This window comes from Sinohyriopsis cumingii, chromosome 17 (genome assembly GCF_028554795.1).
Source record: "Sinohyriopsis cumingii isolate HCF-2022 chromosome 17, ASM2855479v2, whole genome shotgun sequence".
NCBI lineage: Eukaryota > Metazoa > Mollusca > Bivalvia > Unionida > Unionidae > Sinohyriopsis > Sinohyriopsis cumingii.
The window spans coordinates 22954909-23026997 of record NC_142977.1 but is presented as its reverse complement, the minus strand read 5'-3'; the positions used below and the strand labels follow the sequence as shown (position 1 = coordinate 23026997).

Sequence of the window (72089 nt, the reverse complement as noted above, 5' to 3'; positions counted from 1 at the left end):
CTACATTTAATTACCCTCTGCTTGTACACTATATAATTTGAACTAAAAGATGAGAAAGGGATACGATGTGCATTTTTCTGTGTAAGTCGGAAATAAAATAAAAATTCGATGATTAATAGAATAATAGTTTCTTAACATTATTAAAATGTGTCATATAGCCAGTGTGTGTGTGTGTGTGTTTGAGAGAGAGAGAAAGAGAGAGGGTGTAAATACAAAACGTTGTGTAGTGTGATACACGGTGATGGTATATGTGCTGATGTCTACATTTATATGATTTTTGTGTGTAGCGTGTATGCATAAAGATAATATTAAGATTTGTGTGCATTAAACAGTGAAAATTAACACCAAGATTAGGCCTCTAATAATTAGAATACAATACAGCAAAATGTAATGCGGGTGAAATTTATATATATTGGTATCACACAATGTACGAGAGTGGCCAATTCTTCATTACAATCATGCTCCAACATCAGTGAGTAACGTACATATCTTTTTTACGAATTCATATATGTTTATAGGACTCATAGTACTAAACCAGTCTAGAAATGGGTGAACATAAACAAGAATATATATGAATTAGTGGTCCATAATTGGCTAATGATGAAATGTTATATTTGAATAAACATAGCTTTTGAGATTTTATCCTATCTCAAGATGAAAATTTGAAACAAGATTCTTTTGATGCAATGTTAGTATTTTTGGAGACCATGGGAAACGCCCAATTAGAAACGTAGTATCGGATTCATTAGCATTTATAAATGTATAGAGATTGAACGTTTAATATCATTGTGTTTTAATAGGCTAACTACAGTAGCTGATTTATTATCGTTAATCCTAAGAGCCATCACTCACTTTCTTAATTGTATGTGATCCTTGCTCGAATGGGTTCTGCTGATCGTAAACAGTTTCTTAATATATCTTAGGCTAAACGGGGCGACACAGAGGAATTCGGCTTTTAATTATTAAAATATGATTTTATCACTGTCATCCGGTGGTTAGTGTATGATAAATAACTTGAAAAGGTTATTTACGAGATTTAAAGTTAAGGCGAACTTTTGAATTGTATGTGAATAAGTCCGGCTAAGCATTGTCATAAAGGTGTGATTCAACACGAAACAGTTAAAGAGATGATATTGTTGGACCATCGAAGTTCATGCACCCCATACATTATGAAACGTAGGCAGGTGGTGGAGGGGGCAACCACTACACTAATAACGGTTCTACGGAGCAAAATTGTTATGAGCACTTAAATATTCCTAGGGAAAATAATTCATAATTCCATAAAATAGAATTTCAAATCAAACTGGTCACAACAAAACAAACACCTTGATATCTAAGTGTTTTTAAGCCAAACTGACTAACTTATCTATAGAAAATGGTTATACACTATTTTAAGACGCAAACAAATTCCAATTATGAGGGTCACGTGATCACTTTCTGGAAGCTATTTACATGTCTAAGGTCACGTACTCCACTACAGCCTCGATTTCACTCTATGTATCCCACAATAAAAATGAATAAGAAGAAGAAGTTGTTTACTCCAACTCTAGCTAATTTTGTATCGAACTCAGGAACTAGGTCTGCATTAAGATACAAAGTTCTAATATTAGGTGTTTACGCAAAACAGTCAGGTCAAACTAATTTCTGGAAAATGTCGAATTGCAGTAAACAAAATTTTATTACTATAACATGTAATGGAATATAAAAAAATTAAAACTAACAAACAAACAATTAAATTAAATCCAATATAAATTAAATAAAATATACATAACAATTATATCAAAGAATTATCGACTGGTTTATTTTCGCGCGTGTAAAAGTTTTAATTATTACAAAACAGACTTGTGGAGAAATTTATACTGTTTCTAGAGAAAGAACAAAATTGTCAAAATTTTGTATCATAAATCAGATAGTGCATATTAAATAATGTAGTCAATAAAAAGGACAAGGAAATGAAATATTGATTTAACCTCTCAAGTAAGTGACTGCTTTACATGGATTCATAAAGCATTCTGAACTAATTGGTAAGTCACATGACGGTGAAGACGTTGATAATGGTGACGAAAATTGCGATAATGATACTTTTCACTCATATGATATCTTTTATGTCCATGATATATTGAGATCCATCAACACTGAGCCATCATGCAAAATATGTATTAGGTGTTATTCTTGTCATAATTTAAAATTTATATACACTTTGTGTACATCTTTTACATGTATATGGAGTTAACAAGCACTTTGTTAAGTACTACGCTGTGATGTTGTTTTATAGAAAACTGGTTTTGGGGATAAGAAGACCACAGACCGACTTCTTAAGACAGGTCATAACTTGGCGATCACTTTAAAAGTGTGCAACTGCCAATGTCTAAGATATATCCTATCTTGTTAATACTTAAAGAAAAAGTAGAAGAGAAAACATTTTGAATCTCAAACAGACATACAAACTTACACATACAAATATATCAAGTAAATATCAACGTTACAGTATGTGCCAATTTGCTGGGCACATGTAACCCTGTGTATCAGTGTGTAGGTTAAGTACTATACAAAACACTAATTGTGATTTATCAAACATTTTAATCGATGTATCGCTGGTACTTTGTTAAACAAGCAGGACGGGATACAGTATCGAACGTTATGGTCAAATATGGACCAAACTATTTATACTGGTCTGACTATTTATGCAGAAACATTTAATTTTTGAAACATATTTGTCAAATTTAAAAAAATATCTATCTAAAGTCACAGTAAAAAAAGAGAGGATAATAATTATTTTATCTGAATGTGTGAACTCTACATTCCATTTCACATGTAGACATATCATTCTTTCTTTAATGGATAATTCTAATATAACTACATCCTTTCTTGTCCATTAATATATATATGATGAATGGACATAACTTGCTACAAAACGTTTCTTTTATTAAATACTTAAGTGTGAACTATAAAGACTTACTGGCAAAATAATTTTAATATCTTTTCGATCCTATATATTTACAAGTGAAAAATATAATATTAAATTTTTATATGTGCAAATATAAGATTTGCCCTCATGTTATGCGATGCTTCATTGTGCGAGCCTACAAAAGTTGTATCTGCAACAAAACAAAAAGACTACCTTGTGAAAACTGAGTTGCATTTCAGACACGGAAATTAATCTTTGATAAAGAAATCTGTCCAGCCCCTTGTTGGCGTTTCTCAGACTTTTTCCCGTTACTTCCTTGACAATAAGGACAAAAACCTTCTGTGACGCATCGCTGAATCGTCCTTGCATTGTTTTCTGCTAGGATCAAATTATAAAATCATTTACCAAATGACAAATTTTATTTTTACTGCGACAGATTAGATAAACCTAATCCTACCTCTTTCTCCAGTCACGTATATTTATACCATTAAGCTTTGAAAGGGAGGTGAATTTACGAAATGAGGATGCGCGTGAGCGGGTTTTGCCAAAGAGTGAGTTTAATCTTCTAAACTCCGATTCTGGAGCAAGTTTGGTATCGAATAAAAAGAAATTTGTATGAGTATACCAGCAAACGGCATCGTTTTAAACAGATTAATAGTTTATAATGGTAGATGTTTGTGGAAAATCTGCTACACGTAAGTACCCGTGTGAATCTGATCGGTCAGCACATGCAACACGAGATGAACTCACTGATCTTTTGCGTCTCGTCTGGATTGATCCGGATGAGGTTGTTGTTTTCCAGAATCGCCTTGAGCGGCTAAAGACAAGCAATATCGCCTTGACTAATATTATCCTGTTTTAGGTGCATCCAACGATAACATCGTGGTATTTACCGGCGACTGAAAAATCAAAGACTCGAATGTATCAATTGCAGCGATCCAAATTGAGATCCGCCGTAACAATGTTCCTATATCCGGTGGTTCGATGACTGGTTTACTCATCATGACTGGAAAAAAAATTGGTGGTTTGGGAGAACCGAGATTATCCAATGACGCTGCAACGAACAGGTACGTGGACGTCAGCAACGCCGAGATAATGACATCGTTCACGAGAACGAGTGATTAATTAGCCACACTGCTATCTGACTACGAAGTTCATGCGAGTATGTTTAGGAGTCATGTCAGAAACTATCAGGGTCTGCTTGATGTTGTCGATGGGTTGTTTGGAAATCCTATACTCGTCCGCACTAAGCTCGCTGACATTCGCACACTACTCAATGATTTTATCGGTGTTAAAACCTCAATCGAAACAATTAACAAACGCTCACACAAATATCAGGATCGGTTAAAGGATTAACTACACTGCGATCTGAGTATAATGGTCATGTAACCATGTTTTAGAGTCATCTCGGAATATATCAGATTCTTCTTGATGTCACCTATGGTTTCTTTGGAAGACCAATACCCACCAGAAATAAGCTCGCTGACCTTCGCACACAGCTCAGTGATATAGTCGGCGTTAAAACCTCAATTGAAACGATTAACAGAACACTTGCAAAAGTAACAGCATCGGTTAAAATATTTTATGGAAAGATAAACGAGTTTAAAACAGAATCAAATATTATACGCAATAGAGTAAATCAAATTGAACAAGAACTCGGTAGGGTATCAGCAGTAGCTAATGGAATTAAATGGCGGATATACACTATCCGGTTTGATGAGAAAAATAATGCAAAGATAAATACTAAGATTGATGATCTGAACACTAGAATAGACCATATAACTAGTGAAAATAAGTATTTCAAAATGAGTTTAATTACCAGGCCCTAAGGTAAAATTTCCATGGATACTTATGAGGTAATCAAACCACCCCCACAAAACACACATTTTCAGGATAAATAATCCGCAAACCGCTGAAATAATGCATCAAGAATCAACGACATATGAAAATATTAATGCTGTCGTTTTTGCTGAGAAACTGTTATAAGAGAACAAATGTTCGTTTCACACTAGGTCACACACAACATTCGTTTAAAACAGGTTGATGGTTTATAATGGTGTATATTTACGGAAGATCTACTAAGCGCAAGTGTCCCTGGGACATTGATCTATCAGCGTATGCAACAAGAGATGAATTTGCTGATCTAATGACCCCCCTCCCGTGTGTTGATCCGGATTAGGTTCTTGTTTTTCAGGATCAACATGAGGGGTTACAGACGAGCAATATCAAATGGGACGATATTATCCTGCGAGTTTCCGGTGCAGCCAACAATAACAACATGGTATTTACCGGCGACGGAAGTATCACTCACTGTTATCCACAGTGATCTCGGTAGACGTGTTGCTAAAGCCGGCTACACAATGACCGGTGAGATCAGCATGAGTGGAAATATAATCGTTAACTAGAGAGAACATCGTTAATAACAATCAGTGAAGGATTGACCCTATTTCAGATCTGAATATAATTATCACGTAACCGCGTTTACGAATTTTCGCAGAACACTGGTAGGATCGCTACTGATTTCTCTGTAACCCAATGGTCGCCAGAGTTAAGCTCATAGAAATCGAAGAAAAAATCAAAGCGATTCAACATCATGTAGTTCATACAACTCTGCTCATCAACGAGGTATACACAGTAGCGTATGGTTCATCAACGTGGTCACAACAAAACAAATCACTCAAACATACCGCTGTGATCAACGGGGTGTAGCGCTGAGCGATTTAGGATATTTATCACATTTCTATGACGTCATTCCACCGATATATTTTCTGGAACTTTGTCGGTCGTGTTAAATCAAAATACCGAGGAAACATTCATACTGGAACAAGCAGATACAGACTTAACAGGAACCACGTGTCTCGAATTCGTCGCGAAAGCACCTCAATTAGTAACTTAGTATATGGATAATTGAATCCCAATGATACGTTCCGGTATAATCAAGCGTGTGAGTGGAAGGCATCGCTAAAAGAATTCATCGACGAGCACGAATAATCGTCGTAGACAATGTTGCATACGCGGTCTCCTCGCTAGCAGCTGAAACAACGACGTTAATCGGAACGTTATCAGCGACGCATGTGATCACCCGTGGATGGAATCGGTGTAGCTTTTGAAATCGGTGTTGATGATATCCTCAACATTATTGTAAATAAAGCAAGAAATTACATGTACATACAGAAATATGCGTGTATAAATAGATCCTCGATATTGTCAACGGGATTAAACTTCGGGAAAATATCAGACAATGAATTTGCTGAGATCAGTACTATTTATTATAAGTATCACAAGAACACAAACATACCCGCAAACAACATTTCCAGCGCCACTTTTAGAATCCGCCATATAGATAATAATGACCAAGGAAATAACCACACGAATAGAACAGATCATGGATAACACAAACCGCCGACTATCATAATGATACTAGCGACGTCAACACGGCCAGAATTTGATATTGGTTTTCCAACTCCAATAAAAGCCCCCAATGGTTGGTCACTTGAGATCGCACCGGCACAATTACAAGTTTATTATAGTTGGCCAAATATCAGAGAAGAATCATTTGGTGGATCAGACGCTACTAATTAAACTAGTAGTCTTATAAACTTATCGCTGGAATTGTCCCCGTCTGGGAAGTCGTTCGTTTTCCAACTGGATCATATCAATCGAACAAATGATGAAATTCAGCACATAATTAAATCAATAACAGGAAACGAATCAAAGATCGCTATAAAAGTACACCAGCTAACGTTGAGTACCGCCTTTGAGAGATTGATAGTGGATTACGCCGTTGACATTTGTGGGTCCTCAATCACAACTGTGCTGGGATGGCCGATGATACCACCGCCATTCGGTTGTAGACCACTCCAACATAACAACGATCCCTTGGATGGTGGTCGTCAAGTATCGCCAGCATTGTTAATATCACGTCGACGATTTGTATAAATCTACGAAGTCTGTGACGCAGTCGACGATAGTTATACTGCGTATGGGCAAGAATCCCACAAGCAGGCCCAGCAGGGATATGTTCTTCAGAGGTCCCGCCGTGTCATTTCTTTGTGTCAGTGCCCGTTAATCATGTTTATTTACGATGTCAGAATCCGTCGTTGTCACGAATACGTTTTCGAATAATCGACCAAGCCGGTAATTTATTGGACGCGGGTGGGGAATAATCAACTGTTAGTTTGTATGCCCGTGACAGACCGTGAAATGGTCCGGCTTGAAACGGCCCCACCATTAAAAACAAGAATTAACGATAAAAGTAAATAACATATCATTTTGTGTCGTTAATATTTTTAGGTACCGGTGACGTTGCTACGCCGCGGATTTTTTGGTGCATTCGTGAATCCTAGCGGATTCCAATAAAAGTTTCTTTAGCTGTCTTATATGCGAACTTACAGCCACTGAGTTCATCTTTTCGAGACAGTCTGATCGTATTTTCTCAATTTTATCCAGACCAATTCGATAACGGTTTGCTTGATAGTGTAAACATATCGTGATGACTCCAAGTGGGGTTTTCTGAGCATGTACAAATACATTTTTGAGCTTCTTTGTGTCCAAGTCGCAGGGACACCAAGTTTTATGTATTCTTCGAAGCGTATGTGTGTCAACACCTTTCAAGATAACCAAACAATTACAGTTATCTCTGATTACTTTAGGGATTTGTGTGTACCACTGTGCAACGTACATGACATTTGTGTTTTTTATGCCTGCGTCGTGAAAAGATACCGGCCAGATTTGCTTGTTTGTCAAACATGACATCATATTAAATCACTAGATTATGGATATCCCTGTCAAGATACTAGATGAACAGTGCATCATCGATGTCAGTAATAAATTCAATAACATCATCTTCAGCCGCTGGGTTTTCATTAACGTCCCTAAGAACATTACATCATCGTTGGTAATTCACAGCTGACACTGCTAAACAAGTTGTTTTCATTTGAGCCATCACATTATCAGGTTGAGCAACAATTGGGTTTTACCCGAACCAGACGGACCAATTATAATAGCTCGAAATTATTTGGTACTACTGGACGATGCTTGACCTGTGTTTGCTCGCGTGTCGCTGAAAAGTTAATGAACTTTCATATTGTACAAATATAGTATTATATTTACAGTCATGAGTTTATATTGTGTTCGATGCAAGAAGGTCAACAATACAACCGGGTTAAGGACAACCACGTTGAAAAATTACAGGCGAGTACTGTCAGGTCAGTGCGTGAGTGCGACTTAAAAAAAAATAAGTTTGTGAGCAGCAATGATAACATTGCCAGCGACACAGTCACTGGCGGTGATATTGCTGTGACACTCCGAACATTACCAGGAACGCCATGGACTATCAAGCAGTTGGACTAAATATGCAGGAGAAAAACATCTTCCAGAATATAATTAGTGTGGTCCTGGAAACCGACTTGATATTAGACTTGACGAAAAAATCAAACAAAACCAGGCGGATTTCCGGTAAATGCGATTTAATAAGCGTGCCATACTCATGAGGTCACGTACTAACACAAAGATCTTCAACAACGACATATCGTGGACATCAGGTTGATTCACACGCTGAAGTCGATAAAAAAATAAAAACATACGAGAATCACTTGCGAACTGCCTGATAAGATCAGCAATGAGGTCACCACGGGTGGGTAATTAAACGCTGTCAATTACATAATGGAGTCGATATATTATAGTCCAATCGGATACTGGAGAGGCGCAGCAACAGCTCTTAGCAAACTCGCCGATGCAGCAGGTGTCACACGTGTTGTTGCCACAGATTGGTTGTCACTACAGGCAATATGGCAATTTTATCTAACACGTCCCAAAACAATTAAGAAGGGTCGGTTTTCATGTCAGCATGCCCAACGAAGTTTATCAGGTAGATATCGTGTTTTTCCTCCATGACATCATTGGAACACCACGAAAAAGCTATATCTCGGGATTGGATCATTCAGTGACGGAGGAGATGATAGTTCTGATAATTCATCGTTTTTGTTTAACATCGGCCGATTCAGAATCATTACGTATTCGTTCGCGTTTTATTCTCCAATGACTCTAACGTGTGTTTAATTCAGCATAAATTTCCGTACACAGATTAGCTATGTCGATAAATTGTTTCACAAGATCTATTTTCAATCGACTTATATAAAAGAATCCGTGGCGGCTCTAATATCATCCGCTGAAAACCGGTTAATCGTCAATAACAGAGTTATTGACGAATATGCTAGCATAGAAGGTATAAAATGAGTGAACTGCGGCAAATCACCATCGTAGAAGCCAACACCCGTGCAAATATTTGTACCGTCGCGCAAACACACACTCTGCCGTGACAATAATACACCATGCGACGCCGTATCTGCGATCACAAAATCTAGTTTTGCCGTATCCTTGATTAATCTTGTACAGCGTCGTTTATTATCAGATGACGCACAGAATGTGAACTTACCGATAATTTTTCTGCATATATCTTTGTCATCGTGCGGCCACCAGACAAATGTGTGTGGGTTGTATGAAATTATCACCGATGTTACAATCAGCAAAGTCACAATACCACTATCTAACAAAATACCCTAATAGCAGTGTTGATGCCCAGATACTTAGAATTTTTCCTCAACAGTCGTTGCGATTTACATTGGTATCTGACGCATTAAAATGACGACCAAACCAGACGCGCACAAACGGATGCATAATCGCTGAGACCTCGAAGGATTCAAATCCGGTAAAATCGTAGTCCATGGGAAGATTACCGATAATCGCAATTCTTGTTATTTTGTGTACTGGATGACCGAATCATTAAATTACGGTTGACATTCGCCGTATCCAAGAAAACTGACTAGGTTAAAAGCCACGCTGTCAACTGAGATAATATCGGCGGGATTATATTTTGTGTCCCAAAGACCCCCATGTCCAAACTCGAAATAAGATTGTGATATATCGTCGAGAATTTCTTTGGGAGTTGGACGCCATTAATTGTTTGCTGTGCTATATGAGCCATAACAGACGACGTGGTAAAAGTTATTCTGAAATTGTTCACTATCACCGTCACATTTTACCGCAATCTCTTTCATTGCATGCTGCAGAGATTCCTTCCGATAAAGTATACCAGACGGTAGCATAAATTGGTCAAATGTTCAATCTACGCAGACAAATCTGCGTAGTCACATTGAAATAGCCAGACAGATACAGGGTCACGCGTACTAATATTATAAATCTCCTCAACAATATCGTCATAAAATCGTATTGTTCTTTCCAGCGGAAACTTTGTTACTGATTCAGTCCACGCGTTACTGTTATGATCAACTATAGCCATTGGTGCGCCATTACTACGGTAGTTGCCGGAATTGTACAAAACCTCGTTTGTACCACGATTGGAAAATGCATCATCGACAGTAACCTTGTTTACATACAAACCTCAGATTGGCCTATGGATTGTTTAATGAGTCAACATTACTTGGCTGAAAAATATAATTATTTTAGCCTCGGATTCTAAAAAAAGTCATTGATTGTTGTCCATTCCCGAAAAAGTCGGTTCCCCCTTTATTAGGTCGAACCCCTCACCCTTCTGCTAAATCCTATTTTTATATTCTATTGACATCGGCGATGACAACGACTACTTAGGAAGCCTACTAAAACATGATGCAAACAAGACATGCAAACATGATTAGTCAAACACCAGTATAAAATGAAAAGGACATATCTTCGGTAGAAGTAACCGATTTCGCTTTTAAGCAAAACATTCAAGAGCAAGCGTTATCTATAAACATTAAAGACTATTAAACCTTATACGTGTATGTTAAACAAACAACCCTTGGTCATGAATGTCTCTCTTTCTCTCTCTCTCTCTCTCTCTCTCTCTCTGTATACAAACACACACACACACACACACACACACATATATATATATATATATATATATATATATATATATATATATATATATATATATATATATATATATATATATATATATATAAACTATTTTTGGATCAAACACCCAAATGGTTGATATATGTATTTTACTTTACGTGTTTCTATATTTGGCGATGGACCTTGACGTAAAATACATGCCATTAGATATCAAATTATTTCTTATAGTGATGCTTGTGTTAGTGTAGGAAATCTAATATAAATACAGATTTTCAGTTTAAAATTGGACGTATGATCTCGGGCCTGAGGACCTGGTATAAATAATCAAACGTTTTAATAAACACAAGTGGAAATAAGGATGAAATTAGTGGGTGAATCAGACTGATTGATATCAGAAGAAGGGAGATACATATTTTATTTAGAAATTTAGATTAAAGCGTGGTGTCCAATCTTTGTATGCAGTTGAGTAATGTGTGTGTGTCTGTGTGAGTGAAAAAGTATTAGTGTAAGCTAATAGGTCTGACATATCTGAGATAGAAGAAATGCAAGAGTGTGAGTGAGTGTGTGTGGTTTGGATTTTTAACGTAGCTTTTAACAATTTTTCAGTCATATCGCTACGATATCTGCAGTATGGCAGTGTATGGTGATGTCTAGCACTGGGGCATCATGCCGCAGATACATAGCATGATGTCCCACCCAGTCACATTATCCTGACACAAGGACAACCAGTCCTAACACTAACCACTTAAAGCTGAGCGCCAAGCGAGGCAGCTGTTAGTACCATTTTTGTAAGTCTTGAAATGCAAGAGTCTGGGGAAAGCAAAAGGTTTTAAATTATACAAGTCAATATGATTCATGCTTCAAATCTTTTCATAATTTTGGTGTCCGCAAGTACTATTTTCGGTAATTCCATATTGCATGATCATCATGACTTATCATATTCAGAATAGGTGACTGCCGAAAGATGTTATAAATATAGGATTAAAGGTGAAATGTTATAAATATCGGATTAAAGGTGAAAGGTGTTTCACTCTCACTTTAATAGGTCTTGAGCAATCAATATATATATATATATATATATATATATATATATATATATATATATATATATATATATATATATATGCATTTACACCGATAACCTTTCCTATGCTATAACGCTAAAGAATCAGTTATGCAAATGAATTTTTCAGCACTCTACCAACCATAATAATTAAAACAAATTACTAAAATGCATACAAAATAAAAATAAAAATTTAAAAGCGGCCTCTAACTGATATACGTCTTTAGTTCAGAGTTAAACAGAATAAAATATGTGAGTAACAAATGAAGAAAAAACGCACAAAAACCAAAGAAAACCTTGAGGTGATGTATGATTAGGAATTGTAATAAACAGTCCAAAGATGTATATAGTGAAACATTCCACTTATATTACTTTTAACTCTCTCTCTCTCTCTCTCTCTCTCTCTCTCTCTCTCTCTATATATATATATATATATATATATATATATATATATATATATATATATATATATATATATATATATATATATATATATATATATATATATATGGGTGTGGGTGTGTGTGTGTGTGTGTGTACCTGGAATGATACATTAAGTTCAGTATTTAAAGCAGTGTCTATCTAATAGTCAACAGACCAGAACATATTCTATTATTATATCCATGAAACATCTTTGTTTTCAACTTTTCATGACAAAAACAATACTAAACGAGCACCTGTGAAACAGTGCAGTAGAATGCGTTTTGAGGGTGTTGCAGACACGGAATGCCAGAAGTGAAAAATAAATTATCATGGCATGCAGGGCAATGCGACTGTATTTAATTATCATTGTCTTATATGACAATTAGTTGTATAGTATTAACAGTGACGAACTGTTTGACATAGAATTATAATATACTATTGTTTGGAATGTAATATATCACGTTCAAAAAGTCCACACCAAGACATTTTGCTATAGGTACCTTTGGGGCTAGGACTACATTTTCCACGTATTTACGGGAAATTAGAAATTATCGGTATGGCCTCAGGAATTAGAATTACTCACAACCACCTCTTACTTGAAATATGCATTAGTTTATTTCCACTGGAAGTCTGTGAAATTACTTGCAGATGATACAATTTTCTTGCAATTCAGATCACCCGCAATCTGATTTTGTTGCAGTATAGCTAATACTATATATATGTATCCGTTAATATAGAATCTCTCCACAACCTTGCATTATCATATTGACATCTTTTACAGTTCCAAATACGTGCTGACAACCAAGTTGAACGATTATATGAATGCAAGTTAGACAAGCCAAGGAAAGCGCTCTATTGTCAAACATTCTCTCATTTGTTCGTACGTTTGGATGGTTATGACAACAATACATTTTCAAGGGGATTCTTAATAAATAAAAGAAGTATTATTTCCTAACCTTGAAGTCTTGGCCACCTTTATTACCTATATGTGATATAGTCTTTATAAACATTCAAATATTGACGTATATGCCATTATCACAATGAGCATACGCTTACAACATTCATAACGCGATATTGGTCCTTATCTAGTTTACATGAGTCTATAATTTACCGTTAAGTTATTCATTTCTGTTTCAGGGGAGGGCCATGCTTGCGGTCAATACGCACGCAGAGCAGTGCGTAATTTCTGTGTGAATAAAAGCTTTGGAATAAATTTGGGGGACTTTAAAAATGATCGTGTTCGTGTTTGTTCTTATCAAGCCTGCCACTATTTCTCTTTGTCTAGGTCCATATATTTCATCAGTTGCTCAATAAGCATGGGGAGCCAGATATTTTGCTCTTTAGTTGCATCGAAGATTACAATATCTTTCAGCTCCGGAATATAAATACGGTCAAACTTTAAAGGAATTATTTGAACATTTTGATATCTAAATTTCCGCCAATATATCAAAAACAAATCTTTGTCGATATATTTGGAAAAAGCAAATACCGTTACTGCAGCTTTCTTGGCGTGCTTAATGATGTTTATATCTCTTGTCTGCCCACATAAGAAATCTCGATCATTTGATGTGCAACGAAATCTATGCTCAGATGATTCTAGAGCAGTCATTAGAGTTTTGATTCGTGAGACGTCTTTCGTTGACTCACCATGAAACAGAAATACGTGAGCATCCTTTGAAGCCTGAAGGTGGGGAATTTTCCCATTCAGTGCCCTCAGAAAGGGTTCCCACCATTCATAAATGTCGCTGGACACTGATATAACACTCAAATCTTTTAATTTTATAGGAATTGGGCAGTTATTCAACTGCAACGAGATGATGCGGGCCTTGTATTCTGGTATTCGCATTAAATCAGACTCGATTTGACACCAGTCGCTTTTTATGTATTCATTGGTCAACACAATCACAACATTTACCGATTTACTGATTGCTATTTCAATATTATTAAGGACAGTGTCTCCTGCCATAAAATCTCTCTGAGCGAAACAGCACGAATAACTGTGAGGGGGAGACTCTAACTTCTTGATGACCATCCTCGCAAACTGTTCATCTTTCTCCAGTTTTCGATAAGAAAAAAATACGTGATATCTTTTTCCTCTTGGTAGAGGTGGGGCGCTATCAACTGTACTGTTTTTCACTTTGGAAAAATCTATGAAACAAGAACAGAATCAATGAAGATATTAAAAATAAATCGAAGTCACGTTGTTGCTATAATTGGGACTTAAAAGCACTTTCTTTGCAGATTTTGTGACTTTTCAGAATCTTCCTTAAACAAACATATTATATCATACTGAAATAGATACTGAGTATGACGTTAAGGAACATATCAATCATAATATGTGCTTCATCACATTAATATTTGAGACTCACGTTTAGCTGCCTATATATTAGAACCCACAACCATTATGATAATTGATGAGATTTAGAATACTCTGTCATTTAGAGAGGTATGAATAGAGAAAACGTACGTTTGTAAACTTATGCGGGTTTGCTCCGGTTTAAGTGTGTCCTTATGCATTGTTAAACATTGTCCAGCATACAAAATCGAATGATTTGCTTGATAATAATCTGAAACATTTCATATAAGCAATCATTACTCTCTAGATATATGAGACTAAAGTCAGATCATTCATGATTGAATATTATATATATATATATATATATATATATATATATATATATATATATATATATATATATATATATATATATATATATATATATATATATATATATATATATATATATATTCACCAGACATTCGGAAAAAGACATGCAACAATCTTAAATATCATGCTGTGTTTAAGATGATAGTCAAAGTGAGCAATTATTGTATTATTATTTCTCTACCTTGAATTTTAGGAATAGTTTCCCCATCCGCCGTTGACCTTCTTGATATCTTTACCTCTTTCTTTCTTGTCTCTTTTACACTTGATTGTTTCAAGTAGAATGTCATTCTTTTGGAGTCTTCCTCTTCACTGGCGAGGACGCTCTGGTCTGCTGAAAAAAGTCGTTTTACAAACTGTCCAATTCAAATGTTTAATACAATACAAGACCGAGCTTTAACTTTTACTCCCGCCTAATTGTGGTCATACGAACGTCAGACTATTTATGATGTCGTCTGTGTGATTGCATTAGTCTATCACAACCCAAAAATATATGTAGTTCTGGACCTCTATAATAATGTGGTCTCCTTGCCATAACTTAAAAAAAGTGAAAATTGCGAAGTTGGAAATAATATACCATTAAATTGAAAGAAATATTTGCTCATTCATCTCTGAATGTTATAAATAATCATGATCAATTGACGGGACACTGTTTTAAAAACAAAATGCGTTCTCAATTCAAATCTAATTATCATATAATTATTTTTGGCCAATTAATTAAAATTTCTGAAATACACTTAAATTATTTTCAACAATGAAATATCTAAGAAATCTAAGCGACCTTTTCTACTATTATCACTAAATATTTACACTTTATCGGAATTTATACTAACTGGATATAAAACACTGCTGTAATAACGCAAATTCCTTGGACGAGCCTATATAATATAGTAGCACGTTCTTTTTCCGCTAAAGGTGAAACAGTTAGGCTCAGAGGCGAACTTGCAACCTTTTGGATGACACTTGACATTGAAATAAGATTTTGTAGTATTAATATAAACGTGTCATTGTTTTTAACAATTGCTGTTAGTTAGCATCTTTACGTTTTCTGCCCAATAGATCGATTTTAGAATCTAATGATATAATATTTGCTGATAATTAAATGTAATCACATCTTCTCAAAACTTCTTCTGCTAAAGGTAATCACAACGCACATGGTGAACTACAATACGACAGATGATGTTGGCCAAGTAAGGATATATTTGGTTAAGCATCTTGTTTCCGCGTATAGTGCTACATAATATCATAGTTCAAGAAATAGCAGATTGTGCAAAAATCAGTTTCTTATTTTCAACAAATCTACTGCAGTATGATATATTTCTTGGTGCTCTCTCACATTCAAATGCGTTAATTGTATGCCATGAGAAAACATTAGTCCCAGTCAAATTTAGCAATATTGCAGTATCATTATGTTATCAATTTTATAGATTGTAAATTTAGTGAGCATTATTCAATCACAGAGATAAGCGGTTTGGTTGACCTTGAATTTCATACCTATGGCACGCTGCGAAGGCTTGGTTGGAGATTTCGATTCCTTTCCATCGTCCTCTGTCATTGATGCAACAGAAGTATTCTTTCTAGATTTTTCATTGCTTCTATTGTTTTCGTCTGTTTGTGACTCTTTACGATCATCATTTTGCCGTAAACCATAGATTGCAGGTTGGACACCTTCACGTGTCGTTGATGACACTGCAGAGACACTATCTTCATATGACGACAACCGATTTCGACGTTTTGTATCAGTGACTGCATTTTCCGTGACAATATGTTCTTCTTTCCGTTCTGGTTACATGGGGACAAAAATTGATCAACAAACCTTTCCCAATCATTATCTTTGTAAAGCAAGTACACCATGTCTATACAGTGCCGATTAGAAAGTAAATTGCAAAGTTTGAATAAAGAACTCCAAACGACCCTAATGAAAAATCCCTTCCAAATAAAACATAAAAATATGGATTACAAAAGCAAGAGATTAAGATTAAAGATGAAAAAATGTATTTTGGTTATAAAGGCTTAAAATTGTAGGGTCAAAATCTTATATACAGCATTCATTCAAAAAATTAACATTTCATCTGGTGGTGAATTACAATAAAATTTACCGACTGCTAATCTAAGACCTACTTCCGTACCGAGTAGTATTCGATATACTTATTTAACTGTTAGTTGACTTGGACATATACACTGTAGTCAGTAGGTACACATCATTCAAATATACATGTCTTATCATGGCCGTCACAATACAAACTCATCTCTGTGTTACACTTTATCGATATGTATACTATCTGGATATAAAATTCGGTTGTAATAGCACAAAATCCATGGACGAAAATGCACGTTTGAATCTATATAACAAAGTCTCACATTCGATTTGTGTCTGTTTTCTTTCGCTAAAGGTGAAACATTTACACTCAATGTTGAATTTGCAACCTTATGCATGAAACTTGACATTTAAAATAACTTTTTTGCGTCATATAAACATGTTATTGTTTTAGTATTTCCTGTCAGTTATCATCTTTCTGGTTCATGCCCATACGATCGATTTTAGGATGTAATGATGTAAACTTAGATCCTGATTACATCTAATCACATTGTTCTCACAATTTCTTCTACTGCTACATCTAATCACATTGTCCTCACAACTTCTACTGCTACATCAAATCACATTGTTCTCAACTTCTTCTACTGCTACATCTAATCACATTTTTCTCAAAATTTCTTCTACTGCTACATCTAATCACATTGTTCTCAACTTCTTCTACTGCTACATCTAATCACATTGTTCTCACAACTTCTACTGCTACATCTAATCCCATTGTTCTCACAACTTCTACTGCTACATCTAATCACATTGTTCTCAACTTCTTCTACTGCTACATCTAATCACATTTTTCTCAAAATTTCTTCTACTGCTACATCTAATCACATTGTTCTCAACTTCTTCTACTGCTACATCTAATCACATTGTTCTCACAACTTCTACTGCTACATCTAATCCCATTGTTCTCACAACTTCTACTGCTACATCTAATCACATTGTTCTCAACTTCTTCTACTGCTACATCTAATCACATTGTTCTCACAACTTCTACTGCTACATCTAATCACATTGTTCTCAACTTCTTCTACTGCTACATCTAATCACATTGTTCTCACAACTTCTACTGCTACATCTAATCACATTGTTCTCACAATTTCTTCTACTGCTACATCTAATCACATTGTTCTCAACTTCTTCTACTGCTACATCCAATCACATTGTTCTCAAAATTTCTTATACTGCTACATCTAATCACATTGTTCTCACAACTTCTACTTCTACATCAAATCACATTTTTCTCACAACTTCTTCTACTGCTACATCTAATCACATTGTTCTCAACTTCTTCTACTGCTACATCTAATCACATTTTTCTCACAACTTCTACTGCTACATCTAATCACATTGTTCTCAAAATTTCTTCTACTGCTACATCTAATCACATTGTTCTCAACTTCTTCTACTGCTACATCTAATTATATATTTCTCAAAATTTCTTGTACTGCTACATCTAATCATATTGTTTTTACAACTTCTTCTGCTGCTACATCTAATCACATTGTTCTCACAATTTCTTCTACTGCTACATCTAATCACATTGTTCTCAACTTCTTCTACTGCTACATCTAATCACATTGTTCTCACAACTTCTACTGCTACATCTAATCACATTGTTCTCACAACTTCTACTGCTACATCTAATCACATTGTTCTCACAACTTCTACTGCTACATTAAGTCACATTGTTCTCACAATTACTTCTACTACTACATCTAATCACATTGTTCTCACAACTTCTACTGCTACATCTAATCACATTGTTCTCAACTTCTTCTACTGCTACATCTAATCACATTGTTCTCACAACTTCTACTGCTACATCTAATCACATTGTTCTCACAACTTCTACTGCTACATCTAATCACATTGTTCTCACAACTTCTACTGCTACATCAAGTCACATTGTTCTCACAATTACTTCTACTACTACATCTAATCACATTGTTCTCAACTTCTTCTACTGCTACATCTAATCACATTGTTCTCAACTTCTTCTACTGCTACATCTAATCACATTCTTCTCACAACTTCTACTGCTACATCAAGTCACATTGTTCTCACAATTTCTTCTACTACTACATCTAATCACATTGTTCTCAACTTCTTCTACTGCTACATCTAATCACATTGTTCTCACAATTTCTTCTACTGCTGCATCTAATCACATTGTTCTCACAATTTCGTCTACTGCTACATCTAATCACATTGTTCTCACAACTTCTACTGCTACATCTAATCACATTGTTCTCAACTTCTTCTAGTGCTACATCTAATCACATTGTTCTCACAATTTCTTCTACTGCTACATCTAATCACATTGTTCTCACAATTTCTTCTACTGCTACATCAAATCATATAGTTCTCACAACTTCTTCTAGTGCTACATCTAATCACATTGTTCTCACAGCTTCTTCTACTGCTTATGCTAACCACAATTCACATGGTCAACTACAACGAGACAGATGATGCTGCTAAATTAAGGATATCTTAGTTTACTCGTCTTGACATGGCAACATGTCCGGAATTCACTTTGTTTACAAAAATAATTATTGCTGTATCGTATATTTATCAATTCTTTCTCACGTTTAAATACATTCAGCGTTTTCCATTGTGAAGCATTAATTGAAGCTAAGTCGAGCTATTTTGTGGCATAATTATGTTAATTTAAAAATGCAGTGAACATTATACAATTTAGGCGATAATCGGTTTGGTTGACCTTGAATTTCATACCTATAGCACAATGCGAAGGATTGCTAGGAGATTTCGATGCCCCATTGTCCTCTGTCGTTGATGCTACAGAAGTATTCTTTCTAGATTTTTCATTGCTTCCATTGTTTTTGTCTGCTGTTGACTCTATATGAGGATGATTTTGCCGTAAACCATACAGTGTAGGTTGGGCACCTTCATGTGTCGTTGATGGCACTGCAGCGACAACATCTTCATATTCGGACAACGGATTGCGAAGATTTGTATCGGCGACTGCATTTACCGTGGAAATATGTTTTTGTTTCCTCTCTGTTTAACAAGGGACAAAACTTAATAAACAAGGATTCCTCAATAATTACCCTCGTAAATTAAGTACACCATATGGGGCCGATTAGAAAGTAAAGTATAAAATTTTAAGAAACAAGAACCCCAAACAAACCTAAAGAAGAAACCTCTTCCAAACGAAACATACACATGGATTATAAAAATTTAAAAACAAAACACAAGATGAAAAGTAAAAATGATAAAAAGTATATAAACTATAAATTCTTAAATATAATCAAATATATATATATATATATATATATATATATATATATATATATATATATATATATATATATATATATATACTGGATTCCGTCAAAATGTTCAGGATTTTAATTGGTGGTGCATCACAATCAAGTTAAAAGATTTCAAATCTAAGAGCTACTTCCTTACTTAGAAATATTCGATACGCTCAGTACAAATATAGGTAACTGTCGGTGGACTAGGACATAATATCCACTCTGATCACGGTTCACCTTTCAGTAGGTACGTATATGTCAGATGTATGTTTCTTATCATGACCGGCACATTACAAACTCAGCTTTTTATTTCTTTGGTTACATGGAAGTGAACCTATACTTATCAAATAGTTAATTTTGTACTGGCCAGGAAACATTGATGATGCGACATTTCAGACTGATTTAACAATTCTGATCACGTTTAGCTGCCTATATATTAGAACCCACAACCATTAATATAATTGATGCGATTCAGCATATCCTTTTAATTACAGAGGTACGAGCATAGAAAACATATGTTTGTAAACTTATGCGGGTTTGCCCCGGTTGAAGTGTGTCCTTATGCATTGTTAAACATTGTCCAGCATACAAAATCGAATGATTTGCTTGATAATAATCTGAAACATTTCATATAAGCAATCATTACTCTCTAGATATATGAGACTAAACTCAGATCATTCATAGTTGAATAGTGTGTGTATATATATATATATATATATATATATATATATATATATATATATGTGTGTGTGTGTGTGTGTGTGTGTGTGTGTGTGTTACATTCAGTGGACAGTGATTGATCTGTATTCAAAGCGATTATTATTGGTTTTCTTTTTTGTTTAATTTGAACATTCAATAGATTGAGAAAAGCATAAGATTATCTTAAAATTAATAATCAGCTATACATTCGGAAAAGGAAACAGTCTTAAATATTAGGTTGTATTTGAGGTGATAGTCAAAATGAATCAACTGGGTATTACTCTTTTTCTTCCTTGAATTTTAGGAATCGTTTTCTTACCCTTCGCTTGCCTATTTAATCTCGTCAGCTGTTTCTTCTTTGTGTCTTTTCTACCAGTTCGTTTCGTGTCATTTGTCATTCTTTTGGACTCTTCATACTTTTTTCTGGTCAAAAGTCTTGGGTCTGCTGGAAAAAGGTCACCTTTAGAGATGGTGCGAATCGGATTGATAACATATGATGAGACCAAACTTTGGCTGTATTGTCGATCATAATTTCAAAATATATACATGGTATGGTCGTGCCTGGCCAGAATTGTTATGATATAAAGCAAGCTTGTATTTTTCATTTCGTCTGTATACTTACATTAGTCTATGATAAGGCAGATATATATTTTGCTCTGGACCTACACAATAATCTTGATTCATTGCCATAATTTAAAAAGTGCTAAATCATAAGCTGGAACAAAATGTGGAAGAAAATGAAAAGGAATATGTAAATATTTCAACGCTGCATGTAATATCAAACATGATTTGATGATGACACGTTTTATTTAGATGAATGCGTTCGCTATCCAATAATTGGTTAAAATAGGCGTTGAAATACACATCTAAATTATCATAAAATGTAAATATCTAAGAAATCTAAGCAACTTTTTCTACTGTTATCACTAAATATTTGCACTTTATCGGTATTTATAATTCGGATATAATAACACAAATTTCATAGAAGGAATCCATATAGCAAAGTATCTCAATGTTTTTGTTCATTTGCTTCAGTAAAGGTGAAATATTTACACTCAAAGTTATATTTTCCATTGTTTGCTTGACACTTAACATGTAAATAAGAGTTTGCAGGTTTAATATAAGCAAGTCATTTTGTAAATAGTTCCTACCAGTTAGGATTTTTTTTCTTTCCTACCTAAACATTAGAATTTAGAGTGAAACGATCTAAAAATTTTGCTGCTTTTAATTTCATCACAAAGTTTTCTAAGCTTCTTCTTCCGCTAAAGGTTATAACAACGCATATGTTAACTACAACTCGACAGATGATGCTGGCTAATAAAGGATATACTAAGTTGATCATCTTTTTTCATCATGTAGTATTAAATAGTATCAGAGCTCAATAAAACGCAACATGTGCGGAAATCAGTTTGTTCACAAAATGAACTATTGCTGTATCATATATTTATTGATCCTCTCTCTTGTTAAATTGTGTTATGCGCATGCCATGAGAAAACATTGATTGAAGCTAATTTAAGTTCTTTGTTGCGTTTTGTTGATACTTTGAGCGTTTACTGATTATTATACAATCTATCTGTTCAAACAGTTTAGTTCATCTTGAATTACATACCTATGGCACGATGAGAAAGCTTGGTTGGAGATTGTGATACCGTTCCATTGTCCTCTGTAGTTGATGCCACAGAACCATTCATTCTAGATTTGTCATTGCTTTTGTTGTTTTTGTCTATTGTTGACTCTTTAAGATCATGACTTTGCCGTATACCATACAGTACAGTTCGGACACCTTCATGTGGCGTTAATGACGCTGCAGAGCCAACTTCATATGATGACAACGGATTTCTACGATTTTGATCGGTGACTACATATTCCGTGGTGATATGATCGTGTTTCCTTTCTGTTTAAATAAGGACAAAAATTGGTAAACAAACGTATCTCAATCAGTACCCTTGAAAGTCAAGTACACCATGTCTATATGGTGCCGATTAGAATGCATTTTGCAAACTTATAAGAATAAAGAACTCCAAACGACTAACATATAAGCATGGATCACAAAAACAACAAAAATACGATGAAAGGTAAATATCTTAAATTGTATATAAACTATAAAGTCTTACATATATAGTCAAAATCTGTAATAATATCCACTGTAGACAAATGTTCACCTTACAGTATGTACGCATCAGTCAGATTATATATGCTTTATCATGGCTGTCATAACACAAACTCATCTCTGTGTTACAATTTATCGGTATTTATACCAAATTAATATACAATACGGATGTAATAACACAAACTCCTCACTGTGTTACAATTTATCGGTATTTATACCAAATTAATATACAATACGGATGTAATAACACAAACTCATCTCTGTGTTACAATTTATCGGTATTTATACCAAATTAATATACAATACGGATGTAATAACATAAAATCCATGGAAATGCGCTTTTGAATCTATATAAAAACGAATCACATTTGTTATTCGCCTGTTTCATTTTGCGATGATGGTGAAACATGTACACGCAAAGTTTAATTACATTTTGCATGACACTTGTAAATAAGATTTTGTAGTGTCCTATAAGCATGTTATTGTGTTCAATAGTTTCTGTCAGTTAGCGTCTTTCTGTTTCCTACCCATGTCTTATCATGACTAGCACAAAACAAACTCATTTCTGCGTTTTGTTCTCCAGGAGGGATGCAACTCTCCATTGACAGGTTTCATAGTAAGAAACTTGTTTGCAGAGCTTTTGTTCATATGTAGAACATGCCGACATAAATATTATTTTAAGTCAGTACATTAAATATTCCATTCAGAGACTGAAGATTGCAGGAAGCTTTGTAGCATTCGTTTCCCTGTCATTACCTTCGATTCCAGTGTGCCTGGAAATTCCAAAGAAGAGAACTTTTATCTCTGTTGCGTCATGATATTTATGGCTTGTCAAATTAAAGGTTTTGCAAAGCTTTCACTGTCGAAAGGAAAATATAAAAGATCAAGAACTTTCTTTCTGAGAGGATTTCGTGTTGTTCAAAAATGAGTATTGCTTTAATTTCTGTGGTACAGTGAGGCCCAAGACCCCCCAAGATAAATCAAAAGAATCACAGCATCTACAATTATTATAAACATTTGGTCTGGGGTAAAATAATGAAAACCATATACAAAAGAAACTGATATATTTTAGTGATAATGGAAGCCAGGTGTTTCCTACTACACTCAGCTATTAATGGGTATTGTGGTGGCCAATCTATGAAAGGTTGCTAGAATATTGGAAGTTTTATCCCTCTTTGCCAGATGTTTCCTCTCTTATGAAACTTTGAAAAAGTAATTTTCTTTGGGAAACAATTTATTATTTTAAAACGTTTTCACTATTAACTGCGTGAAATATTTTTTTTTTTAATAGAATACTGTTAGTGTAATAAGTTCGAATGTATATCATTCTAATTTATCACAATGCATTTACTGGCGAATATATCATTACTTCAAACGTATTGCATTATTGACGACACAGAACATACGACTATATGTGATTAAAAGTGCTAGAGTATTGCATATATATATATATATATATATATATATATATATATATATATATATATATATATATATATATATATATATATATATAAATAAAAAAGTTGATACACAGATTTGTAAACATCAGAGGAGCGATCCTTGCCGAGGTCAAGTAGGAATTACAAACCAAATATACATTATTCAGTCGTTATATGTATCTATCGTCTATTCAGCTGTATTTCGTCTACGAATATGTAAACAAATGTAACTGGTTTTCTGCTCTTTATATTTTCCATCTTGATTCGATCTAATCCTCGAGGGGCTTTTTGTCGTCAAAGTTGAATTTATTGACGGGTATTCAGCATGTAATATGAGAAATGCAAACAGGTGATACAGACAGTGTGTGCTATTCGCTGGCAATATTAATGAAGACCCCTATAAATTTCAGAGCAACGCCAGTAACATCAAAGATGACATCAAATAGCGAATTTGAAGCCTAACGACAAATTTATGTGTGCCTGCACCTAGCCGAACAGTCTCTGTGTCGTCCATTTACATTTGAACGGAGATAGATAGATAGATAGATAGATAGATAGATAGACACGTAGTTGGATGGGTCAGTAGAGACAATATACAATTCGTTCTCGTGAGAATTCTACGCGAAACAACAACACACGCACGAACAGACAAACAATGCACGGATCACATAACAGAGACAAACTGATGATTGAAGTAATGGATATCCGTATATTTTGCAAAGGATCAGACGTAATGACGGAAGTCCCCAAACCCTTTTTTTGTCACAAAATGTAATTTTATGTTTAGAGTTGGTGATTACTAGACACAATTAGTAGCTTTAAAGGTGCCGCGTCAAGATAAAAAATAAAAAAAATAATCACATAACAGTAATTGTCATAAACTGTAACGTTTATCATGCAGTGTCAACAGCAAATATTGCAAAACACTAATTGGCACAGTTTTGTACTTACACTAGCAACACTGTTTTAAGAGTCATCAGGGATTATTATATTGTGACAATTCTCAGCACGAAAAGAGACAGAAAATACATATACAACTGCATGTGTCATTTACTGCCATATGTAATATGACAGGCAGTAGACTGTCGATATTATACATATATTTGCAATATTGTAAGTATACATTATGCCAAAATAAAAAACGACCAATAGTCATGCATATTACCCGAAGGCTTTGTATAGCTTGATTTTGGCCTCGGCATTTTTATTGATGACACCTCGATTATATCAGCTTCCTTAATATCTGTGGGGGAAACAAACAAAATAAAGATATGTAAAACGTTGAAAAATAAACAAGAAGCAGCAAATATCAAATAAAGAACAAGGCATTATCTATTAAGAGTCTATTTATTTCCTTTCTTAAGTATTCTAAAGACAGGACTGATACTTATCAAGTTATGATACATTCCTAGATTTTATTTTCATATGTTCATAGAAAAATAATTTATTATGGGGAATAAACTCAACAATGGACAAGCCTAAAAGAAGATTTTACATGATCGTTAAATCCGAGCCTCATTGCAGGGGTGGATCTGATGTAAAGATATAAAGAGCCCCGTCAGACATAATTACCAAAGATGCTCTAATTATGTCAATGAAACTGATACATAAGGCATTAATAGAGACGTCCTGAAGTAGACCAGTTTACAATTCCGTACTACGTTCAACTTGGTATGATTACCTAGGTCGTTAGAAAATGACATAACCCCAACATGTTTTTACATAAGTTCAAGAAGGCGCGAGAAATTGTAACCCTGTTATAAAGATAGTAACAACAGAACATCTACTTTACCTTACCAACTGATTCAGGCACTTTATTGCTTCTTTTTTTAAAACACATTTAGAATGAGTTGAATTATTTAGAGCATTGCCAGGAATAAAAATGTTGGTTATTTCGATTATAAAGTAATTGATAGTGATATTGACTGATATATCATCATCTTACCGCACAGTTTGTCTTTTTCACTCCCCCCGTCATCCGATGGCACTGCGTTTTTGTCCTGTTCTGTATCTGTAAGAGAAACTTTACGCATGGACAATAAACATAAATTCAGTTTCATCCTCATCGACATATACTTATGTAGTAAACCCATTTGGTCTTCAGTTAGAAATCAGTATTTTTCAGGGAGTATTCAGTCTTGCTGCATGTTTCTTCTGATTTCTATGTCTATGTACCAACTAGTTTAATATAAATGAAACCCAGGTGTTGATCACTATAACAATCCTAATAGGCATGTCTTTTTTTACTAAATTATTGTCTTATTCAGGCATGCATTATAGTTCATTTTATTGGTGTCTAATGATCGATTCCTTTAAAAACCGCTTAGCATTTTTAAATAACTTGCTGCACCAATTCTTCTATTGCTTTGTCTTCTTTGCTTATTGTTATTATTATTATTATTATTATTATTATTATCCTCAGCTTCGTCATTACCATGCTCATCTTACTATTTCCATTATATATGTTATTAATACCTCGAATATTCTTCTCTATTCCCCATGATATTACAGCAGAAACACTGTACATAACGACATGAATTAGCAAATGCAGCAATATTATTCTCGTGTCTTTCAGCAATAGAATAAACTAAAACGTTATTTCAACCCCAGATGACGTTTTCCCCATTCTCTTATTTGTTCGTGAACATCTACCTTCTAACATCGAATTATTGTGCATATAGATTCTCCTTTCATTAACTTTTCATATTCCTATCAATCATTGATGAGAGAAAAACCACTGCACCAGATGGGAGTAGTGTTAACTTCTTATATCTTTCTACACATACCGCAGCTCTACTCCCGTGTCTTTTCAATAATTAGTTAGAAAGTGATGTATGCCCTGATGTCTTTAGGACAACCAGGGAATTTCTATTCATAAGGAAGGACCAACGAATGACAGTATGGACTTATTTCAATTCTGCTAATACTTAAATCAATTAGAAGCAAATGTATAAGCACTTGTATCGTTATCTCATTAAATATAATATTCTACATCGATCCTAATCAGGATTCAGATAAATCATTCCTGTCAAACTAACCTGACGAAACTAATTAACAAATGACAATATGGTATGAACGAGAACTACAAAAATTCTTGAAAATTTTCATCCCAGATTTATTTGTAGAAATTAGCAGTCTGTCGATTTTCATAGATTACACGCGCTTTGATCAAGTCGTACCTTACAAGCAGTACTCAAGTCTCACCATTGGAAAACACGTATTGGAACCAGCAAAATCAATTATTACTAACAGGGCAATATGCTACACTCATAACTGTTGGCATTTCCTGCACTCAGTTGCTTCAGAGCTTGCCTCTGTATAATTTCGAAACTTGTTGAGTATGTCCTTTGATTTTTAAAAACTCTGAATTATAACACCCATATATATAAATTTGCCTTATACTGAGTACACGAATTACAATGCATATCTTTCTAATTCCTTTATCTATGTGTTCTACCTTGATGTCACAATAGCTATATTTTCCATATACATCATTTGGGACAGCTTAAATACTGATTCATTTGGGACAGCTTAAATACTGATTCATTTGGGACAGCTTAAATACTGATCATTTGGGACAGCTTAAATACTCATCTAATTGAAAACATTACCTACTTGCAAACATGAACTGATCGAATAATCAAAACTTATTTTCACACCATTTCCTGAAATGATGGTTACAATTTACGTGTTTCACTGCAGAAAGGTTGTATGATGTACATGACGGTGAGTAGCCTTGTATCTGATTATCGGTATCACCTCACCAAGCCGCTAGTGTATGATAGGATCCTATGTTTGTTATTTTGTTTCAGAGATTATCTTGTTTATTCGAAGATCTCGGTCTTCCAATTTCGATTAATATCTGGCTATATTGTGTCAGAAAGTATGGCGTTATATTTTATTACAATTATAAATTTAACTTCTTCCTGTTAAATCAAGTCCTTGGTTATCTTTGGGATCACGATAATGCCATCCCGACTCATCTTTAAATCTTTACTGTATACACATTTTTTCTGCATATATAAGTGTTACAAAATACTGATATTCTCCTCAGTTATTTACATGTCACCTTTGTGAGCTTTTCAGGTAGGATTACAAGTTTTAACTAATGTATATACGTATGTAGTTAGTATGCATTTGTATAGGGACCATATAACATAATATATTTAATGCTAAATATAGCACCTTCTTAATATAATGACCCTTTGTAGCAGCAGTAGTGTTAGTAGCAGTAGTGGTAGTAGTAGCAGCAGCAGTGGTAGCAGTGGTAAAAGTGTTATTCCTATCATAACCATCAACGCAGAAAATCCCATGGGATTTCTCGTAGAAATCAAACTTTCAAATTTCATGTAAGATGACATCTACGTTATACATGATCACCTAATATAATGAATGGAACGAAATACTAAGATTATCGAGAAAGCTAGTTTCAGTGTTTCGGTGCAAATAAAAATATGAAATCCAATTCTACAACTACATAAATATAAATTCAACTTTTTTGAATAGCCGCCTTATCAGCCAGCCAAGCAGCTTTTCTGTTCCTGCCTGCCATGAGTGTGCTTCGTCATTGTAACCTTCTTGGTTATCTTGACTGTTGATGAAATATAAACCAAATTGCTTCTGAAACCGTAACGTTAGTATTTGGCTGTTTTGAACATAATTTGTAGATAGATCACAGTTTGGCACCACATAAATGATATCTGAATATATAGAGGAGTCGCGATTCCTCAATTGTTTGCGTACCAGACTGAAAGAGCGCTGTCTTGAATCCTACAGTCGGATTGGTCGGTGTCAGCTACTGTAGAATAGCCTTGAGCTAGGTACTTTGTTCCAAATGCACAGCCACACAAGAGGATATTGGTTCAATTTAACTCATTAACTCTTTCCACTTATAGCTATTTAACTCAAGTTGTTTTAGAAGTGTGATTCTTGTACAAGTAGCTTTATGAGAGAGCCCTCCAAGCAACAAAAAACAAGATTATATATAAGCAGTCTATACAGCAAAATCAATGTCAAATCAGGTGGACATTTTTAGACGAGGTCAACCTAAAAGTGTGAGCAGCTATTGAAAACTGTTGAATGTTTCTCACTGTGATGTTACAATAAAAGCAATGCGTACTGGAAACAAATGTGTACTACCATTTATGTCGTTGGACCTGCAGAGTACTACACGATGTCAACGATACAATGTTGCCAAATCCTGGAAGGACAGCTGCCACGCTGGAAATTTCCTGCTTAGGGTCACATGCAGTACCGTACTGTAACCTGCTAAAATATCTGAAAGACTCCCCACCCCCACCCTTCTCCCGACCGACCTCTCCTCCCTCTCACTGTGAATCAGTCGATATAGATACCTACCCTATAGCAAAATGATTCTTGTGCACTTCAAAAAAAGGATCCTTTTTAAGCACTGTCAGCAGTTAAACTGTTCACAAATGAACATTTTAAACCAACCGGTCCTGGCGAAAAAAGTAAAATTCCGTTTTCCTCCTGCCTGTAAGAGACGCAGATAATTTCCGTTTCGCTAAAGAGAAGATATTTATACCTTTGTGAATCATAGATAATGGTCATTACTTGCTTCAATTTATTTCGAAAGGGGTTTGGTTTTGTGGAAAGAACAAGTGTGGTGGACTCGTAATTTTATTACTTAACGGGGAACGTGCATGTGTATTGCATTCAAATATTTATTTCAGAAATAGCGGATTACTATAAGGCAGAATCCAACTCAAGAACTCAAACCTTGCTTATTCAGGTAGTAATACAGAGTCCCTTTGTATCAAACTAAGATTACCGTACCCGAGTCCAGAGAAAAACCCACATTGGCCGAATCCTAGACTCGAACCCACGCGTACAGAGGTGAGATGACAGTGGCCCGTAACGGAGAGCGCTTTAGACCACTCGGCCAATCGGGGCCCCGCTATAAGAGGAAATACCATGTTTGTTTCAACATTGTGTTCCTTGACGCTATACTTTCCTGTCATATTAGTCCTATAGACATTTATAACATTACATTTTCCGCTAGCGGTCTGATTTCTTTAACTCTATCAGTACTAAATTCGACACTTTGGGCTCATAACTTTTATTTCCCATTATCGTCATAGGATCAAATTTGAGAATGTCCAATGGTTTAACATTAGCTAATGTTACTTCTGTTTGTCTCCAAAAGCCACATGTTACTACTGCTGGTTTCGTCACTGCGACGCTCACTCAGGCTAATACAGTTGAAACGGGCACACAAGACGGTGGTATGGTATGCTTATTGCGACGCCTACGTCAGATACACAGCTCTGACTCCCACTATAAGGGAATGATGCATTTTAATGTCTTTTTGCTACAAACAAAATACCTATATATCTTCTACTACACTGCAAACACCTCTTCTTTATAAATACAGACACGGAAAAATCATCGGAAAAACCTGGACTTAGACACTTTACTTGTTTTCTTATTTTATATTATGCTTTACAAAAAGAATTACTGTTCAAATTCCTGTAAACTTTTAGAACCCATTTTCAAATTACCTATTTCCCAACCATTCCTTTTCGGACTTTAATTTAATTTAATTAAATTACTTTAGTTTAGGCTATATCTTAAATTACCTTAAAACTTAATTAGATAACAACTACAACCAAGACATAGATAGTACCAGTCCTCACATGAAAAAGGGGGGGGGGTGCAATATTAACATATGCACACACTTTTCTCACCACACGATGGCAAAAGAAAAGACTCTGGCAAAAGTCACTACATAAACTTGTAAACTTGTAACGCCACAATACGGGAAGGGAGTGAAAACCTGATCAATGGACTGGTGGCTAGAGAAAGGGAGTAGAAACCCAAGTTCAAGCCTGTAAGGATCTGGGCATGAAATTCACTTTACATGCTCTAATGAGGAGGAAGTACGAGCCTAGAAAAAGCAGGCAAGAGACAACTCACACGATATGACTGAACGGAACAAAGAACAAACCTGATAAAATTTGTATTACGTAACTATTATTTTATTGTTCTTATAAACAATTACAAGTTTACGGATGACACGGGAATACACAATGTAAGGATAAAACATTTCGAAAAACAGGTGGTCATCTCTCACCAAAATCAGCTTGTGTTGGGGCGGGTGTATGGGATGTCAACGAAGTATAAAAAGATTTTTTGAGACATGCAGCCTCTTTCTCATCTACAATGCTCCAGACACTCAGATATGCACTGAAATCAAGAACGTGCTTTTCATGATGTTGTGAAAGAGCTGCTTGTCCCTGTACGGCATTTCCTAACACTGACCTATATCAGATCTGAAACGCATTTCCTTGTCCTTGCCACGGTAGTCTTTCTCCACCTATTTTAGTAGCCCTCGAAATATTTGTTTGAATTTACCCTTGTCAAGCAGATGACTTGTGCACCTCGTCGCTTCAGGCACACGAAAAAGGTCTCGATGATATGCTGGGGACTGTGCATGTCTCGTTCCAGAAGATAACCCTGGAAATTAATTTCTGTCCCATGCGTTCTGGGAACTACTTGCACAGCCATTTCAATGAAATAAGTTCTGGTACTTTGTGCTTGGACGAACCGGGTACGCGTCTTTTTTGTCAGTCTCTGCGAAAGGGTGAGACAAAGTGAATTACGGCCTTGGAAGAGGGAGATTCTGAACGTGGTCCGCGGGTGTTGACGTAAGAAATGCGGTAAGCTGCCAGCGTGTCTATTATACTAGGGCATGTTGAATCTGACTCAGTACTATGAATTGAGCATGTTACCGAAGCTGTTGATAGAGGCCATGAGCTCCTCCTCCTCTAAACGCCACTGCCTAAAACTGCAGGCATGTTTCCAAGTGTTACATTGGACCTTGCTCTAGAGAGAGCTGCAGTCTAAGTATAAGAGATCCATGGAGAAGTGGGATCTAGCATCCTCCAGTCGACCAGTCGAACTAGGTGCACTGGCTTGATGAAGATGGGGTCGGTCGCGACTCGTACAGAGTTGGTGGGCATGCCAATGAAGCTAATGCATACTTACTCTAGAATGCATGATTAAATGTGTTGATACTGTGGCTGCAAGTTTTCGTAGCACGTAATGTCATTCCCAGCATTGCCAAAAGCGTTGGTCTCTCTTCTGGTGCGCGCCAGTAGCCCAGCTACCCTAGTCAATGTCCAACCGGCGCTTCAAGCGCTTTCAGCCGTTCTCACTATCAGTTGTCAGCATGCCGATGACTATTTTACCTATTTCTTGCCCTCCTGCATGCACTCTTTCGTCTGTTTTATGAAGGTGACGATGACCTCTGCCACCTCAAGGTTCCATGATTGCACTTGTGAAAAATCTGTTTGATCGCATTCAGACAGTGGCCTGTTAACAGTCAATTGAATCATTTCATGCGTGGTTTGGAAACCCGTTAGACGTACGGGGCATATTTATGTCTCCCCATGAAGCTGCCGAGATTGCAGTCAGCTATGTCGAGGCATACCATCTCCTCCACCTTGTATCCGCTGAAGCTGTTCTAGAGTTATCCGTTCCCGATCTCGACATATACCCGCTTGACTTCGATCCCGCGTGTGTTTCTAGCCGTTTCACTTCCTCGCTTCGTTCACCTTCGGAATGTATCGCTTAAGACGTTGGACACCAGCTCCTCGGCGGCTGAGTGAGTGCCTAGTTACCTTCTACACGGTCTGGCCATCTGCCAGTGCTTTCCTCAGGTTCTTTGGTATGCTCCATCTGCAAGCACAAAGAGCTCCACAAATTTGGAGTTCAGTGCTTTGCCATCTCACCGCAGCAGTAACCACAGAGCTTTTGGCCTTGTAGACTTCTGTAAGACCTACCAGACTTCGACTCCGTTAAACTCTATATTGTGAACTTCCGTAAAAAGAGGTGTATATGGCCAGGCATGCAGGTTGCGGTTAATGAATTAAACCTTACATGGGTGATAGCTTCCCCAGTTTTAGAAGTTGTCTACGTCGATGACCTTAAGAACGATCGTGTACTTGATGATTTTGTCTAATACAGCGACGTCGATGATAGTTGCTCTTCTTATTTGGACATCACTTTACCAACTTTTCCAGCCTCTTGCGACGAGTCATTTCCTCTGCTGACGTTCCACTACCATATGCGTTACTCAGTCAAGGACTTTGTCTCTGAGAGAGGCTATGTCGTTAGTGTTGGGCTCACTCAGTTCATAAAGGCCGCAAATAGTTGTTGCCACCGTGCGGATGTTTCTGTCAAAGACAGAGAGAACTCTAGGCAATTTGGCACGCGTATCTGGAACTATGCCCCATCCAAAGCGCTTCTGTTCTCGCTGAATCGAACTCGTCATCGCTCCTGCATTATAATAGTTACTTAACCAGGGACCCCTAGTTAATCATATGCTTCGATACGAAAGTTAAGAAGTTCGCAGATCCGTCAGTCTCAAACTTTTTTAGGCTTCGGGAAACCTGCAGTGCCATCAACAATCCCTTTTGGGAAAGCAGGCTGTGAGTAACCTTAAATTTTTTTGTAACAAAAGTTAATTATAGAATAGCTTACGACTGAGCACCGACATCTGTGTTCTCCGTAGCTCAGCGAGTACAAGGCTGTATTGGACTCCGGCCTTTTGTTTCCAGCGCTGAAGCGTCGCCGTCTTTTCTCGATACCACACTCCTGACAGAACCATAACTTTGATATGTTCCATATCTACGCAAATGAAACAGCACTGGATTCGCGCGTCCCCATCATCGTATGTTCCTTTGTACCTGGCAGCAATCTGGCGTAAAGGGCACTTGGTTAACGGACTTGCCAAGAAGGATTGATTGACCCATAGGCTCCTAGATCCGCCCTTTGTTGTTTACTGAGACCAGCATAGTTTTGGTGCAGCCAGGACTGACAGAGGATCAGTGGGTGCGGACGCAGGGATGTAAGAGGGTTTATGATAGCCGACAGTTTGTTATGTGTGCCTGCCCTGCTGTTTGTTATGATTTCACTTTAGATCAAGGTAGCGACGAGATACATTCTACCTGATAAAATCAGGTCAACTTCGTGTGAAACTTCAGTTCGAACGTGCTCTCGAAAAAAACAGAAAATGTTATCTTCAATGCAAATGTGACAACATTCTGGAAGTTAGAAGTTTGAGAGAAGTAACCATACACTATCAAAACGAAACATGCAACCCGTCGTTATAGGCTAGGATTGTATTTTCGATTCAGACCAAATATTATAGGTGTCCCAAGCACCAAGTGGACAAAACAGAAAAGAAAAGGCAAACAGTCATTGTGTCACCATGGCCATAACAAGAACAACCCATAGTTTCCGGTTTGGGCAGACCCTTGGCTGAGAATATTTACTCCTGAAAGGGGCCATGGCTATGGTTACAAAATCGATCATTATAATCAAAGGTACGATCCTGAAAGATTGGTATAAGAACATGAGAGACCATTTCATACCTCCACTGGCTTCAGTACAAAACGCATCGAAGCTCTCAGGTAACAAAACACAGAGAAAAATCACGTTCATCGTCTTACTTTACTGACATTTTTAATGTGCAAGTTTTGTGAGAAATCATATATTATAATGAAACATGATGAACACCTTGGCATTCCATTTATTTCTGACTCACAACTTTTGTGCAGCTTCTTGGAATCCAGTGGTATGCACTAAAAGTGAAATTCCGCATCGTAAACATAAAGACCTTTGAATATATGTCATCAATAGGGATGACAGTCACCGCCAGGAACCCATGGGTAGCCGTTTACATTGTCAATGAGACTAGTGTGGAATGCGCTGATTCTTACGGATACCCTCCTTATGATCCCGATATGATAGACTTAATAAGAAGACTTGCTCTCTGATTTCAAGTCAATAATGTGAGATTACAAGGAATAAACTGGATGGTGAGTGGACAAGATATTGTGCGTTTTCTTCATCACCTCAGTCTTAGATTTCCATTAGAACATTTACTGACTTGTTCTGGACATGATTTCTCTAGGCATGATGCAAAAAAGAAATGTGGTGTTGTAATCATTATGGAAATTTGTATTCATTTGCTCGGACGGGTTGAGTCCATCATGTCAAAATTATACGGTACTAGATCACTGGAAGCCTAGGTTCAATTCTCAAAGTTGTCAGCTTTTTAAATACGTTCCTAGTTTAACATTTGATTGGGTGTTGATAAGCTGTTCATGAAGAGGAAGGAGATGACCCTAACCCTCCCTGTTTATTTGCTAATAATTGATTTAGCGGATCTGATTAGAAAACATAATGTTTATATTTTTTAAAATCATGCTGATTGGTTTTTCGTTTATAAATTCTTGACATATTCTTTTCCTCTCTCCGTCACGCTGAATTTTGTTTCTACGAGCAAGTTTTATATTATATCCGCTTCTCCACTCTCAGGAATATGTACCAATACGTCCTCGCTTACAGCGTATAAAGCGGAGCGTTCGCTAATCTTGTTGTTCATCATCGACTCGACCAATAAGTAAACAAAACACTAGCCAACACCGCCAAGTTAGCAATTGAGTAACTCAATGCACTTTTTAATGGAGTGGATCACGTCCTGAATCTGGTGTAGGAACTAGAGAACTAATCTCAGAAACATAACCACAATAATCCTTCAGAACATGGAAGAAGCTCATAAGAGAGGTGATGGGATAGGATACGAAACAGATCACGATGGCTTGAGCGGAGGTAACGAGAAAGCGAGAATGGATGAGGCAGACACATAATGAAATAAAAGAAGAGCATTGACAGTAATAGCAGAAACAGGAATGTATAGCTCCCATATCAGTTAATTGGGAAATGAGGGAAAATGAGACAATTTTAGACAATGAAGTGTGTGTGTGTGTGTGTGAGCACAATTACCTTTATTATGTAATGTGAATAAGTATGTTTATAGATATAGTGTGTATATTCATACCATTATGTAACATTATTAGGATTGGAGGTTACTTTTCTAAAGTAGTATCAAAGGTTGGTAAGGATTTTATAGTCAGGTATGGGTAGTAGAGTGATTCAGTTTTGTTTAGAAGGGATTCCACTTTAATTTCATCTCCCTTCCTTCACAATCTAGCCCTCTACCTTGTAAATGAGTAGATAATGGTCAGTCCAAACGACGTGTTAGCTAGTAAGTTTGGTTGTTGGTTATGGGATCAGTGGGTATTGGTCAGTTCGTGCTGTCGGTCAGTCCAAACGGCGTATTGGTTAGTAAGTGTAATATTTGCCAATATAGATACCCATGTCCCCAAAATGTAACTTTTGTCAACCATTTATGGGGACAATGTCAAACTTCATGGCAAGTTTTATCGTTGCTTTTATCCTTGTCCCCAGTGTGATTTTGTACTCAAGACTAAAATCCATTTTCAGATACAATCGGAAGTCTCGTGTAATTTCAACATTACATTTTCTCCTAGCCTAAGACTGTCATAAATCGTGTTAAATTCATCGACACTCTTAACAGTATTATTTCCAGTATAACAACGTCAATCCTTTGATGAACTTTTAACCATCTTCACAATGTTGATTCTCTGGATCAATGCTAAATGATCCTTCTACCGCAAGTGCCATCTAGTGCAATACCCATGGTCAACTAAACTTAGTAAGTAGCCTCATTTCAATATGGCTACCATAATGTTGATTCCCGTTGTCTTATTATATGTTTGTCCCCAGAGTGTCATCCTACACTACTGTTATTATCATCTTTCTCTCATACTGTTATCATTGTTGTCATCAACTAAATATATTCTTTAAGAGTTCACTCTACTATTAATAAAAGTTTATCTTTCATTTACGTGCTTCATTCAAGTCAGCATGTAATTCGGTTAGATTTTTTTATTTTATTGATGCGTCATTCATAAAACATACGCTGCTGTACATATTAGTCTACTACCTACAGTACTTGGATGTAGATGTGAAACTAACAGTAGGATCATTTATTGTGCATCGGCGAAGTTCAGACGATTTTAAATTTTACAAGTTATCTAGCTCCTCACCCGTGCTAACGAATTTTACCAAAAGGAATAGATTTAATTTCAATTTATCAGTGGATCATTTTGTTTTTGATTTTCTGAGCTTGGTTGTACCAATATGAATTTAAACAGTGTGCTGTGTATCTATATTTGTAAACTACTTCTCTCTCTCTCTCTCTCTCTCTCTCTCTCTCTCTCTCTCTCTCTTAATATTTGGTTTGGTTTGGTGCTTTACGGCACGGCAGGGCAGGTAGATCATTTTGTGCTGAGGCAATTAGAGTGAAGGTCTTTGGCCAAGGACACACAACGGTAGTGGACCCAGGCTGATCTGATGGTAGGTTTCGAACCAGCACCCTTTCGCTCGTGATTCCAGTACGTTAACCATGAGCATATTAGTACGAATGCAACCAGTCGAGTTCCAAAATTTCCAACCTTCCAGGGACCTTGGTGCCCATGATGTGCATACGTACAGTCCCCTAAACGTCAGATCCGATTCGCCACGTTCCGTCGGTCACGTTTTTTAATCCTGATTTTGTGAACAAGAATAAAATTTCATATCAAAGTCAAATCCAGGATACTTCCGTGCAGATGTTTGTTTGTATATATCTCGACTTTGTATAATAGACAACCTTTAGGAAATACTAAAATTATTTTGTGCAAATTTAGGACAGAAAAAGTGTTATATCATGCACAAATATTAAGGATTACGCACTTAATGTGTAATGTTTATTTTGTGCCGAAGACATATTGTTCCTTTAAGCCGTATTCCAATCACTGGAGATGTACATCTTCGGGAGCTGTAATTTCTCCAGAACGTAATCGGTTTACTTTTCAAACAACATTGTATTCGGTTTAGCTCGGATGTTTTCCTATTCTTGACGTCAATATCAAGAGGAAAACTCAGTTTAGGATAATCATTTTGCAACTGTCTCTTTTGTTTAACAGACATAGACTACAATTTATTTGAAAACTTATTTCACCAGCTCTTTAATTAAATTAAAATGTAGGCGCATGATAATTTACAACGGGAAATTAAAGAAACAATAGCCCAGCCTACTCAATGATCTGAATCAGATCACGTGGAATTAAACTCAAATGTGTTAAGTGTAAGCCTACGTTTTTCTTTGAGAAAAGGCGTTAAAATGAGATAATATATTAGACGATTTAATTCTTGCCCACAAGATATGAGGTGGTGGTGTGAAAACGGATTATGCATGTTCGAAAAGGTATCTATTTTTCAACCAAATTATTATGGATAGAGGATTCTTTTTCTGTGCCTGTTATGAAATCTTTTCAGTTTCCATATTGGTTGATAAAAAATGTAAATACTTCCCATTATGCGCTTTAAATACAAATGTAGACCTTATTCTTATTATCATTATTATTATTATTATTATTATTATATGCATCGTCTGTGTTATACCGTGGGAACTTCACCGTACAGCGGGACTGAGAAGAACCATAATAATGATATACACAAGCACAAGCTTTTAATCCCAGCTGCAAAAAATACATGAACAAGAAATGTACAGTATTACTTAATGACTAAACAGATATAAATAACTCTGTTGATTATTAAATTGTGTCGGTGTCATTTACATATTCGTGTTCTGATTTATTTTAATTCTGTAATTGTGATGTTACCCGACAACCAGTCAAAAGGGGTGAAAAATCCTGATTAATTGGTTGGTTGTGACTAACATAAGAAGCACATCTAATTATAAGTGGCAGCTCCAACATCTGCAACAAACATTGTCCCTACTTGTATATCACGAGTATATGCAGATAAAATGTATAAATGGCTTAAACTCAAACCCCGCCTTAATTAATAACGACAAAGTTAGACACGACATCAATAATGATGTAAAAGGCAAGTCAGATATATCTTCCCTTTTTATACTTTGCTGCACTTTTAACACCTGACTGGCAATATGATGACAGGACATTGCAGCTAAGTGCCGTACCCAAGCCATGAATATAACTACGTAATTGAACCTTAAACTCTTGGAATGCATTTTATAAAACAATTTACTAATCTTTAAAAGGATTTAATTTGTCTCTGTAGCTGTTATTTTATATACATTGTATAGAACAGGGGTGCACAACCTACGGCCCGTGGGCCGAATCTGGCCCTCGTGGAAAATTACAACACAGAAATCTGGCCCGTGAACAGTAATTATATTAAAATAATTAGAAATCCATTGGTCTACGAAAAATAAAATTACATAAAACCTTTATGTCAGGCAGCAATTTATTACAACATTTATTAACGTTAATTTCATTTACCAAATCGCTGTTGTAGAGAACATGTAGCGTCGCATTTGCGGCCCTCGAGTTCAATAGAAAATGCAATCTGACCCTTGGCCGAAAAAGGTTGTGCACCCTTGGTATATAATATTAACATCTTTACGTTATGATTTTTATCTTGTTCTTGACGTTTACATTAATTTGGAAGGGTATATTTTCCTAAATATTGTGTACTGTTCATATTTGCATTTTGCAACCATTATCTTCATTTGGCGACATCATATATATATTATCTTTCTAAATCATAAAGTTTGATTTATTGCAACTGAGTAAAGTTTAGTGAGGTCCCATTTTAAAATATTTAAGCCGTTTTATTATTTACACCGTATTTCATGTAATCTTTTAAAAACCGGTTATGTTTTTGAACACCATCCTGCTACGCAATTTATTATAATTAAATGTTGTAGCTTTTCATGCATAGCATCTTATATTTTTCGTCATATTTTTCAAATTTTAGTACATTAAAGTTCTAATAAGAATATTTACCTTTGTTAAAAAGGATCGTAAATAATGCCACTCTTTTTACAAAAATGAATGACAGATTAAAATCACGGGGTTTTGTTAGATTTTTCATTGTTGTATTATTTTTAACCTCATCTTTTGATGTGTTAGCATTGTTAGGGGTTCTCATTTCAAACGGCTTTGAAAATATACCGTGGTACGATTTAGAAACGTCCATTGACTAACGGTGATTAACTTTGGGTACGTTCTGTAATGAGTCATCGAATATTAAAACAATTAGATTAAGAAATACAAAATCACCATGTATATGAGATAGGATACTGTTCATTGGTTATTTTAATTCATTATTTTAGCAACCACGTAATCATAACGTTAGCACAGTCGCAGCTAGCCACACATTCGAATGAATCATTTAAATCAGAGATGTAGAAATTGTTTGCTGTCATGCACAATCAATCTTTTCTTTCCTTCTCTTTCTATCTTAGAGATCTAGCCTCACAGAGACAACAGTTGAAGCTAATGTGTTCCATAGTTGCAGTCCAAGCAACTACCAGACCTAATTACTATAAGTATGGACTTAACACTTTCACACGATTCATCCTGATTTTTGTCTATAAGAAAACATAATTTTCTGTATCTATGCAAGTAGTCACATATAGCAATCGGTTGTGTTGCCTTCATTTTAATAGCACTCTTTCTCCTTTATATGTCTTCCAGTCTTTTCTCCATTGACGGGTAGTCATGATAGATAATGAGCGATTTTCTTATTGGACAGTATATTTGCATACAGAAGAAAGGAAAGAAACAAAAATAGCGGACGGATTTTAACAAATGTTTTGTTTTAGTGTGTACCCCACATCCCACCATTATTTCATCTACATCATTACTGTCACTTAACCAATTAGAAGTCATCAAAAATATCTGCCGCTCAAAAATACTTTGAAAGTAAAATAGTCTTGCTCTGATGTACAGAAGCAGAAAGAACCTATTATATCCATTGTATTAGTTGGATAATTCTTAAAGTAAATGAAGCAACAACAAAAAAACACAGGATTAAATGAAAATCGCACCCCCACCCATGCTTCTGAAAATTGCTAGTTCAATTTAGTCAGCTATACAATCAATATTAAATTATTAAACAACGTCTCTTTGGTCCTTCAAGGTTCCATTTTGTAATAATTGTAGTACCATTGAAAGTGAGAAGGTCTAGGGCAAGTTAAACTCGTAAACTATAACAATGTTGAGCAGTTAACATACACATAAATGTCATTCACCTACTTGGATTAACATTAGTTTTGGTCATTGTCAATGTGTGTTGCCTCAAGGGGAAAACTAATAAATGTGACCCTTTCTGCGAACTGTGGAAATGTACTTGAAATAACACAAACTTCACTAACTTTGTTCTTGAAAAACGGAAAAGATTATTCACAGTATGGTATTACTAATTTCTGAAAGTACACTTATATAATCTTAAAATACAAGAAGACTATCAATAAAATATCGGCTGGTTATTTGTCTGTCCTTGCAATAATTTACCTCTGAAGTTGATAACGGGAAAATACTTCTCCAGTGCTAGATGTCCTCTAATCTTCTGGATGCACAACTGGAGTAATGTCTAAATATGAAATCTGGAACCCAAATCGATCCCTTATTGTTTAGGCATCAGTGTAAAGAAAATTGTAGGATCATTAAACCTCCCAATCGTGTTATCGTTACGTTTTCTCAAAAGAGTCTTGTAATGACTTGGAGCTTTCAACAAAATTCTTGTATTTAATATACCCTATCCGAGGTTCGATATGACGCATTGGTGTCCATCTTGGAACTATTTTGTAGTCGATACTCATCCCAAAAGAATAGTCATATACTTTCATTACAATTTCTATTTGAGATAAGTAGTTGGATCCGCTTGACAATGTTCCTAGCCTGAATCCAATATGGACCATGGTAAAATCATTGTATCCCTTCTCTTCATTGGGTAGTTGCATTGACATGACGGTTTCAATGAACCATTTCTAACGATATACAATTTGTCACCAATTAAAATGGTGCTTATGTAATGTTCATTATGGTCGCCATAGTAAGTATCTTGAAAATGATGTTGTCTCTTTTTCTCCCGAACGGATTATCATATGGATGGGTTGGAGTCACCGTATCAGTGTTTCTGACATGTAGTTGGGCATACATGACAGTGGTGTGGAACTGACATCCATCATGGACGAGATCGAGACCACATTGAAAATCTTGTTATAGCTACTTGTCAGGCACGTCGTGAGAGGTTACTATAAATGAGATGTGAGTTGCAGTGGTTCAGTTGTTACCGTACCTGACTCGCAACAGAAAGTTTATGGATTCGAAACTTGCCAATCAGATCATCCCGGATAGAATATACTGGCGTGTTCTTGGAAAAATCAATTTACTTCAATCATATCGGCACTAAAATAACCTGCCTGTGTTCCAGTGCTGTGAACACCAAACCAAACCTGAATGGATGGTCCTATTGACATGGAGTTTTCTCTGACACACTATTCATAAAATAGTGCCAATCTGATCTCCAGTATGGTCACTATAATGGCCCTCTTGAATACCCTTGGACAATTTCTTCATAACAGATAGTAGTACAAACTATGATTGCTCATTAACCTAACCTTAACACTATATTTTGATAGTCTGTTTGTTTAACACCACATGTATGCATGTATGCATATGTTTCTATTAAATATTGTTTGTGGATATACATACGAGGAATGTATGTTTTCATAATTGTATTACCTTTGATTCTGGTACTGTACTCATCTTTTAAATATGTTAGTTCTTAGGTATGAGAAAAAATTTATATAATCACTTTGTGAATGTCAATGGTCATGGATAACATTTTATACTGCACTTATTTTGTTTTACTTGTAAATTTGACCGTATTAGAAAACATCTTCCAAAACTTAGACTAAGTATGTTAGAGGTTCTGGAGTACGTCCTGTTTCAGTATTAAAACAGAAAACATGGATGGAGAAATCGGATTTAATAAGGATTCCTACGATTTTGTTCAGGCCAGTAGAACATAAATTCCTTCTAGACATTTTTGTATTTATAGGTATCCTGAGGTATTTCTTCTTATGTCTGTAATCGTAATATGTGCAACAAATAATTTCGATTCATAGTCAAGTATGACTGTCACGGCTTACAATAATTTCGATTCATAGTCAGGTATGACTGTCACGGCTTACAATAATTTCGATTCATAGTCAAGTATGACTGTCACGGCTTACAATAATTTCGATTCATAGTCAAGTATGACTGTCACGGCTTACAATAATTTCGATTCATAGTCAAGTATGACTGTCACGGCTTACAATATAACAACCTTCAAATGACGTCACAGACGCGGCTATCTAGACTTTGTTCACAACTATGACAGAAAATACTTTGTCGTCACTCTCGGAATTGTTTAATTGTTAAAGGTTTTCGTTTTGTTCTTGATGCTTTTAACGACATTTTTAAAACAATATTGGTTGTACCATGCAGAGGTATTAGGAAATAGAAGCTAATTGCCTTTATCAAGAACACACAGCTGACTGGGGATTATTTGTTGGAGTATCGAACCCGCGACCCTTGGATTACAACTACGATGCACACCATAATATACTTCAGAATGTTTGTTTTAGCACCAACATATAAAAAGGAAAAGACGTGTATAAAGATAAAAGATATTCTTGTGTCTAAACTCAAGGCCTGCTCTTCCTCCTAACAAAATGAATATTCCGAAAAGGCATGCGTTACTGTAATTATGTCAACAAAAGCATTCAAAAAACTACACGATTCGTAAGTATGAGGTTTGGTCGGCCGTGCATAAGAACGTGTATACCCTGTTGGGTTCGACTCTTACTATTACACCTACTTTACCGGTGGGGATGTGGGCAGGATAGAGAAAAGTTGAGCTGTCGGAAACTTGCTGGTGTAGCCTTATTTCTCCAGAAAAACAATCTGTTAATATCTATCCTAAACAAAACAAAATTAGGTGGAGGTGAGAATGAATGCAGTCATTTAAACAGCCTCCAAGCCAATTTGTACATTTTTGTTATTTTGTTATTTTGGTTGTTTCGATCTCCTCATTGTCTCAATCATCCAATGATGTTTTTCTACCTGCAAATACTGACTCTTTTTTACAAAATATCGTTCCTCTTCTAAAGGCATGAGAAGACTCATGTCAATGTTCAACAGCTGAATGTTTATAGGTAAAGGTTCAACAAGGACAAATAACGGAATGTATGGGTGGCTCTTAGTATCATCGCCTGAACGCGTGCTGAAATGTACAATTATTATCACAACGTTAACCGCTGAAGTTATGAATAATTCTAGTAAATATCGGCATGATAATGTTGTCAGACTTATAAAATACAACGCACACGCATGGTTCCCTACGCTACATTTGCCACTTTGACGCACAATTATGTTTTATTCCAGCGACATTTACCATCACATTGTGAACATTCTCAAAGACAAACCAGTATCGATATAATTGCTTAGCTGGGGCGGGGATGATTTAGATCAATTTTTGTTATCAAGCAGAGCTTGTCCTCGTCTGGAGTAATTTTGTCACATCAGCCTGGTATCGATCGCTTTCAAGTACACCGATTATACCGGCGATATAAGTTCCTTATCCTCACCAGTAACTCCAAAATGTTTTCAAGAAGACATTAAGTGATCCTACATTGAACATATACATAGTACTCTTTGGAAAACTGATTACAACCCCGACGACGTTGTTTCAGTCAATATTGCAGCATACTACCTGCCGGTTTTCTTGGACGTGGCGAGTGCCAACCATACATTAAGCGATTTTGTCATCCATCAGACGAACTCAGTCAATGGGCCCCTGTCCGACATTGTCTTCACTGGATTTGCCGATGATAATACTTTTGAGGTTTTGCCAAATGTTCATGCCACGCGGTCCCCCGATGATTTAATAGTGGTCTCCCTGGATCAGGTTCGTGAAAAGCTTCAACAAGAAATATTAAAATTTCTCCAAGAAAAATTTCAAACAAATTTGTACCGCTGAGCTATCGTCCAGCATAAAAACGTCGTCAAAGTACCTGGTCGCAATGAGACACACTCTATTTATCAACGAGAACGTTAGCGCCAGTATATGCAGTAGGAAAGCAAGTAGGTTGTTGTCTTCGATACGCAGTGAATCATAGTTCACAAGGATCAACAATAATAAATTCATAGCACGTCCGGATTATCGACAATCGAATCAAATTATCAAATCTCGCCGAGTCACGGGTCGAATATGGATCACAATTGTCACGAGTACTCAGCAACAGCTCTCAGGGAGCTAGTCAACCACAGAAAATACGTCCACTGATCTCAGAAAAATAGTGTAATACCGTCGTTGTGGTGAGCGACTGGTACTATGCGACCATCTGTGATCTCACAATGGATTAAGGCTCAACAATAAAGCAATCATTGCCGACAATGTAACGTCGAAATATTAAATGATTGCTCCGCAAGTAATTCTAGACAGGTTACCATCGATCGTATTGATAACTGACTTGGTCATCGGTGTGGTAACGTCATACTAACGTTACTCGAGTTGAACACCGCGTTGCCACTACATGGTCCACGCGGGGAGAGGCAATTGCGTGTCCGGGGATATGACTTGTAATTCCTTAACAACAAAATACTGTATCCCGGTAATAAATTACTAGTTGCCGCCAACCTTTCTTTCATCTCGGTTGGTATTACCCATCATGCAAGTCCTTCTATGTTCGACGGTGAAATGATGGCATTAAGCGTGACAGTTAACATTCAGATGTCGTTGCGCCTGGTTAGCTTGCCTATACACGAGAGCTTGATGACTGCATATGCTATCTGTCTGATTAATTGGATTCTGGCCTCGGTTAACGATCACTCTAATCTAATACGATATCCAGTCGGACTTCTGGGCCACAATAATTATATCCGATTAAATTATTCTCATCTGGGTATTTAGCTACGGCGTCTATGCCAGCGACCCCTCCAGAAGTCTATACTGTCTGTCATGTGTCCGGGTTGCCAAACAAGATAGATATATGGATATTGTACGCTAAAATGTCCACAGACATTTCATTATCTAACTTTAATATAGTTGTTTAGTAGTAACACAACGGTTCGACCTTAATATGATATGGTCAAACAACAATTAAAAGCACGTTAATCAAGCTCGAAGATGTCACTGAGGAATTCAAACAAACATATGCCCAATTGATTAATCCGTCCAGAGAATTCGTCATCGCAACAGGCGCGACAGCACATACACTAGTGCGTCTCCTTGGCAACATTAAATCAATCTGTGGCGAAACAACGGGATTATCAGAGCAATGAACGAAGCCACTGCAGCAGCAGAAGGTGCAGAACATGCCGCACGAGGAACATGCGAAGAAGCTGGTGATATCACTTAATTGATTACAGGGGACTCCGAGTATAAACAAAAGCAACATTTTTAACGAGTAGGCCCACCTAGGTTTTCTTAAAGCCCATCAGAGTTTGCGTCCAAAAATCATCATTGCCAGAGGAAAACAAAGTGCGACAAGTGTAATGAATATGTTTATTGAGAGTTTACCGTGAAACCTCAAGTGAGGAAGAATGATCCCAAACGGCTTAATTTTCTAAGTAATGCACATCCTCACCCAGCAACCTCGGCGTCTCTTCCGGCACAGTCTGCTGACGGTCTGAATGAAACAAACAACCTCCATTGGGATTGATAGGAAAATAGACAAACACTCAATCAGGCAGTGACACAGCTCGTCACCACTACCAATGTCAACAAGTTGCCGCCTTGCATGCGTGTCCTGATAACATCGATGCCCAGACTGACTGGTTATAAACACTTATTTGGAGGTTCTCCGCAGGTTAAAAAAATTACCATGATGATATTAATGAAAAATCTACCAGAAAATGAGAAAGTGTATACGTGGAGAAGGGAATTGCGTAATCACATGTATACCTCACATTGGTCCATACGTTAACTGGTTATGTGTACAGCAATTATTTGTCACGGCTAAAGTCTTCACTAATGAAAGACAATCTGGCAATTAAAATTGTCATGGTTGCTATAATGATTACATCAGCGGATATAATATCAGGACTAAGCCAAAAATTAACTGTGTAATTGAAATGCAATACCGACACTAATCACGAAGGTGTCCATGTCAATGACGAAACTGGAATTCAATTATTTTTTTCAAACGCGATTACGGCACACACAGAGAGCCGCTTGATATTGCACCATACTACACACGTCGACAGTCGCTTGATAATGCACCAGCACAACTCTGTGTGAATGACAGTTGGCATAATGCTCGCTCAGCGCCCCTTGGCGATCTACATTTTACTTGTTTTGTTTTGTTTTGGAGGGACTGCGCGCACAGGTCCCCCGACTGGAATGTCCTAAGAATCACTCAAGGCTCATAAGATATCGAGTCCATTATTAACAAATTTCAGAGTCGAATAGAAAAATATAATTGCGATTACTGTTCACGAGCCAACACTAAGGTCGGTGTTTGAAACATACAACTCAGAGGACTTCGTCGACATGGGCGCATTGTCAATCGTGATTGGATATCTCGACAGCGAACCTGGAATACCAACAGTAAATTCTACAGACGGTGACGGACGTTATGTCGCTACCTACATCGTGAACATTACCTAACGATCGTAGTAAATTTCACATATAATACAGTTGCAGGAAGTTATCAGCAAGTGTAGCACTTCTGTCGCTAGCGGCCCACTAGTTCGACAGAGACATATCCAGAACAACTTGTGCACAAATGTGTCCACAGGTGATTGTATCAAAAGTAACATCTATATATCCTGTGTATATACGACGTAACAGCAATATTCAACAGCAGATGGTATTTACACTAGTAGATCAATCTAATTTAATTTACTTGCCGTTAGTGAGGGACACTTCGACAGCCAACTAGATGTGGCAATTAATTGCTACGCTGATTACATAAACATGAGGATCATGCACTATTATGGAACTACCAAGGTCAAGGCATTCCACTCTGACCTCGTCTGTGGTTCTGAACCAATCTCCTGTATTACCATTGAGACGTTAGTTACGTCTTTTATATGGTTCGCATAAGTTTTTAATTTATGTTTTATATCTATATGGTGGCCCAAAAGGCTGCATGCCATACTTTGTCGAACGACTTCATGAAGTCAATGAAGTCACGATAGTTATCTATGGATGATGCAGATACGTTTCACAGAGGATTCTAAGTTTGACGAAATAATCTATACTGCTACGTCCTGCTCTGAAATCAGCCTGTTCTTCAGATTTTATGTAATCTGCTTGGAGTTTCAGTCTAATCTAATCTTAAGCATACCTTTGCTTGGGTAATTGAGACCGATTGTTCGATAGTTCTGGCACAGGTACAGATTTCCTTTATTAGGAAGAGTGATTATCAGAGGTCATTGGGGTGGACCATTCTCATGTTTGCCATATTTTGTTGAAAATTGTTGTGAGCTGACTTCCCTTTCTTTAGTGCCTTTACTACAGCCTCAATGTCTTCCCAGAGGATCGGGTGGTCAATTTCTTTTGTGGTCAGTGGGAAGTTTTAGTACAGCATGGTCTCAAAATGTCTCCGTGTTGTAAAGTTCTGAACAGTATTTCGTACATCTGTTAAGAATCTCTTGATCTTCAGTGACACTCATGCTTTCCTTGTCCTGGATCATGTTAGATCTATGTTCCTCTGTTGTCATGTCTTTCACCAACTGGTATGACCTTTTGCATTTATTCTGGTTCAGGTGTTTCTCAATTTCCTTACATTGGTCCCCTAACCACGACTCCTTCGATCTCTTTGAGATCACTTTGATCATGTTGTTAATCGTCTTGTATTGGTCTGCTTCCCACTGCATCCACAGTTTTCTCTTTACATCACAGAAATCGAGGATATCAGATGGGACCCGAGGCTGCTTTATCCTACGACGCTTGCCAAAGATCATCTTGGCTGTGCTATTACTGCCATGTTAAAAGTGGTAATCACGGAGTCTAGGTTTGTTTCTTCAGCATCCAGATATATGAGTGGTGCAAATTTGCCGACTATTGTTGCCTCGCATGTAAGTGCCACGCATAGATCCTTGCTTTTTTCAAGTACAAACCTGATCCTAACCTGTCTTGTCTTCATGTTTTTCTTCAGACTGAGTGTGATAGTCATGGTCACTTCTTATTTCAGTTCCTGAGAAACTACATATTCTGGCAGTGCTGATGATGTCCATCTGGACTATGCCAATTCCTTCTTCTAGATAGTTTGTGGGGACCAATGGTCATCATAAGCACTCGGTTATTGTAGGCTACGAAGTCCATGTGCTTGAGCCCTCTTTAGTTGATCGTTCATTACAGTATGGAACACAGACTTCTCGCAAGTGTACTTGTGCGTATTATCCTACCGTGGCATTCCAGTCTTCTTGACGAACTAGAATATCCTTCTTGGGTATCTGATCAATGAGATTAGATGATGAGGCACAAGCCTATATGATGGTGATGTTGAAGGGAGATGCCATCAAACGGGTGTTAAACATCCTGCAAGATTTTCTTTGGCAACCCATGAATGTGATTATAATGTCCCTATATACCACAAATCTGACTCTATGTTCTTGGCTTGTCATCACGTCCACTGAAATAAATCATGTGCCCTTCATATGTTGATCTCTCTCCTGAACTCTCCTATCGCATCGCGCAGAGTCTGGGGATATGCCATTGATAGCTTTCCATTTCATGCGTTAGCTCTTCGAGTTTCCCCGTTGGTGATAACGTCCTGATATTCCACGTTGTAATGGTAATATTATCTCTAACCCGTGCTTTATTGATGGTTTCAGCAGTAGCTGTCCTATAATTTCCGTCGGAATGTCAATCGGATTTCGCAGTCATTGCTAACCTGAGCTGAGACAAATCTGGTATAAGAACTATATATATATATATATATATATATATATATATATATATATATATATATATATATATATATATATATATATATATTGTCATTTAGTCATCTCTGCCGTATCATGGGCATATGCAACCTGCTGCAGCCCATCCCTCTCCAGGCTGATTGAACCGTATGCTTCGCCCTGGTCACTTGAGTTCATCTTGGAATCCCTCCGCCACGGGGGTTGATTTTAACTTGAAAACTTGAGCCCTGGGATGTCATGTTACCAACACCTTATTTCTCCCCTATGTTGGAAGATTCGTAGAGGCTGGATTGCGTTAGCTCTTCCCTTGTACGTTTAATGCTACCAATGCCTTTCAGTGATAATAAACCTTGGCCAAAACCTTGACTCACACATCTATTTTTACCGTTCTGCAATTTATCTCGGGAAGTTAATAAGACATGTCCTTGGATGTTTATGGAGGATCACGAAGAAAGAGAGATGGGCCTGCAGTCGTGTTTGACATGTCAAAATTTGCCACCAAAGACGACTTTAACAAGTTAACTAAATTTGCTTGGGTTTAATGCTATTAAGTTATTGTATCTCGAACCAAATCTGGCCAGCTAAAAACAAGCAACAATATAATTGGGGACGTTATCATGAAGATTCCCACGGCAATAATGGGAAATATTTTGGTGTTTGCTGAACGTGTAAGACGCACAGGTGATACAATGACGGGATAACAGAAGATAAACAAAAACATGATCGTCTTTGTACGCTCCCCTTCCCCCCCCCCTCCCCGACGGCGACAACGACGTAGCAACAAACAAATGTCAATATCCGGCTGAATGACATAAAACAAACGCAGATATGATTAGTTAATTGCAATCTGAAATAGATATATCCGAGACTGATGTCAACGGTCTCACAAATGGAGTGGGTGTTATTCGTGACTATAAATTAACCAGTGATCAACTCGCTGAGCTGCTTAAAAATCTCAATGCGATTCTCACATTGTTGAATAATACACGTGGCGGTGTGAAGTAGTTCAGTGAAACAAATGAGACTCTAAGAAGGAAACACTTCAATCAGTGACTTCAACTCGCTGTTAGATACGGAAGGCCGTTATGAGGCTTCAACTTCTGTGGACAAAATCTGGGGACAAAATCATCACGTACTCAACTGACAGCATAGGCATTTATCGATTTTCATTATTCAGCGAGGCAGAAATCAAAGCTGAAATCATACTATCGATATATTCCACTGCCTACCGCAAAATCGATTACCATGACGCGATGGCAAGCTTCCTCAACGAAATTCATACGGTGTCTGAAATTACCATGGCAACGTGTGGACGTGAACATCTTTAAATTAGAACCAACTGACGAACATCTAGCACGGGCTGGCTATCATTATTGTATTGAACTTTCATAAATCATATCGTCAGGCAATTGTTGACTAATAATTACAATTATGACCACAACGATTGATCTCAACAATATAGCCTCTATCAAAGCAAGGACGTAGGCATGATTGCGCACTGAGATTAACAAACACCACGGTGTAATGCACCGATACTCGCAGGCAAGTGCTGTCCTCGATGTCGTAAGTGGTATCGCCTCAGTATCCACAATGGGACTTGGTGTGACAGGAATAGCCATGCCAATGACGGTCGCCGGCTCCATGTCAGTGTTGCTGTGTCGATCGTGGTCGGTGCAGTTAGTGCTGATTTAAACTATTGTCATCGCGACTTCATACGCGAATAAGCAGCTTCAGAAAGTATTTTGTATAGAATAAATCAACTGTTTTCTGAGTCGATCGATGATGCCGTCATTACCACGGAAGAGTGCAACGAAATGATGACTGAGCTGGACAACTTTAACGTCGACAAAAATACAATGAGAACAACAAACAGGACTTGATAAAGTAAAACAAAATCTAATCTCGAGATTTATCCTGGTAAAAAGATCATTATTTTTAAAACCCTTTCTCTCTCTAACTAACTCCACTATGAATGGCTAGTATACCAGTGCTGCAACGTTATTTATTCTATTTTGGATACGTTTTTCTTTTTCAGCTGCCCACATCGTTCTCGAGCGATATGTCGTTGCTCGAATTGGTATGATAGCTCCACCTGGCTTACTCATGGAGACAAGGCAGTGGTACTAATTCTCTCAAGCTCACATTGGACTCGGCCATGTATTTTTGTAACTCTTTGATAAATTTATATTCTGGCGATAATGTGAAACGCACCGTTCTTGTAGTTGTTGTATTTGTTCAAATTTATCCTTTTCATAATTAAAACTCAGCTTTGAGGACAGTTTAATAATAACCAACTTCGTGAATTTTAAGTCATCGAGAATCCGATAAATCTTAACATTGTCCATTTTTATATAAAATTAATCTCTTTAAATAATTAACAGAGTTATATAGTTCAGATTATAGATACTCATTACATTAAAGATACGCAGCCATCTTAAGCTGTAGCATGCATGTATAGGGTGTCAAACGACATTCTAGAAGTTCTAAAGGCTGCTCACTACCTAACGCTACCAATCATGGAATTATACGCCCTTGGTAGCGCAATGAATATCAGTCAATACATTGACAAAGAAACAGTCTAACAAATCTTGATTCCTACTTCAGAGTAAATTCTTGTGGAATCTACATGCTAGATTCGATCTGTCCTTGAGTTAAGATCAAACCGAATGACAAAATACCATTGTCTATTTTACGATAGACGTAATCAATGATAGTGCACTGAATGACGAGATATCACGCAATCTGTGAGGCTCCGGTAGGGATAATTTACCATGGGACGACAGTTGTTGTTGTTGTTGTTGTGGGGTTTAACGCCATTTTTCAGCACACGATAGGCTATGTATGGCGGCCAGTATTAATGGTGGAGGAAGAACCCGGGAAACCAACGGGAAGAACCACCGACCCACGAGAAGCTACTGGCACCATGGGACGACAGAACACCAGTTATATGCTCAGACGCTGCTGATGCAGTTTAGAAAACTGATATTAGCGTGTAGATCGTAGTGCGTGGCCACCATACTGCCTACATAATGAAAATTTTCCTCGAACAACATACAACACATAAAACTGGACCGCTCGCAAAGAAGTCATTTGCCAAGAAAAACAAGCCCCTGCAAAACAAGAGGCCCACCGGTCCAGGATTGCATTTCCCACGTACAGAAAAGAAAGGCCAACAGGGAATGCTACAGCCGGAACAAATGATATCAGGCAACAAAACAAGAGAAGAAAAAAAAACCCACAATACTGTTATAAACTGCTACCACTATCAACTTTTTAAATATAGCAAAAACAACCACGAAAAGTTATATACACCGACTAAATATTATATACGAGAGACAGCAGAAGCAGCACACATGCTCTAACTGTATATGAATACAATATGGAGAAAACATTACAACTCATGGCATTTGACACATAACAGCTCACACAAAGAAAAACATCAAACAAAAACTCTAATAAAAAACAGAATGACGTTAAGACCGAAGGTCGGTTAGTATTTTGCAACTGAAGAAAAGAGGAAAACTCGTCAAACAAGAAAATACCATCCTGAATATAGTTCTAACCCGGAAACCATCATTGCACAAAACTTGGACAATTATGAAAATAATAGAAAGATTAACCTAATTCTAACTTACATTTTTTGAACTTCTTTTAATAATATATAATTTTGGAATTTGAAAGATTAATGAAGGGCTACATCTAAAGTCCTAACCAGCCATATATGATGGGACGGACGTGGAGGTGACCACAAATAGCATTGCTTTCATCTGGTATGACCGTTGTACCAACGGGTATAACTCATTGTGGTGGGTAATCCTGGGCTAATTTTGTTACTATAAGAGGTCTAACCCTGGATGGTGGGCCACCCCACCCCACCCAATAAAAATGTTTTTATTATAGAAAAGTGGGTAATGTATATAACGCACTTTCTTAATAACATTATACGTGATTGCATACATTTTGTGAGGACATTGTTGAGTTTTACATAGACCTAATATATTTTACAAATAGCGTTTCGCAGTTATTAGAAATATAATGGTATGGTTCAAATGTACTAACCAAATACGCATACATGTGTTCTATTTTTTAATATATAAACATTTTTCATCTGTCGCGGGAGGGGTTTAGCTTTTGTTTTTATTGCTGGGGCGGGCGGTAATGCCATTTTTATGGCATGATAAGCTAAACGTGGCGATCAGTATAATTGATGGAGGAAGAACCGGGGAAAAGCCCAGAAAGAACCACCGACCCCCGCTAAGCCATTGGCAAGCTTTCTCACGTACCAGCATTGACCGAGCCCGAGGCACTAACCCACGAAGACAGGGGTGAGAAGGCGGTGATCGGTAAATTTTACTTCTGGGCACCTCTCCGTCCTCAAGCTATATAAGGTATCACGGTACCAATTGTTTTTCCATATACCTCAATGCTAATGTTTTGTGAAATAAATATACTTTCTGTCCTACTTGGGCTTGCATGTCACACACTGTCATATAGAACAATGCTAGACTGTCAATTTGACAATGACATAACCAGGTACTCCATTGCATTTAAGAGAGATAACTCTACTGGAACTAGACAGGGATAAGAGTTATCTAGTCACAACAAGCACATTTTCAGCCATGTGTACCATATTTTAAAAAAAATCATAAAAAATACAACATATGATCTAAACAGAAATTAACACAAACTCACATGTTGCCAAAAGGCTCAACTTTCTTTTAAGCCAAACAGAAAGTACAACTCTTACATAATGCACCAATCACAGCTAGTGTTGTTCTTTAATTCTGAATGCAATGTTCCATACACCTTAAGCTCCGCCCACCTGGACTTGCGCAATTGGTACCGTTATACCATAAAGCTATCGGACTTAGAGGTGTCACACACACACACACACACACACACACACAAAACAGTAAATGCGGGCGCTTTAGAGCACTCGGCCATCCAGGGTCCCAGCTGCATTTTAGTTCGTTCATTTTTTTTAATCAGTTTGCTTAGTTTACTTTGATTTGGATATTGCTGGTACCTCATTTTTACCGGATAAATGTAACCAAAATATTCAGTAGATAAGGTGTTTTAACAGCTATTGTTTTGCAAGTTTAATTATTTTGGCTGTTTTGATTGATTTTATGCTAATCATCCTACTCATGTGCGGATAGTTTGATAGCTGTATACTGCAAAGCAGCTTCTTCTTCTGGAACACATTGCAGCTATAGGGATTAACAATAATTACATGTTTAAGGGGTCAGTTATTGAGTGCTATTTGTTGCGTAGAGAAATTCTTAAACAAATATTATCAATTAATATTCTTCCAATCTCTAATATTTGTTAGTGTACATGCATTCATTTGCTTATCACTGATTATGGTTTGTGCAAAACACACTCGAATTGTTGTTATAGTGGTTGGTAATTATATGTGTCTCCCCAACATTATGGAGTAGGACAGGGGTCTGCAACCTTTTTTACATAGCGTGCCACTTTTTTCCGGATTAATTACAAAATGAACGAGCGCATGCCACCAGTAAAAGAGTAACACTGTTAAAAATGAGATTTTTTTGTCTGCCCTTTGCGTGTCACACAAAAAAAAAATCTTTTGCGTGCCTTAGGTTGCCGACTCCTGGAATAGGGTATGCTTAGGATTGATTACACTGGGATTTTCATCACCTAACCGTAATGACAATCGTTATACTACTGTGACGGGTAGGATGGGCCTGTCGGCTGCGATTTCTCAAGTGGTGGAATCGTCGTTTATAGTTAAGGGGGGCCTAGATTACAGCCCCGGTCCGGTCGTGGGTTTTCCCTGATATATTGGGCGCTACGAGCATGATTTCACATAGCACCTACAACCGGCTCAGTAGAACGTAGTTAAGTGGAAGCTGGACCTTGAGACACAGTCTCTTAAAGGCCGAGGGAAAGTGTAACAGATAGGACCTGGCGTATCGGCTTGGATATTTCAAATGTAGAGCGCTCAGCTAAAGTTAAGGATATACTAGATTCGACGGCCAGTCTGTAGGTGAATTTTTCCCAACTAAAAAACTACTAAAATTTTAATTCACTTCGAATGTGTATGCATGTTTGTGTGCGTGTGTGTGTTTAAATATGCTTGTTTATATCATACGCATCAGCTGATTAAAGTATACTCAAAATATTTATAACCTTCCCAATTACCCTTGTCTTGAACTTTTAGCTCAAATATTGGACCTGTTCTCTTCATTCTGTACACTCATTCGCTCTCAAGTATCATAGATCATCATCCAGTGTCTCACCAATTGTACGCTGATGACACCCAAATATACAAATCCAGCCACCCTACTGAAGTCGATGCTAATATCCAAGGTGTAGAGAGTGCATTTCTGATGTGAAATCATGGATGACATGTAACAAGCTGCAGATGAATGATGATAAACCGAGGCCATTCTGATCACAACACAAAGACTTTCTCATTCACATCCTTTACCTCAAACAATAAATATCAGCAACGCCAACATTTAAATTCACACAATCAGTATGAAACATACGTGTTACTCTGGACAGTACTCTCACATTGCACCAACATATGAACATATGCAAGGCTGCATATCTTGATTCGTAAATATCTTTCAGTTGATGCCACTAAAACACTTGTGTGTTCATTAGTACGTTCAAGACTGGACTATTGTAACTCAATTATGTCTGGTTCATCTCAATATCTACTCCAAAAACTTCAAAAAGTTCAAAACACAGCTGCTCGGATCATACTTAGAGTACCACCATCAGAGCACACCTCCCCGCTGATCTGTACCCTACACTGGATATCCATTCGATCCAGAATCAAACACTAAATTTGTTCTCTGTGCTACATTTCTCTGTCGGACTCAAGTCCAACATACCTATCTGACCTCACCCATGTGTACACAAGAGAAATTGAAAACTAGTGGGTGCGGAGTTTGGTTTCTTGTCTGTTTTTAGTCTTAAATCGAGCAACAATGTTGGGTTATTGCCGCTATTGTTGGAAATAATTTCAATTTTCAATTTTTCATCCAAATAATAAGTGATGGTCATAGTAGATACATTGTATTGGATATACTAATCGATGATAATAAAATAATCATGGTCAATTTATATGGACATAATGATGATAAGCCCGTTTATGTTCCCTTAGCGAAACATGTGTGTGTGTGTGTGTGTGTGTGTGTGTGTCCGTATATATTGGCTGAATTCACAAAGTTCTTATACAAAGTGTTCAGCAACCTATTATATAGGTGCTCAATACAATCTACATTTTAGGTCTAGTTTGTATTAGAGATAAGACAGGGAATATTCGTAACATGCGTTTCTAGTTTCAATGTGAATGATACCCCGTAATTTATACCTTACATTGCAGCACATACAACCATACCGATCTCTCAGGTATGTTTTTGGCACTTTGAACAGATATTTGATCCGGGTGTGTACGTAACCGGCTAGGTTATGAGAAGAAACTACATCAATGTCATTATTCTATATACTAGCCAAATGTGACCCAAGTCTATATAGTGTCAGTGGACGCTTAATTAACCTGTTATAGATAGAACAGCTGAATTTTTCAAGGGTAAAGAACGTCTGTCAAAGGTTTAACTTATACATAATTATATATATCCGAAAGGTTACATCTGTCCTGTCATCAAATTATACAATATATCCAGTAGATTTATTCTTTTCGTGAAAAATATACAAAGTCTCCAAAAAGTTGATAATTTTAATGAAGAAAAAAATTGACGTTTAGGGAACATACTTTGAGGTACAAAAATTCAAATTCAATAACTTCCTTGTTTATAGAGGAATCCGTACATACCTTTTTGAACACTGGGTACAGTCACTTTTTATATATTATTAGTCAAATGGGAAATATCACATATATACACAAATAAAGGCACCCAATGGTTGCATTTCATGGATGACAGAAAGATAACAAAATAAAAAATAGACAGTAAATAATTACAAGTGAATATATTGCACAACTTACAGTTTAGGTTATCACATTTTCCGCTGTAATCCATTTTTACATAATAATGTTGGTACATACGCTTAAATGTTTATCTCTCTGTTGCTAATCGGGACTCCGGAATGCCGAGTGGTCTAAAGCGTTCGTTTCTACCGATTACTGCCATTTCACCTATGTCCGTTTGGGTTCTAGTTTCGGTTCCTGCCAATGTGAGCATGTGAGAAAGCTGTCAGTAGCTTTCAGTGGGTTGGTGGTTCCTACGTGGGCTTTCCCGGGTTCTTCCTCCAGCAGTTATACTGGCCGCCTATCTTACACTGAAAAATGGCATTAAATCCAAAAACAATAATAATCCGTTGCTGATATTATAAGTACCTATGGCAGCAGATACAAACTAGCCTTGCTCTTTTTTAATTAATGGAGGCAAGAGAACCTACCTTGCTCTGGGATAGACCCATCAGCCAACGGCATCTCTCCAATCGTCGTTATTTCACTCATATTCGTTTAATAGTTATTTTCATATATGTCATGTGAAAGACACGTCTCCAAACATCACGAGTGTTTATTATGGATGACCTTATAAAATGGTTACGTTACAGTATGAAAGACACGGGTGCTATCGATCATCTCATTCTCCGTGATATGTTCGGTAGGTATTACTTTGTTTATAATACCTGAACGAGACAAATTTCTAGTCACGGTAGCTGGTATATTTTTTGGCAACGAGATGAGATTTAATCGAGGTACTGAGAAAGACCTTAAATGCAGACATGTATAAACATTGTTTCATATGGGCTGAATAATGGACTGGGCATTTGTATTTTAATAAGAATCACATATTTACAAGGGTGAGAGGTTTCTAGCTTTATGTAACAGAATGGCCGAGGGGTGTATAAAGCTTAATTTGAAAATTAAGATTCAATTAGAAAATTGTTTCATGCATTTATTTCCAAACCCGTCACAATACAATATACTGCTTCATATTCAACATTCAATCTTTAGTCAAAATGGATTCGCTGCCCTCAACTGGAGGAACTCATTATAAATAAAAGATAATATTCCCAACAATTGTTCTTGTGAAAACGTACCTCTCATTATTAATTAACGTATCGCATTCCTTTACTATATAATATCATAACAAAATGACGATATACCTGTTACGGTTACTTCTTCAAATTATGAATGAATCTTAAGCCTTAAAGTTTTATTTCATTTTCATTTACGATTTTCGTTCTGTAATATGATATAAATAATATTGTCCTGCGCTCTACACGGTTGTGCATGTTTGTCCTGGTGTGCATCTATAATTCCCCCCCCCCCCCAGAAGATTAAGTAGAAACGTAAGGACACTTTGATTTCTTTCAGTCCGCTGTTTTACACCTTTTGTCAACATGTAATAATTATGGTATTAGATACCGTTTCCATTTTGGCACCTCGCTAAAACTACACGCACACATTCACACTCAGATGAATATATATATATATATATATATATATATATATATATATATATATATATATATATATATATATATATATATATATATATAGTGAAGTTCCTCAAAACTGAAACCTCAGGATACCGGAATCACCTCAAGACCGCTTTGTTTAGTCCCGAATTCTTTAATATCATCATTTTCCCCCTTTAACCCAAAACCCCTAAGCTATGAATACCGAATAAACTTTGATCCCAAATGGCACTCTTACGCCTAAAAGATACTCCATAAATCTGAAACTCAGTTTAAATTTGGATATATATATGTATATACGAAAATCGTAAATGACTATGAAAATGAAATAAAAGTTTAAGGCTTAAGAAGCATCGATGATTTGAAGAAGCAACCTTAACAGTTAAATCGTCATTTCGTTATGATATATATATATATATATATATATATATATATATATATATATATATATATATATATATATATATATATATATATATATATATATATCCTGCTAAATTCCTGACGCACGCTGAAATAGATTAACTAATTACGGTTAACACGTATTGTAGTGGTATGATACGTCAAGGACCCTGAAAAATGACACACGTGCCGACACAGATTAATCTGACAATAGGCTATCTGAAGTCTTTGCACCATACAAAAGAGTCCATTTTTAAAGCTAATTAAATGTATTAAAAACTAAATGCTTTTATAGGCAGGCTATTGAGAAAGACCATGCTTATCTGCTGATTTATCTCATTCTGATTCATGCTCTTCTTTTGTATGCAAGATCAATAGAACATTGTTTGCTTGTTTGTTTGTTGTTGTTGTTTTGTTTGTTTGTTGTTTTTTTTTTTTTGTTTTTTGTTTTTTTTTTTCTTGTTGTTTCTTTAAATCAAATATCAGCGCTTTAGTTACCAGCAACGTCGCCTCGATTTGATGCTTTGCCGATGGAGACCAACAATGCGGTATTTTAAATGACCTATACACTCAAATGATCTTAATCATTTAAACAAGCCACATTAGTTAAACACTATGTAAGAAACAAGAGACGCTCATTCTTGAGAAGCAAGGTCTGTCAAATAATGAACACAAGAGATAGACATGTCTGGGATACCCAGGGAAAGAGTACCGGGAGTATATGCAGTTATGGTGGCAATAAAAGTCCAAAACCAGGATTACCTGCAACAAATTTATTCAGTCATCCCGAAGGGATATCAAGGATATATTGTACGTCCAAAAGGAACCAAACTTGTACTACCAGTTGGAGAACTGGATATCGTAAGGGAAAAAGCAACAGTTAAGGAACCTACACCAATTTTGCGTAAAATTTAAAAAAAAAAAACGAGAGAATTTCATCTGTCTAATATACCTCCAGAAATGCCTTTGGAAACAACAGTTAAAACGTTTGCCTTTGAAAAAGACTCATTAAAGAGTCGAAAGCGCTCAGGCTAGTTGGATACTAGTTTCGCTCTTATGTGTGACGCAGGAGAGGGGGAAGGCAGTGCGGATAGTAAATGCTGCCAACATTTTGCCGTATTATCTATTTGAAAAACTTTGAAATGCGTACATGAACTTGTTGTTGTTCACGTTATAAAATATCCCCTTATTTACATGCCTTTCTGCAAATCATATGGCATGTATTTTTATAATTGGCCAATAGTCTATCATAATTATAGAAATAAAACAAGGCTATAATGAGCCTTTCAGGCGATCTAATATTAGGTTGAGATGACCTTATTGTTCTGCGTATGGTGAAGACAAACATACAATCAAATACCATGGGATTGTATTAGTAAAGGTTGCACCGATATATGACGAACTCTGGGAAAAGTCTTGTGCACAATAATGTATTTTTCGGAGAAAGAGAGCACTTATGAAATACTTATTATTTTTATTTTCCATGTCATGAAGAAATATCTCATTGTTAGCACACAATATGTTCTCTATTTTGTATTTTGCATTGATACTTTCAATAAGAAAAATTCAATATTTAAAAGATTAAATCAGATGCACAAGCTGTTAGTTACCACACAAAATGTGTAGTCAGCATAGAAGCTGTTAGTTACCACACAAAATGTGTAGTCAACGTACCAGCTGCGTAGTTACCACACAAAATGTGTAGTCGTAGTACCAGCTGCGTAGTTACCACACAAAATGTGTAGTCGTCGTACCAGCTGCGTAGTTACCACACAAAATGTGTAGTCAGCAAACAAGCTGTTAGTTACCATACAAAATGTGAAGTCAGCATACAAGCTGTTAGTTACCACACAAAATGTGTAGTCAACGTACCAGCTGCGTAGTTACCACACAAAATGTGTAGTCGTCGTACCAGCTGCGTAGTTACCACACAAAATGTGTAGTCAGCATACAAGCTGTTAGTTACCACACAAAATGTGTAGTCAGCATACAAGCTGTGTAGTTACACCACAAAATGTGTAGTCAACACAAAAGATGTATACTCGACACACCAGATCGCAACACGGTTTGCTGAAAGCAAACATTTTCCGGAGCACTCGGAGAGGACTTTTAACACTCGAGTTAGACTAGTCACTCGTGATTTAGGTAACTTGTGCACACACCACACAGTGTATGATCCCAATAAACTTACCGACGAAAGTGAATTAATAAGTTTCCAATATCATTTTAAGTATACTCGATAAGACTTTAAACTTTAACAGAATGTTGCATTGCTTGCACTTTACTCCAGGTCAGGACTCGTCTAACGAAACTTGCAAACAATAATCCAGATGAAATTAATTTCCTTATGTTGTAATTATCGTATACCGCAAAATGTTTAAATTCGTACGAAAATAGAAGCGTATTTTTTATTGTGGTGTTTTTCTCCTACAAACTATTTACAACGGCTCTACCTACGATCTACTGAACCGAATATAAATCTGCCTATTTAGAACTGGTAGCGGGTCTCAAGAAAAAGCGTCTAGGTATTTATGAGTTTGATTGAAATCTACGTGTTGAAACTCTCCTGGCAGTATTATAGAATATTGCCACTTAAGATTAGATACAAATAATATATATTGCATTCGAGCCGACTTCTCATTACAGTGCATTACTACGATAACTTGACAGTGTAATGTTTGATGCTCAATAACTATTTGTGTCATTTTAGATTATTTTCGTAACAGCTGTTAACAAAAGATCAAGGTATCGACTGTTTAACCCCAAAAATTTTAAGGAGTTTAATATTGATCATGTCTGTTGAAGATTGATTTGTGACCAAAAGACTAGGAAACTATTGGCTAATTTGTGCTTAACGACATAGCAGCATATGAAAGGCTATTTTGTGTCGATTGCGTGGAAAGTACAGTACCTTACCCAGAGTCATGGCAGCCAGTCCAGAGTAGGATTAGAACCTGCATCCAACTGACCATGAACCCTGTGTGCACCGCGACTTCCAGAATCAAAAGTGACTCAGGTCTTATAATTGGAATAAAATGATGTTTTCAATCACACATTGATAGTACGCTAGTCAAACATAATTGCATGATTATATAAAGTCTGTATATTTATTATTGAATTGCTTTGCAAACCTTAAAGTTGAAACTGAACTTGATTAATTCAAGTGCTACAAAAACTGTTATAATTAAATTCAGAGTTTTAACTGAGTTTTGCTAGTGTCAATTCAAGCAAACCGTAGTGTGTCTATCCGTATTTAGAACCAATTTTGTTAGGAGTCATTGTATCCAGTCTTGAAAAGCAAAGCGTTTTAGAAACCTTGCGCCATCTTGACCCATCTTAAACTCTACTTATCCTGAAAAACCGGAAGTAGGGTTATCGGGATTTAGAGCACTGCAGTGGATTCAAATTTCGTCGAAGCCATTGAAACATAAAAGCAAATGACTTAACTTTATAAACGGTGTATTTGACGATATGTTCATAATGGAATAGTCTTATCGAAATTGTTAGTATTTTTCTATTGCTATGGATAATATTTTGTCTCTCATTGGCACCACCTTAGTTTATCCCCATATTTCTATTTAAGTCGGTTGCTATGGACTCAATGGCAAATGGCACTCTCATGCACCTATGTTCCATATCAGAACCAAGTTCAGAAAGATATTAATATGTGCGTCACAGCTGAGAACCAGTGTATGTACACGTCGCATGTGCACGTTTCCGCTCAGAACGATTTTGTTTCCTTGCTCAGTACCAAACATTGAAACCAATGGGACATAATTTTTCTTGCTAACTTCGAACAATGTTAGTGCTACGAAACATTCATATAATAAGACTTTATTTAGTGTTGTACCTGAGAAACAATAGATTGATATGGATAAGGCGGTGTCACCGCTAAATCCACACTCTTCACACGGCTTGTTGCATGTTTCCGCTCGGGGTCAACCATTGAAAGATGCACATAGATATCACCTGCTCCAATCAGAGCGAAAATCTAACTGTAAATAATATAAGAATATAACTGAACTAAAAGGGAACCGGTTAAAATGGCCTAGTTTTGTATCCCTGCCCAGAACCACTTATGTTCCTGATATAACCAAAGTTCGTTTACCATTAAAGACCCAACCCTGTCATAGAACAAAATCAAGTTTAGACAGAGATTTACGAACGTGTGTCAGCTAAGGAGCCTACTACGTATATAACGTTTAGGTACGTTCCCACAAAGAACCAGCCTTTTTCCTGTTCGGAACGAAACATTAGCACGGACGAAACAGATTAAACTTCCAAATATCGAACGTTCTTACCGCTGAGAAACAAACTTTACGAAACTTTATAAAGTGTACTCACCATGAACCAAAATGTGTATATAATTTCCCTGATCAGAATAGAAAAATATCCACGTCTTTTCTTGCAAACAAAATCATTAGTAGCATTGTTTTATGGGATAATATATGCATGAACAAGCATTATTCGCGGATTTAAAACATCATTATCTCGATTAGTTAAGAAGGGGGCCCAGAACCGTTATAAGTCCAAGACCAGAGTTTAAAATTTCTCAGATACGCATAGAGAGTTCGCAGTGATGCCTGACATTTATTAAAGTAACAAAAAGACAAATTAGTTCCAACAGCATGCTTTGGTATCTAAATAAAGAAGAATTTCCAAAAACCCGCTTCGCAAATCTCGAAAAACACCACAAATACATCCTTTGCAGACACTATCCATTATAATTAAATAATGAATGCTGTTACCTCTTGACTTGTGAGATGTTGCCTTGAATGTGATTTTAAGTTTAGCACTTCGTGATTTGTTAAGAAACTGTGATTTGATTCAGTTTCAGGGGCTCTAGAGGTGTAATAGGTTATAATATGGTGCAATTTTGGACTAAATGAGGCACAATAACAATGTGACATTACTCTCAAGGTTTAACATTATGCATTTGAATGGGGACCATGGGAATTTAACATTAGGATTCTCTCTTGAAGAATTTATAGGAACAAGTGGAATGCAATGTTAGAAAATCACCTACTAATCAACACCCCATTTGGACTGACCTACCCTTATTCGTTTACTATCCAACACTTTATACTTACTATCTAACACCCCACACTAAGAACCACTCATAAAGAACGGTTATGAATGCTTACACAATCACAAACATATAATCAAACACAAGAATAGGAATGCAATTATGCACTCAAATAAATTACTACACTGGAGTAGGGATATTGAGCTTAAGTTGTGAATAGACAAAGAGATAGATGCATAAAACATAGATGTTTGACAATAATTGAATAATCTTTTCTGAGAAATAGGGATGGTCCTGAAAATGACGTAAGTTTTGTGCTTGCTTTGTTTTGGTTTTTTTTCTTTCAGCCACCACTTTCCTTGATTGGCTGAACCCCCTAGGTCGGAATCCTTGGATAGCACGTTTCCTTTTCTATCTGTTTTCCAGCAAAGATTCGACACAAGTTAATATTAAAAAGGTAGTACTTGACTAAATGTATGATGGCTACAAGTAGTCTTCAGTTAATAATGGAACTCATTTTATTTCTTGATCTAGTCGACAACAGATGACAAAATTGGTGAACGAATCGCATAATATTCTAGATACGCGGACGGGAAGGAAAGCATATCAAACTTGGTACGCTGGCATAAAAGAAAACCTAACTTTTTAATAATTCGAAGATCGAAAAATAGAAAAGGAAAAACCCTTTTAAAATATTGTTTTTAAATACATCTAGGCAACATCATTTTTGACAAATAATTAAAAAGGAATGACGAGAGAGATTCTGGCTAGTCCTTTCGTCTTAATTTAGACATATTCTAATAAATGTTAAACATGAATGTATTTTCTAGTTTTGACAGCAGTGAAGTTATATTAGAATTCCAATGATCTACAGTTCCATTTTCCCATCCAAGAAACAAGCCGTTTCTGTACTAATGTAAAAAGATATTATATATATATAATTATACTGTTTCCAAAAGTACATCTGTTTCATTGTTTCTAGTGAACCACATTCTTTCTGGAACAAGTAACTTTTTCAGGTCAATGTTCATATTCGGTTTGTCATTCGATTTTAAACTTAATAACTGTTTAAGTGATCAAAGAAGACGTCGGATAAAATTTTACCCACTAGGATTCCTGTATTGTCATCATAATAGATGGTGTGACAAAGAGATCAAACTCTGGCATGGAATATTCTCGAGAAACTCAGTGAAACATTGTCTTTTAGTCCTTTAATAATCGAAAACGTCGACAGCTCTAACTACTCTCCTCTGATTCTTTTTTTCTGGTCATGTCTATGAGGCATGAAGGGTTTAATACTTCTCATTTTGCCTTGTCTTTCGTGTGTTGTGGATTAGAAATATATGCCATCGACAGGAGTGTGAAGTGAATTAGAGATGTGTCACGGGGCCAAAAGAGTTATGTTTCTGACTCAGTCAATATATACTTATTAAGCCCTACCTTGGAAGTAAGTGTTAATAAAAATCATTTCAGTGCGTCCAGTAAGCATATTTATCACGCACACAATCCTTTAAGTGCGCAAAAGTTTCAAGGCGGTCTGATACCGTACGAAAAGCCGATCTTAAAATAGTTTCTATCCACTGTCTTCTTTGACCAGCTTCTGCTTGATATACATGATGCTTCTATAACAAATCAACTGAAAATCGCTTTTGAAAATATAGTTTCCCGACGACTTCTCTTTTTGAAACTATAATAGTTTGTGCACCATTTCCATGTTTATTAACATTCGTACTGTCAAAACAGGATTTACTGACAGGAAGATAATGAAGACGTACAAATTCTCAGTGAAGCTTATATGTGATTCCACGTTGAAAGGAATGACTCTAAACAACAAATCATCTGTGTTTTCCCCTACAATGTAATCGACGACATCAGAGTCTACAAACATAGAAACATTCGTTCACTTCGAAAATACTTGAAGAATCTGATGTTCTTGATGATGACTTTGGTAGAAACAAGAGCTCAATTTCTACACAGAAGAGTAAACGAACTGGCAGAAACGATGATGCTCTAGATAGTGTTATTTGCCCTAATTGGGATCTTCTGGGGTCCATGACGGACACAATAGTGCAAGTTCTTGTTTAGACAAATCAAGAATCTTTGTAGCATGCCTGCTCTGTCTTGGACTTGCGTCTTAGCGGATGCCTCTTTGATGACCGCAGCAACAGCTTGAGCAGAAGAGTACATCGACGATATAGACGTTCCTTTTAAGATGGGTTTCTATTTGTTCACTAAATGAGAAAACACTTGTTTTAAATCGGATTTGAATTATGCAACCAATAATGGACGAGAAGTAAAGAAGAGAAGAATAAAAATGGGAGATTTTCACAGAGGTTTCCTTAAATACATGCTCATTGAATAGCTTTAGTAAATGTGTGCTTATCCTTTTGATTTTCTTCTCCTTTATCTCAGAGTTTAAATTAGCTACCACTCTCTTCTCTTTTGTCTTTGATATTTAGATAGCTTTACGTTAGTATCGGAATTAGGATTCCATTGTAACAAATTGAATTGAACGCATAATGACACCGTATACATTTTCACTTCTCTCTAGTTTCAAGAGGATGTGCCTTATGGTTTTAGTATCAACTCTTAGGTCTTGTTTATCGCGAACATTCAATTTCTATACGATCTCTGGATTGTCTGAATCCCAGAAATCCACAGAATATCGTCCAGTCTTCTTTTCACCACTGTTTCTAGCATGCTATATTCACTTGTCTCGAGTTTCACACAAGTATTGCAGCAATGCAAAGCCTTCACTGAATATTGATGGCTGACAGTTTGATAGGACTGAAGTGATGATAGATAGTTTGTTTTCATACATGAATACATCTTGGTACACTGGCCCAAGGACATTAGCAATGAAAGAATCAAAACGGGTTCAAACAATGAGATTGGTACCATCCGTTGAAAACTTCCCTTCCTTTTCGACATCCCTCCTGTTCTTAGTCGTTGACTTCAGGCAAATGCAGATGCAAGAGGTGTTGCTTTACTTAAGTATCTATAAAGTGTGAAAAATAGCTTTTATCTATTTCTGGCATTCAAAATATGTTAGACATTCTCTTCCTATGTATCGCTAAGAAACTCCTTGAATGGTATCCAGAAAATAATTAACAATTGCTTTAGCGGGGTTTTATTGACACTGCCCATAACGATACAACTCTTCCTTACGCCAGATGTCCTCTAAGGTGTCTAAAGTCGTCTCAACAAAATCACAAAGTGTATGACATCAATGAAATGTCTTTTTCACATCCCTCTGGTATCAAGCTACTATTCCAAACGTGGCGAAATGAAAGAACCTGAATGTTGTCGTGGTAAGAGGGACAAGCCTCACAAACATCAGTAATGTCAATTCCAGTCAGTTGAGCACATTAATATTATATAAAGATACAGTCAGTAGTATGGATCTGTTTCATTTTCTCTTGTTGCGATGAAAATTCAGATCGTTGTTGTATCTGCCATGAGAATAATAAATGAACCTCTAAAACCGGAAAAAAGTATCGACGAAATTTAAGGTAACTGACATTGCTGTCAACAAAACGGACATTTGTCTTCAGAATGTACCAAGAAAATTGAAAAAAGAAAACAAAGGAACTTTCAAAATAAGAAGAACAAAAATTAGAAGAACCAATTTCAGTGACAAAATTAAACAAGGAAATATCAGCGTAAGAAATAGCCAATTCCAGTTGCGAAATTTAATACGGCAAGACAGAAAGAAAAAAGAAAATTGAATTATGTTTTGAATTTTCTTTTGTCTTGATTTGTAGTTTTTAATGTAGACAACACGATACACAGATATGCACATTTTACAATGTAGGCATTTGATTTTTGTTTGATTTGGCAATACTGTGATTAGTATCTCTGGTCTAAGATATGTGGATTGGCCCTGCTTATGGCCGTTTTGGGTTTAAAATATTAAACGCGTATTTACTGCACAACTTCATCTGTAACTGCCTTGAATTTTTTCCAATCCTCCTGCTGTCGTGTTAGTAGTGACTTGTTGCTGCGTGTTTATCGGTTTTGGCTGTTGATGTGGTCTTGGAAGGCTCGGAAATCATATCTTGTAAATGTTACTTTCTCTTGGATTTTGCTACATTTTTCGCAGAGGTTTTACCAACGTCAAAATGTTCTGCTACACACTAACATCTTTGTTTCTACGTTCTGTTAATATCTTAATGTTTTCGTCTCCACTTCTAGATGTTTTTTCCTCTTGTTGCTGTTAAATGAACGAGTCTTTTTCTTACTTTCTAAGAAAGAGTCCCCAAGCCTTGCTTCTACACATGTTTCTGTTTCGTTTGTTAATTGTCATAGTCTGATAGTGATGGAGTGACTGGTGAAGGTGGTACATGTAACAAAACTCGTTCGTCATTAATAAGTCATATGAACACTCACGTGTTTTGTTACCGATCTTCGAATCATCTTTTAAATTATAATACACCTTATATTTTAGTTATTTGGGTTATGACGTTTATAATTTATATTCTTTAAATTCAGTGTCTGATTATCATTTTGTTATAGTATATGTACACTTGGTCGTAGGAGTCAATTTCATAACAAAACCGATCGCTAACGTCAATCAACAACTAAGTCGGTCAAGTATGTCACACTTTATTTATATGCAGGTCATGTCAACATAGCATGATTCTTGATTTGTATTGTGGAAACATCATGAGCGCCCTAGCCGTTGATTGAATAAATGAAAAGTATGTTGCCTATTTTTGAAAGGAAATAATATGATTTAAAGTGTTGAAGAATTAATACAGAATCAGATTTTACTTACATGAAGCGTATATTGAGGTTGTATAACGACAATATGCATCACTTACTCTATTCTTCTAAAATTTTGCCAGCTCCTAAGAGTGGTCGAGAAGTAATAGTTATTAGAGTGGGAAAATCTTTAATTAAACAGTAAGTATTTTAAGGATTTTGTGAGTTTATGATACATGGATTGGAATAGTTAACTAATTTCATCAGATTATTCGAAACGTTCAAGAACTTCAGTGAAAATCTGCGTTCATGGGATAACATTGAAGTGCCAACATTTGGGTTAATAACTGTGTTAAATTACGTGGTGTTATCAAAGTAGCACATAATCACTTTAAAACCTTCATTCGGAATACCTTGGAACAATTTATGGATGAGGAATTGATAGCACTATATAAGAGTACATTCTAGTTACTCATACACTGTAAGTTGCTTTTAGTTCTTTCACATTTTAAATCTTATATTTTGGAAATATAATGTTTCTTTGGTTTTACCTGGACTTGTTACTTACCTTTAAGCCCTAAGAAGTAACAGTATAGTCCACAGTATTCTAGTTGGAAAATAGAAAACATGCCCCCGCTGTACTATGTTAAACTGATTTGGTAGAATCTCCAAATCAGTTTGGAATCGCCAGTAAAGTCTCTCTCTCTCTCTCTCTCTCTCTCTCTCTCTCCTTTCTCGCCTCTGTCACATCACGATGTATCTGGACCTATGAATGATGGTAAACTATACTGTCAAACACACTGCTAGGGAAGATTTTTGTATTGTCGTTAGTAATGTTAGTAAATCTTCAATTGTCCAATACAGTCCAAAACTAAAAATAGCATCTCAAGATGGCTGATGCGCTCATTATATAACAACTGCATATCGGTCCTACGCACCTCGAGAGATTTTACTGCTGTTGACTTTAAACTGAAATTGGCGATCTTAGCGCCTTCTTTACACCTACATGTGACGAATGACAACATATCACGATTTAAATGTTGATATCAAAAATAGTAGTTACGTTTTATATTCATTTCTATCATTAAGATGCGTTTTCAAGCATTCCCTTAACTCTACTCTATTTATGACAAATTTAACTCCATTTTATAAAGATTATATAGTGTTGACCTTTATATTTTATTTTATATAACGTTAACTAATTTAAAAATCTGTACCCTTTGTTCTTCTCTTGTAGTCTGCCTTTTAAAATTTATTTGGGAAGGTTTGCCTTCCTAATATTTAGGTTGCAATTCTTTACCTCTGCAATCGTATAACTTAACTTTAAGGTGACACTACATTGCCATGGTTGTATTGACCTAACATCAAATCATATACATACAAATTAGTAAATAAAATAACATGTTGAAACTAGATACCAGTAACTGTCATTTCTCAGCCAATGCAGTCCTTTTCAAGGCAGATGTGCAAATCACGGATCTTGCCGCCATTGTATTATTTTTTAAGAGTCTTCAACATATTTTAAATGCAACACGACAATTCTTTATATCAGAACTTACGTTTCCATATTCAGATATAAACTTTGACATCAAATAATTGATATTAAATATTAAATTTTTGCATTGCTGTTTTTGTTCAAAACTAATGTAGATACTCAAACATACACATAGATTTTTGGTTCAAAACCATAATGTTGTTGGTAGTACGAGCTCTGGCATTAGGAATCGGGTATTAATATCCGAAGTTTTTATCAAGCACAAGTGGCAAAATAAGTGAGAACAGTGGGTAAATGTGATGGATGTATAGACATAGCGAAGGAGATAAACAGTTTATATATATATATATATATATATATATATATATATATATATATATATATATATATATATATATATATATATATATATATATATATATATATATATTAATTTGGATTAAAGGGAGTGTCCAATAGTATTATCAGTTTAGTATTATTTTTGTGTGTGTGTGTGTGTGTGTGTGTGTGTGTGTGTGTGTGTGTGTGAATTATGTATGAGATAGTGTTGTCCACGAATTGCAATTCTGATGTATCTGAGATAGAAATAAATGCAAGAGCCATGGGGAATGCAAGAGATTTTAAATTATACAAGTCCGTGTGATTCGTGGCTCAAATCTGATCAAGATATCAGTGTTTGATTGTACTACTGTCAATACTTTTATGTTGCATGAACATTTAAAAAGATCATATTCACAATACATAGCTACACCATGATGTTATCAATATTGTATCATGGGTGTTTCACTCTCCCTTTAATAGATTTTAAACAATAAAACCCCAAGGTCGCACTGTCTCTTTCTGCACCGATATTCTTTCC

At 36.3% G+C, this 72089-nt stretch overlaps 1 protein-coding gene across 1 annotated transcript; it reads right to left on the bottom strand.

Annotated features, from left to right (window-relative positions):
- Positions 1 to 13200: 13200 nt before the first annotated feature.
- LOC149777929 (uncharacterized) lies at positions 13201 to 26609 on the bottom strand. Its single transcript, XM_089940542.1, has 7 exons — positions 26483 to 26609; positions 25703 to 25780; positions 22595 to 22879; positions 21305 to 21427; positions 19745 to 20029; positions 15101 to 15250; positions 13201 to 14399 (listed from the first exon to the last, which is right to left on the bottom strand). Exons 1-7 carry the CDS (start codon positions 26607 to 26609, stop codon positions 13519 to 13521), a joined length of 1929 nt encoding a protein of 642 aa, XP_089796668.1. The 3' UTR covers positions 13201 to 13518.
- Positions 26610 to 72089: the final 45480 nt, after the last annotated feature.

Bases quoted from the DNA above. Each gene is read 5' to 3' on its own strand.
- LOC149777929 (XM_089940542.1), bottom strand. From the start codon at position 26,609: ATGTCGATGAGGATGAAACTGAATTTATGTTTATTGTCCATGCGTAAA. The intron at 22,880-25,702 runs GTAATATGCATG...TTATTTAAACAG, and splicing joins AAGCTATACAAAGCCTTCGG to AAAGGAAACACGATCATATC. The intron at 15,251-19,744 runs GTATGAAATTCA...GACTTTTTTCAG, and splicing joins TCCTTCGCATTGTGCTATAG to CAGACCAGAGCGTCCTCGCC.